Source organism: Panulirus ornatus, chromosome 17 (assembly GCF_036320965.1).
Source record: "Panulirus ornatus isolate Po-2019 chromosome 17, ASM3632096v1, whole genome shotgun sequence".
Classification (NCBI taxonomy): Eukaryota; Metazoa; Arthropoda; class Malacostraca; order Decapoda; family Palinuridae; genus Panulirus; species Panulirus ornatus.
Window position 1 is genome coordinate 48,781,813 of NC_092240.1, and position 72,089 is coordinate 48,853,901.

At 41.4% G+C, this 72,089-nt stretch overlaps 2 protein-coding genes across 2 annotated transcripts in view; one reads left to right on the forward strand and one right to left on the reverse strand.

The window, feature by feature from the left end:
* The window catches only part of LOC139754439 (uncharacterized), a 68,298-nt gene extending 54,337 nt beyond the window's left edge, over positions 1–13,961 (forward strand). The window contains exons 3-5 of the mRNA XM_071671715.1: positions 12,051–12,181; positions 12,605–13,188; positions 13,475–13,961. Coding sequence (XP_071527816.1) covers positions 12,051–12,181; positions 12,605–12,943 — 470 coding nt within the window. The 3' untranslated portion in view covers positions 12,944–13,188; positions 13,475–13,961. The remainder of the gene's footprint in view (positions 1–12,050; positions 12,182–12,604; positions 13,189–13,474) is intronic.
* Positions 13,962–25,171: 11,210 nt separating this feature from the next.
* Positions 25,172–52,300, reverse strand: LOC139754440 (zinc finger protein 711-like). Its single transcript, XM_071671716.1, has 3 exons — positions 51,272–52,300; positions 43,184–43,265; positions 25,172–25,963 (listed from the first exon to the last, which is right to left on the reverse strand). The coding sequence occupies exons 1-3, from the start codon at positions 51,490–51,492 to the stop codon at positions 25,634–25,636; spliced, it is 633 nt and encodes a 210-aa protein (XP_071527817.1). The 5' UTR covers positions 51,493–52,300; the 3' UTR covers positions 25,172–25,633.
* Positions 52,301–72,089: the final 19,789 nt, after the last annotated feature.

Below are 72,089 nucleotides of genomic sequence, written 5' to 3' on the forward strand. Positions count from 1 at the left end.
TTAGAAGCAGTGAAAAGTTTTTATCGAGGATGTAAGGCATGTGTACGAGTAGGAAGAGAGGAAAGTGATTGGTTCCCAATGAATGTTGGTTTGCGGCAGGGGTGCGTGAGGTCTCCATGGTTGTTTGATTTGTTTATGGATGGGGTTTTTAGGGAGGTGAATGCAAGAGGTTTGGAAAGAGGGGCAAGTTTGAAGTCTGTTGGGGATGAGAGAGCTTGGGAAGTAAGTCAGTTGTTGTTCGCTGATGATACAGCGCTGGTGGCTGATTCGGGTGAGAAACTGCAGAAGCTGGTGACTGAGTTTGGTAAAGTGTGTGAAAGAAGAAAGCTGAGAGTAAATGTGAATAAGAGCAAGGTTATTAGGTACAGCTGGGTTGAGGGACAAGTCAATTGGGAGGTAAGTTTGCATGGAGAAAAACTGGAGGAAGTGAAGTGTTTTAGATATCTGGGAGTGGATTTGGCAGCAGATGGAACCATGGAAGCCGAAGTGAGTTACAGGGTGGGGGAGGGGGACGAAAGTTCTGGAAGCGTTGAAGAATGTGTGGAAGGCAAGAACATTATCTCAGAGAGCAAAAATGGGTATGTTTGAAGGAATAGTGGTTCCAACAATGTTGTATGGTTGCGAGGCGAGGGCTACAGATAGGGTTGTGTGGAGGAGGGTGGATGTGTTGGAAATGAGATGTTTGAGGACAATATGCGGTGTGAGGTGGTTTGATCGAGTAAGTAATGAAAGGGTAAGAGAGATGTGTGGTAATAAAAAGAGGTGGTTGAGAGAGCAGAAGAGGGTGTTTTGAAATGGTTTGGTCACATGGAGAGAATAAGTGAGGAAAGATTGACCAAGAGGATATATGTGTCGGAGGTGGAGGGAACGAGGAGAAGTGGGAGACCAAATTGGAGGTGGAAAGATGGAGTGAAAAAGATTTTGAGTGATCGGGGTCTGAACATGCAGGAAGGTGAAAGGCGTGCAAGGAATAGAGTGAATTGGAACGATGTGGTATACCGGGGTCGACGTGCTGTCAGTGCATTGAACAAGGGCATGTGAAGTGTCTGGGGTAAACCATGGAAAGTTCTGTGGGGCCTGGATGTGGAAAGGGAGCTGTGGTTTCGGTGCATTATTACATGACAGCTAGAGACTGAGTGTGAACGAACGTGGCCTTTGTTGTCTTTTCCTAGCGCTACCTCGCGCACATGAGGGGGGAGGGGGTTGTTATTTCATGTGTGGCGAGGTGCTGGCAGGAATGGATGAAGGCAGCATGTACGAATATGCACCTGTGTATATATGTATGTCTGTGTATGTATATATATGTATACGTTGAAATGTAAAGGTATGTATATGTGTGTGTGTGTGGGCGTTTATGTATATACATGTGTATGTGGGTGGGTTGGGCCATTCTTTCGTCTGTTTCCTTGCGCTACCTCGCTAACATGGGAGACAGCGACAAAATATAATATAATATATATATATAATATATATATATATATAATATATATATATATATATATATATATATATACATAATATATATATATATATATATATATATATATATATATATATATACTGAACTTGGTGTCTCTTCAGTTTTTATGGTACTCCGGCAGCGCCCAGGAAGCCAGCCACTTCCACCACGACCCCAGGTCATGGAGTGTTGTGATGTGTATGCGTCTATGTGGCGAGCTTAATGGCCAAATGGGGAGTAAATTGGTCGGTGTGTCTTCACTGTGGCACATATCTCGTGGGGCACGATTAGGTCCTTGAGATGTGGCGAAATCCACATCCAGGGTGTGGTAGATGGAGGGGGGAAACGCGACCCGTGTTTGTCTAGGGAGTGTTGTATCCGATAGACGGAGGCCCATTGAGGTGGTGCTTGTGGCGTATTTTGGAATGGCGGTTGTTTTTCGGGTGCTTGGTCTGGTTGGGTTGATGTGAATGTGTGTCTCTAGGTTCTGCTTCTTTGAGGGGTAGAGAGAGGGCGCTGGGGGGGGGGGGGGATAGTGGGGGATTGGGAGGGGGGGGGGAATATGAGCAGAGAGTGTCTGAATGTGAGGCAAAGGGAGACATTATACATATATTTACGTGAGGTGTGTTTATCATACAATGGAACCCAGTGACCATTCAAAAAACGCATTACATCATTAACTAATTACTTTATTTATCTTAAAATTCAGTGTTAGTCTCTTAATAAATAAAATGTTTTCAAGTTTCCTTTGTCGATATTCTTCACGTAATCTAATACTTCCATATGTGTCATAAAGGACTTTATTTTCATCAACATCGAACGATAAAAGAATTTTGAGCAAATTTAGCAAAAAAAAAAAATAAATAAATAAATAAATGCTTTAATAAAAGATTTTTTTATCTGCATCAAACGACAAACGAATTTTGAGCAAAATTTAGCCAAAATTATACACCGACAATATCAACTGTCCAATTTAACTTTGGCTCCACATACAGGTAGGGGGGGTCGGGGTTCGAATATCGGCGCGGGGGGCCAAACACTGCGGTAGAGCTAACTTTAATCTATTTCTACCAGGGACGTGTGGCCTTTCATTAGGTCAAGCTCAGGTCCAATAGAGTGAGGTTTCCATTTCTCTCCCCCACCCCAAAAAAATAATAAAAAATTTAAGTGTTCATCAGTTCCCATTCCGCCCTACTGTATTATAACATGGCCAGCGGAGGGCTAGCTATATATATGGTGTTCAAAGGGTTGGGCCCTCCTGAGCAGCGATAATATGTAACTTGGAAAGGTAATTGTAGCGCTATGGATTATATCTGGATAATTATTTTTCATAACGAGGTGACGTGGGTACACATTATTAAGTTCTTTTCAATGGAATGATCTATGGAAATCCTGTTCAAATAACTGCTTAAGTAATCAGTTTATGTCGTAATATATACATATATATATATATATAATATATATATATATATATATATATATATATATATTATATATATATATATATAATATATTATATATATATAACTGTATATATATAACAGAAGGCGACTAAAAGGGGAGGAAGCGGGGGGCTGAAAACCCTCCCCTCCCGTTTTTTCTACTTTTCCAAAAGAAGGAACAGAAAAAGGGGCCAAGTGAGGATATTCCCTCTAAGGCTCAGTCCTCTGTTCTCAACGCTACCTGGCTAAAGCGGGAAATGGCGAATATGTAAGAAAAATGGGGTTGGAGCTGGAGGAGGTAGGAAGAAATCAAATGACGCCGGGGAGGAGTGAGGCCAACTGTGTCACAGTCCAGAGAAGACATTGGTCCATTCCTTTGCTCGGCAGTCCATCCTCCAAAGCACACGGTCCACGGATCTCCAAAGCACACGGTCCACGGATCTCCAAAGCACAAGGCCACGGATCTCCAAAGCACACGGTCAGGATCTCCAAAGCACACGGTCCACGGATCTCCAAAGCACACGGTCCACGGATCTCCAAAGCACACGGTCCACGGATCTCCAAAGCACACGGCTCAAGGATCTCCAAAGCACACGGTCCACGGATCTCCAAAGCACACGGTCACGGATCTCCAAAGCACACGGTCCACGGATCTCCAAAGCACACGGTCATGTCTAAAGCACACGGTCACGGATCTCCAAAGCACACGGTCACGGAATCTCCAAAGCACACGGTCCAGGACTCCAAGCAAGTCGGATCCACCACGTCAGGAACGTCTGCAGGGGCGTCGAAATCTCGCTCGTCCAACATAAACCGAATAGTTCGCTGGACACCACCAGGGGGACAGGGTGGCTAAAAAGGGGGGGTGAAGGTGGGGTGTGGAAAAGGTCGGGGGGGGGGGTGGAAAAGGTCACCATCGCTCGTGGGAAAGGGGGGTGTGAGGGGGGGTGGGGGGGTAGGAAGGTGCACCTTACTATTTCATGCAACCTTAGAAGGTCAAGGTAAAACACCAGTCCGTCTTCTCTATTCTCTCTCTCTCTCTCTCTCTCTCTCTCTCTCTCTCTCTCTCTCTCTCCTCTCTCTCTCTCTATCTATCTATCTATCTATCTCCCTCACGATCATGTCTGTTCTATATCACAAAGTCTTTCATTTCCCTTCTTGCATCCACTTGAACACGACGGTATACGCCCCTTGAACACGACGGTATACGACCCTTGACCACGACGGTATACGACCCTTGAACACGACGGTATACGACCCTTGAACCACGACGTTATACGACCCTTGAACACGACGGTATACGCCCTTGAACACGACGGTATACGACCCTTGACCACGACGGTATACGACCCTTGAACACGACGGTATACGACCCTTGACCACGACGGTATACGACCCTTGACACGACGGTATACGACCTTGAACCGACGGTATACGACCCTTGACACGACGGTATACGACCTTGACCACGACGGTATACGCCCTTGACCACGACGGTATACGACCCTTCACACGGATACGATCTTGCCAGACGGTATACGACCCTTGACACGACGGTATACGACCCTTGAACACGACGGTTATACGACCCTTGAAACGACGTATACGCCTTGAACAGACGGTATACGACCCTTGAACACGACGGTATACGACCCTTGACCACGACGGTATACGACCCTTGACCACGACGGTATACGACCCCTTGAACACGACGGTATACGACCTTGGGCCACGACGTATACGCCCTTGAACACGACGGTATACGACCCTTGACACGACGGTATACGACCCTTGACACGACGGTATACGACCCTTGACACGACGGTATACGACCCTTGAACACGACGGTATACGACCCTTGAACACGACGGTATACGACCCTTGACCACGACGGTATACGACCCTTGACCACGACGGTATACGACCCTTGACACGACGGTATACGACCCTTGAACACGACGGTATACGACCCTTGAACACGACGGTATACGACCCTTGACCACGACGGTATACGACCCTTGACCACGACGGTATACGACCCTTGACACGACGTATACGACCCTTGACACGACGGTATACGACCCTTGAACCGACGGTATACGACCTTGACCACGACGGTATACGACCCTTGAACCACGACGGTATACGACCCTTGACCACGACGGTATACGCCCTTGAACACGACGGTATACGACCCTTGAAACACGACGGTATACGACCCTTGAACACGACGGTATACGACCCTTGACACGACGGTATACGACCCTTGAACACGACGGTATACGACACCTTGAACACGACGGTATACGACCCTTGACCACGACGTATACGACCCTTGACACGACGGTATACGACCCTTGACACGACGGTATACGCCCTTGACACGACGGTATACGACCCTTGACACGACGGTAACCTTGAACCGACGGTATACGACCCTTGAACACGACGGTATACGACCCTTGAACGACGGTTACGACCTTGACACGTATAACCCTTGACCACGACGGTATACGACCCTTGAACACGACGGTATACGACCCTTGAACACGACGCGACGGTATACGACCCTTGACCACGACGGTATACGACCCTTGACACGACGGTAATACGAACCCTTGACCACGACGGTATACGACCCTTGACCACGACGGTATACGACCCTTGAACACGACGGTATAACGAACCTTGCACGACGGTATACGACCTGACACGACGGTATACGACCCTTGACACGACGGTATACGAACCCTTGACACGTATAAGAACCTATACGAGAACAACCGATTACGACCCTTGACCACACACTACACGACCCGACAACGGACGGTTAAAACGTACCCTTGATCACGTTCACTGACCACGACGGAAACCGTCGTGTTCAAGGATGACTCATTAACCCTCTTAACCAAAAACCAACTGATGTCACGAACCCGCTCTGACGTCACACACACACGTCACCCAACCAAGCGGTCGTCATGGTTACATCACGTCTCCTTCTGACGTCACGATTCTACTCCCAGCTTCCGAAACACGTACAAAAACTCATTTAACCTCGAATTTAATCATGGACATCATTCCGTCTCAGGAGAGAAGATAGATAGAAAAGTATATATAACCAAAGGTTGAAAAAGGCTCAGAGAGAGAAAGAGTAAAAACAAAAAAGAAAAAAAAGTATATAACCAAAGGTTGAAAAAGGCTTCAGTTTCGTCCGTTCGGGGAAAATAATAGACTCGTTGGAATAACGGAAGCTCATGTTCACATCCGCACACTTAGATACCAGCGTCAGGAAAACTCTTTGGAATTTATATATTTATCGTATTTTAACATAATCATCATCAGATCATCATAACTCGTTTTATATATATATATAATATATATATATATATTATAATATATATATATATATATATAATATCACCAGAGAACTTCCTGCTCAGCGATCTTTTCCACCAATAAACACTGGACGCCTTAAGCCTTCTATGACGTCACCGATGCGCCGGCCTGTGATTGGCCGCCTCCAGCGGCCGCTGTCCACGCTCAGGGTTACGGAACTATACCGTCAACACACACACATAACGTACATCGATGGTGTGTGTGTGGGTGGTTGTGAGGTACAGTAAGGTACCCACCAGCAAGAACGACCCTTAAAGGATTCGAACCGGGACATGGGTCCTTGATAACACATCCCGTTCTCCAGTACCACTCTAACAACCACCCGCTCCCTTCTCTCTAACTACCAGTACAGAGCGAGTCCACAATCCATTCAGTGTCTATGCTACCAACGAGAGGAGGGGCTTCAGGGAGCTGCCGCAACCACTTCTTCCAGCAGTTGTGGGTGGATCGGGGGCATCGAACCAATGTCCCTAAGATTATCATGTCTCTAGTTCTTTCCCCATACCCCTAACAGCTCTTGGGTGGCTAAAACCGCCTCATACAGCCGAGGTGGGCTCGTGAAACGGGTGCCGTATCCTGGATTCGAACACCCGCTCGGTGAAGACGTGGCCCACTGAAGCCAAAGGCAAAGGGTAGAGCACACTTCTCCTCAACACAAGAGTCCAAATACATATCTCTTTTTTTTTTCTATGCCTCGAGTGGATATGTGGTGCCGGAGGGAATAGAGAAAAGGCGCCATGGCTTAACTAGTTCTTCCATTGAGGGGGGAGGGAAAAGAAGGTGTCTTCATTTCTTCACTAGTTCGTATATCTGTCTGGCCGCTATGTTAGGCGTGGCACAGACCTGATTTCCATTTGGGTATGTTCCCTACGAATACACAGTCCATATGAACGCGCACTATACCACATCATGCCCCCTCAACAGCCAGCAAGGATTCGAACCCAGACCTTTTAGCGTGGTGGGGGTTTGGGAACGCTATGAATCAACCTCCCCCACCCTATCTAGGGAAATGACTATTCCATCACAAGTAAACGAAAGCCCTTCGTCTCTCCCATCCACGAGCGACGGTTACCCGAACCCCCCCCCCACACACACACATAACACACACACACACACACACACACACACACACACACACACACTCGTGTGTGAATCGTATTTCAGAAGCGATGCGAACACCCAACTCACATTTTCTATCCAGAGGGATACAAGGCAATGCCTAATAGGTTCATTCCATATTCCAAACCATATTCGATACACAGCTATGGAGTAAACAAAAATGAATAAACACGCTGTAAAATGGGTCAGTTTGTGAACTGAAAGTGAAACTGGAGAAACTTGTAATCTCCATCTGTATTGCTGGATAAGACCATTGGGAGAGAAGGCAAATATCAAAATGGGTTCACGATGGGAACGACGGAACGGTGTACGACGGAACGGTGCACGACGGAACGGTCTACGACGGAACGGTCTACGACGGAACGGTCTACGACGGAACGGTGTACGACGGAACGGTGCACGACGGAACGGTCTACGACGGAACGGTCTACGACGGAACGGTGAACGACGGAACGGTGTACGACGGAACGGTGTACGACGGAACGGTGTACGACGGAACGGTGAACGACGGAACGGTGTACGACGGAACGGTGTACGACGGAACGGTGTACGACGGAAGGGTGTACGACGGAACGGTGTACGACGGAAAACGTGTGTACGACGGAACGGTGACGACGACGGGGAACGGTGTACGACGGAAGGGTGTACGACGGAACGGTGTACGACGGAACGGTGTACGACGGAACGGTGTACGACGGAACGGTGTACGACGGAAGGGTGTACGACGGAACGGTGAACGACGGAACGGTGTACGACGGAACGGTGTACGACGGAACGGTGTACGACGGAACGGTGAACGACGGAACGGAACACAGGCAAATCAGGGATAAACACCATGTGTGGAAATATTAAATAAAGTAATTATAGAAACTAATTATGAAATGTAAACATCATTACTTACAAATGTAGGAAAAAAGGAGACATATATGTATGGACAAGCGGCACACGGAATGGAAAAGAGCGACTGAGGGGAGGCGACGGAAGGAAGGAAGGAAGGAAGGGGGAACAATGGAACGAACCACGTAGCCCCCCACACACACACACACACAGTTGCCAAAGGCAATAGGTATGTAAAGCGCGAGGTTGGCAGCGCTGATAGCCTGCCCTCGGGTGCTGACAACACTGGTTAGCCTCCCTTGGGGCTATATATATATATATATATATATATATATATATATATATATTATATAATATATATATATTATATATATGAAAGGAATAAATTTATTCCTCCACAAACGGCATCCAACAGTGTCCACCTTACGTCCAATTATCCCACATGAAGGTTCAGTAACCCCCCCTCCACCATCCACCCATTTATTCTTTAATTACTGATAAATGAATTATGCGAGACCTTACCTGTGGCCATGACCTTGATCCCCAGCTGGGCGGGCAGGTCTCGCTGTCCTCGGGTCTCGCCCGACAACCTACTGCTGTTGTTATCGTACCTTGAACGAGGAGAGAAAATATATGTATATATATAGGATGTACGATAACTATCCATTTCTGACTGTAGGATGTACGCTAACTGTCCATATCTGTCTATATGATGTACGATATTATCCATATCTGACTATACGATGTACGATAACTATCCATACCTGACTATAGGATGTACGATAACTATCCATATCTGACTATAGGATGTACGATAACTATCCATATCTGACTATACGATGTACGATAACTATCCATTTCTGACTGTAGAATGTACGATAACTATCCATATGTGACTATAGGATGTACGATAACTATCCATATGACTATACGATAACTATACATATCTGACTATACGATAACTATCCATATCTGACTATATGATGTACGATAACTATCCTTATCTGACTATAGGATGTACGATAACAATTCATATCTGACTATACGATGTACGATAACTATCCATATGTGACTATAGGATGTACGATAACTATCCATATCTGACTATAGGATGTACGATAACTATCCATATCTGACGTGTGTCTGGGGGAGGGGGGTGGTTCAACATTGATCTCGGGTCTTTATATGTGTGTGTGTGTGTGTGTGTGTGTGTGTGTGTGTGTGTGTGTGATGCTGTACGAACGAACTTGTTACAGTCAGGGTTTAATGAGTCGTTTATTAATCATTACATGATTACAACCAATTAAAGAGAAAGCAAACTATCGTACACACACACACACACACACACACCTAACCTAACCATTCCAAGGGTAGTTAACTCAGCAGTTAAGGCCAATTACCAGCTGCTACAATCGCCCATATAAGACACTACACATATGGCTTTACCTGGGAGGTAATATGTGTCAAGATTTATATATATACATCGACTGACACAGTTTTTTCAAAGACATTTCAGATGCAAAGTGTTTATATTACGTTATTTTTACTCATAATTAATGTCAGCCAAATTGCACTCAAATCCAAACTGCTTGTTAGGTGTTTCGACCATAAGCAATTACCTCATACTAATAATGAAGTTGGAGGCCATTTTTTTTTTCGTCTGTTTCCTTGCGCTACCTCGCTGACGCGGGAGACGGCGATTAAGTACAAAAAATTAATAAACAAAATACTATATATATAATCTACCTAATATACAACCGTCAAGCGTAGATGTAAGACATAAATTACCTTGAATAGGCGTATATATATATGGCGTATACGCAATAAGAAGGAACAGAGAAGGGGGCCAGGTGAGGATATTCCCTCAAAGGCCCAGTCCTCTGTTCTTAACGCTACCTCGCTATCGCGGGAAATGGCGAATAGTATGAAAAAAAAAAAAATATATATATATATATATATATATATATATATATATATATATATAGCGTATACGCAAAAAAAAAAAAAATTGAAAAATTGGAAAAAATTCAGTTCTGACGAAATCTCAAATGTCCAGACCGGCCCTTGGGTCAGCCACCTGCCCCAGGCGAGGTCCTCCTCCTCCTCCTCCTCAGCAGGAGGAACCCTCCTGACGCAGACGAGAATTTCCTCGCGAGATCCTCGGACATTATGTCTCGTCAGGAGGGAGAGATGATGATAAACATGGCCAAACAATGGCGGACGCTCTCAAGATTCTCATATTTGTCGCCGTTTCTGGCAGAGGCGGACATGGGAAATGTCTAGAGAAGAATCAGATCTAAATATACCAGTTCACAATGCAATATGATCATGGCTGGCAGACACCTACCGCTCAGACACTTGCCAAAACATCGTCATAATCTTCCTAAGTGAACCACTTGAGCGTCGTCCATCATTCCAGATCTACAATTCACATAATAGATAATTATAGTTTCTCTAAGCTAACCAGATTCAGATTATATAAATCGAATAGATTTTTTACTAGTATTGAAAGAATTAAATTATATTTTAAATGTTCTTTTAGGTAAATAGGGATATTTTGATGGGTATTATACTCGTTTGGGTGACCCGGAGTTGGGCCACGCCTCCTCTCTCTCCCCTTCCCTCCATTCTTGCCAAGACTCGCCGATCTTTCATATTTGAATTATCACCTCGCCATTATTCTGTCTCAAGGCTGGCTGGCTGGTGTTCAGGGACGAGGATGGTCGTCCTGAAAGTAAATTTTTATACGCTCATCACATGCCATGAGGACTGTTAATGTCCCTGGACGTAATTTTCCCCGCGCAGTTTTCCCTCGGCTATTTGGGCAATCGAGCCAAATCATATGTATGACGTCAAGATGTCAATTTAATTTTGAAATATCTAGTATTTATCGTCCTTTTACCGAATGATCATCTTCACTGGCAATTATTTTTTATCTTATTTTTATTTTTGAACCACGCGCTCAGGAAATGTTGCTGCCAACACAAGAAAAAAAATTCGTACCTCATGAGACAGGCGTCGACTACAACCTCCACCCTCACTCACAACTTGACACTCACAACCCTCATAACTCCCTCATTATATTCCCCCCTCACTCCCCCCCAGATATGCTCCACCACCTCTGAAGTCAATTATCCACCAAGGTTAAATTAACCTCACTTTATACGTTTGGCAGCAGATGGGTCATAGGCAAGGCCCGACCACAAATAGAACTTTATAGAGCTACTGGGACGAGATGGTGATGGTGGTGGCCGCCGGCCAGCAATAAAACTCTCGGTGTCGAAAGACGACGCCATCATAGAATGTCGCCTCTCGTACATCACCACCACCACCACCACAATAGCCAGGCGTTGCTCTGTGTCTCCCTCCCGCTCTCTTTATATTTTCATTTTTTCATATTAACCGAACTTCTTTTAACTTATTCTTATATTCTGGTACTTTCTTAAGACTCTGAAAAATGATATTCCTATTATTTATATAAAATCTGTGTATTTCACTCACATTCGCTTTACCTAGAATAGAATAGTTCGGTCCAGAAGCGGTACGATATGTTTCACACTCACCATTGTTTACAGTTGATCCAAAAGACATTTTTAGGATAATATCACAACCGCCATGTCATCATAACTACCCTAAATTAGTCTAATGAAAACTATAAACTGTTTAGATAGACTATTTGTTATTGTGGTGGCTTTGTTCAAGGTGTCGATAGGGTTAGATGAAGAAATGCAAGAACATCAAGATGGAGGAATGATGGGTTTGAGTCATTTCTCTCTTCTTTCTTTCTCCTTCTGCAGCGTTGATCGTGCGACTCCTGACGGGGAGGTTCATCGGCGAGTACGACCCCACCATGGAGGCCGTCTACAGCTACCAGTTCCCCCTCCCAGGTCACGACCTGCCCCTCCAGGTCATGGATACAGCAGGGAAGGTTAGTGGAAAAGGAGAGAGATGGGGGAGGTTAGGGGGGGTTTTGTGGAGGTTGTGGGGGGGGTTGTGGGGTTGTGGGGGGGTATGATAGGCTCCCACAGAACACGACACCGACCACCCCCACACCCACACACACCCCCACACACCCCCTGTACACATACACACCCCTCTGAACTACACCCAACACCTTATTTCTCCTACAGCGACGCCTTCAGACACACACACACCCCTGCCTGGTCCTCTCCCGTCTTTGACGTGGATGACGTCCTGAGACCTGCAGAGACGCCCTTAGATAAGGGGGAAGGAGGTGGGGAGGTTCAAGACGCCCTTAGATAAGGGGGAAGGAGGTGGGGAGGTTCGAGACGCCCCTAGATAAGGGGGAAAGGAGGGAGGTAGATAACACATCATGTCTCGTCTCCTGCAGGTGGAGGTGGTGGAGGAAGGGCGCGAGCGGCAGGTGGCGTGGGGCGAGGGTTTCCTCCTCGTCTTCTCCCTGGTCAGCCACGCCTCCTTCCTGGCCCTGGCGCGCCTGCGTCGGGTCATCCTGGAGTTGACCCCGGGCTCGCCGCGCCCCATGGTCCTGGTGGGCAACAAGGCTGACCTGAGCCACGCCCGCGAGGTCAGCGACCGCGAGATCCGCGACCTGGCCGACTGCTGGGGCTGCGACTACTTCGAGGTGGCCGCGCCCGAGGCGTGGGAGGGGGTCGTCCGGCCCTTCAGCGCCCTCTACCACGCCGTCCTCGAGAACCGTGACTCACACTGACCCCCACTCACGACCTGGGAGGGGGGGTCGTACGACACCTCACGACTCGAGTGGTATGGTCGTACGACGCCTCACGACTCGGGAGGTATGGTCGTACGACGCCTCACGACTCGAGTGGTATGGTCGTACGACGCCTCACGACTCGAGTGGTATGGTCGTACGACGCCTCACGACTCGGGAGGTATGGTCGTACGACGCCTCACGACTCGGGTGGTATGGTCGTACGACGCCTCACGACTCGGAGGGTATGGTCGTACGACGCCTCACGACTCGAGTGGTATGGTCGTACGACGCCTCACGACTCGAGTGGTATGGTCGTACGACGCCTCACGACTCGGGAGGTATGGTCGTACGACGCCTCACGACTCGGGTGGTATGGTCGTACGACCCCTCACGACTCGGGTGGTATGGTCGTACGACGCCTCACGACTCGGGAGGTATGGTCGTACGACCCCTCACGACTCGGGTGGTATGGTCGTACGACGCCTCACGACTCGGGAGGTATGGTCGTACGACCCTCACGACTCGGAGGTATGGTCGTACGACGCCTCACGACACACCCTCATACCTCGGGTGGTATGGTCGTACGACCCCCCCTCCCCCCCTTACTATACCAGTCCGTGCCTCACAGTAAACTCACAACACACACACACGTGTCCACAACACGTGTGCCACGCGACACCTCACAGTCCAGTATTACGGGGTCAATGCCAGTGTTGACCTCAAGATGGACAAATAAATAAATAATAAAAAAAACACGACCTCTAACAAGCAATTCGCCAATTACACACACAACTACTGACATAATCCTCAAATTAATCTTATATTACCTTTCTTTTTAATTCAATTACCATAAATATATATATACACAACACGTAAGTGTCGCTGGTGAAGGTGTAAGTGTTGAAAAAAAAAATTAATTGAATATATGTAAAAGAAAATGTAAATGAAGTGATGAAATACGAACCTGGTTTTTAGTAAACAGGATGTAAACAATGTGAGGAAGCAGAGTTGACAAGTCGTATTTTCTTTACCTTATTTTCTGGTATATATATATATATATATATATATATATATATATATATATATATATATATATATATATATATATATAACTCACCTCACAAATGATGTATTCTTGAACAAATACAAACATGGTTTTTAAGTGAAATTTAAAAGAATAAAAATTCATTTAAAACCTAAAAATTTGACACATATAAAATTCAAATAAATTTTGTGTTAAGTAAGTTTATATGTAAATTTGTATGTTTTATTTTCCTATGACAAGTAGGTAGGTCTTCAAATCACAATTATATTATTACTTACATTAATAAAAAAAAGAATTTAATAATCATAAACTGAACTAATGTAACAAAAAATAACACCACAAAATTTCCTTAATTTCTTTTTATTTGATAAGAAAATTGCAATAAACACTATGGCATCAAATGAAAGACTGAAATTAATTCTGAAATAATTTTTTTACTATTCATTCACAAAGACATTACACACACACACACACACACACACACACACACACGAGATCTAAAAAAAAAAATTTTACAAGAGTTTAAACTACAGCTCCCCCACCCCCCACTCCAAAAAACTACAACCCCTCCCACTCCAAAAAAAATCTGACGACTTTTGGCAACAATGCGCCACCTGCATCATCGCTTCTACCATAAAACTCTTCCAAAAATCCGCCAATTTTTTTTTTCTAAAACTACATCAAAATTTATTTCCTTAAGAAATATATTGGATTTAACATAAATTACATAAACAAATTAGACATTCTGGACCTCTTATTACGATAAATGATTCATAAAGCAGTCATTTGCATTATTAAAGTAAGAGAGAGAGAGAGAGAGAGAGAGAGAGAGAGAGAGAGAGAGAGAGAGAGAGAGAGAGAGAGAGAGAGACGTTACGAATTCAAATGATATAATTAGTTATAAAAACATAATGGAATTATTTATCATTTATTCTCATTTACCTAATTTTTAATACTGACATGTTCTCACACGTTTCGAAAGTCGAAACTTGACATACGTTCTATAATACTACATACAAACATTCAAATGAGTTTTAAATATATATATATATATATATATATATATATATATATATATATATATATATATATATATATATATATATTTTTGCTTTGTCGCTGTCTCCCGCGTTGCGAGGTAGCGCAAGGAAACAGACGAAAGAAATGGCCCAACCCACCCCATACACATGTATATACATACGTCCACACACGCAAATATACATACCTACACAGCTTTCCATGGTTTACCCCAGACGCTTCACATGCCCTGATTCAATCCACTGACAGCACGTCAACCCCGGTATACCACATCGATCCAATTCACTCTATTCCTTGCCCTCCTTTCACCCTCCTGCATGTTCAGGCCCCGATCACACAAAATTTTTTTCACTCCATCTTTCCACCTCCAATTTGGTCTCCCACTTCTCCTCGTTCCCTCCACCTCCGACACATATATCCTCTTCGTCAATCTTTCCTCACTCATTCTCTCCATGTGCCCAAACCATTTCAAAACACCCTCTTCTGCTCTCTCAACCACGCTCTTTTTATTTCCGCACATCTCTCTTACCCTTACGTTACTTACTCAATCAAACCACCTCACACCACACATTGTCCTCAAACATCTCATTTCCAGCACATCCATCCTCCTGCGCACAACTCTATCCATAGCCCACACCTTGCAACCATACAACATTGTTGGAACCACTATTCCTTCAAACATACCCATTTTTGCTTTCCGAGATAATGTTCTCGACTTCCACACATTTTTCAAGGCTCCCAGAATTTTCGCCACCTCCCCCACCCTATGATCCACTTCCGCTTCCATGGTTCCATCCGCTGCCAGATCCACTCCCAGATATCTAAAACACTTTACTTCCTCCAGTTTTTCTCCATTCAAACTTACCTCCCAATTGACTTGACCCTCAACCCTACTGTACCTAATAACCTTGCTCTTATTCACATTTACTCTTAACTTTCTTCTTTCACACACTTTACCAAACTCAGTCACCAGCTTCTGCAGTTTCTCACATGAATCAGCCACCAGCGCTGTATCATCAGTGAACAACAACTGACTCACTTCCCAGGCTCTCTCATCCCCAACAGACTTCATACTTGCCCCTCTTTCCAAAACTCTTGCATTTACCTCCCTAACAACCCCATCCATAAACAAATTAAACAACCATGGAGACATCACACACCCCTGCCGCAAACCTACATTCACTGAGAACCAATCACTTTCCTCTCTTCCTACACATACACATGCCTTACATCCTCGATAAAAACTTTTCACTGCTTCTAACACCTTGCCTCCCACACCATATATTCTTAATACCTTCCACAGAGCATCTCTATCAACTCTATCATATGCCTTCTCCAGATCCATAAATGCTACATACAAATCCATTTGCTTTTCTAAGTATTTCTCACATACATTCTTCAAAGCAAACACCTGATCCACACATCCTCTACCACTTCTGAAACCACACTGCTCTTCCCCAATCTGATGCTCTGTACATGCCTTCACCCTCTCAATCAATACCCTCCCATATAATTTACCAGGAATACTCAACATACTTATACCTCTGTAATTTGAGCACTCACTCTTATCCCCTTTGCCTTTGTACAATGGCACTATGCACGCATTCCGCCAATCCTCAGGCACCTCACCATGAGTCATACATACATTAAATAACCTTACCAACCAGTCAACAATACAGTCACCCCCTTTTTTAATAAATTCCACTGCATTACCATCCAAACCTGCTGCCTTGCCGGCTTTCATATATATATATATATATATATATATATATATTCTATTCGCCATTTCCCGCATTAGCGAGGTAGCGTTAAGAACAGAGGACTGGGCCTTTGAGGGAAGATCCTCACTTGGCCCCCTTCTCTGTTCCTTCTTTTGGAAAATGAAAAAAAAAAATGCCTTTGTAAACACTGGAGTGACCCCCTGAGGCATAATGACCTTTGACCCGACCCAATTGGCTGAGGTCAAATGCCACATCATCAGACCCCCAGACTTGTACCATCGTCTCCTCACGAGGCCTCAAACCATCACAGTTACGTATTCACAAATACTCACATGGTGAACACTGGCAATGAGCGGACCATGCGAATGACGTCATTCGCAACCAACAAGGGGCGAATTTCGTTATGTTCTGCCACCGCTCGTGGATCATCTTTTATTGTGAACTACTGCTACTACTATTGTTATAAGTAGTAGAAGTAGTAGTAGTAGTAGTAGTAGTAGAAGTAGTAGTAGTAGTAGTAGTTGTAATAACTGTATTATAATATATCATATCATTATTACTACTATTGCATTATTATCATTACTATAATCATTATCATAGTTATCATTGTCATCATCATCATCACATGATCATCATTATAAAAGTGACTTTAATTATACCTCTCTCTCTCTCTCTCTCTCTCTCTCTCTCCCCCCCCATGAAAGTAAACCCCCCCTTCCCCCATACAAATTTTCCCCTCCCCCCAACCCCAATCCTCTTTCCTTTCCCCCCCTTCCCTCCCCTTCCTTTCATCATACACCCCCCCTACCATACTTCCCCTTCCCCCCTCATCACTGCACCCCATGCACCACCCCCTCCACTTCCCCCTCCTCCTGCCCAAGGGCGCCGCCCCTGGGGGCAGAAGGAGGGTGATGGTGGTCATCATCAGGGTGCTGGGCCCTGACGTGGGTCTTCAAGTGGTTCTTCTGGACGAAGCGGTGATGGCAGAGGTGGCAGGCATAGGGCCTCTCCCCAGTGTGGATCCTGGTGTGCCTGGCCAGATGGGACGGGTACAGGAACACCTTCTGACACACCTGGCACACATAACCCCCATCTGGCGCCCCCCCAGCTCCGCGGGCAACTTGGGCACTCATCTGATGAACAGAAAACATATTAAAATAAATTCAATATAAATGCCATTGTAATTTAAATACCAATAACTCATTTAGTATCTAAGATAATGAGTCTTTTTATCTACTCTCTACATCGTCTTAATTTATGTATTGTAATTATAATAATAACAATAATAATAATAATAATAATAATAATAATAATAATAATAATAATAATAGTAATGATGATAATAATGATAATTTTTTTTTTTTTTTTTTTTTTTTGCTTTGTTGCTGTCTCCCGCGTTTGCGAGGTAGGGCAAGGAAACAGACGAAAGAAATGGCCCAACCCACCCCCATACACATGTATATACATACGTCCACACACGCAAATATACATACCTACACAGCTTTCCATGGTTTACCCCAAACGCTTCACATGCCCTGATTCAATCCACTGACAGCACGTCAACCCCGGTATACCACATCGATCCAATTCACTCTATTCCTTGCCCTCCTTTCACCCTCCTGCATGTTCAGGCCCCGATCACACAAAATCTTTTTCACTCCATCTTTCCACCTCCAATTTGGTCTCCCACTTCTCCTCGTTCCCTCCACCTCCGACACATATATCCTCTTGGTCAATCTTTCCTCACTCATTCTCTCCATGTGCCCAAACCATTTCAAAACACCCTCTTCTGCTCTCTCAACCACGCTCTTTTTATTTCCACACATCTCTCTTACCCTTACGTTACTTACTCGATCAAACCACCTCACACCACACATTGTCCTCAAACATCTCATTTCCAGCACATCCATCCTCCTGCACACAACTCTATCCATAGTCCACGCCTCGCAACCATACAACATTGTTGGAACCACTATTCCTTCAAACATACCCATTTTTGCTTTCCGAGATAATGTTCTCGACTTCCACACATTCTTCAAGGCTCCCAGGATTTTCGCCCCCTCCCCCACCCTATGATCCACTTCCGCTTCCATGGTTCCATCCGCTGCCTGATCCACTCCCAGATATCTAAAACACTTTACTTCCTCCAGTTTTTCTCCATTCAAACTTACCTCCCAACTGACTTGATCCTCAACCCTACTGTACCTAATAACCTTGCACTTATTCATATTTACTCTTAACTTTCTTCTTTCACACACTTTTACCAAACTCAGTCACCAGCTTCTGCAGTTTCTCACATGAATCAGCCACCAGCGCTGTATCATCAGTGAACAACAACTGACTCACTTCCCAAGCTCTCTTATAATAATAATAATAATAATAATAATAATAATAATAATAATGATAATAATGATAATAATAATAATAATAATAATAATTTTCTATATATTATTTCATTGACAAATGAGGATCTTGCTAAATGTTAAATGAGTTATTCTCTGCTCATATATCTGGCAGCTGAATGGCTGTCGAAGCTATGGGAGTGCGTGAGAATGAATCAAGAGCTCTCTAGTTCCATTCCTTTGCCCCACAAGCAGAGAATACCAGCTGTGTATACAGACCTTATGCAACTTATTGATAGTGGTGAAGACGGGGTTCATCGTGGTGGGTGTGTGTGTGTGTGTGTGTGTGTATGTGTGTGTGTGTGTGTGTGTGTGTGTTTATGTGCATGTGTGTGTGTGTTTGTTTATGTGCATTGGTGTGTGTGTGTGTGTGTGTGTGGTGTGTGTCGAAATATGTGACCAACAACACGTTCCAAACTGGTTGGAGTTGTTTACCTCTAAGGTGGACTCTGCACCACTTGCTATGGACCACACTTTTGAACACAATGGTATACAGAGACACACACTTTCCATTGGCGAAAGATAATGAGATAATAAGATAAGAAAGAACAATGAAAAAAGGTGTGGACAATGGGGCCTGACGTTGCAGGGGGAAGACCCAACCCCAGGCGGCGGGAGTTAGGAACTACATTCAAAATGGACAAGTTATCATTGGTGTTCACATCAGCCAGAACAACACAGAAGTCAATTTCTCGGAGCATCACAGCCCCAACTGGTTCCCATCCTATGCCAGCGGGAAAGACAAGATGTTTTACGAGTGTGAACAGCAATATCGATGGGAGAGAAAATGGACTTAGTAATTACTAAATAGCAATGAGATGTTGGCCAAGAGGATTCTTAATTGTGATAGAGGGAGGATCATGGCATCCATGTGTTACAGATGCCATCCCAGATACAATGGCCAGAGCCCAGGGCTGTGTTGGCCTGGGATACCGTCCCAAGCATCCCCTACTGGCTGAGAGAAATGCAGTATTGCCCCAAGCAATGCCCGATGGGACATTGTAAGGCAAGAGGTGCCAGCACGTCCCAGCTCCTGCTCGGAGGGGATCGCTATGCTTCAAAATGATACTATCCATGATGCCAAAAAGAGAAGCTTCAGACAACAGTTCACTGACCCTGCTTCACATCTTCATAACCTCACCATGCATCATGTGAACCTTTGAAGCACTACATCAGAATTCCCACCTCTTTCCTCCATAAGGAACATACGGATGAAAACTCCAGAAAATCCACCTCCCTTTGAGCTCAGATTCCACAGTTTGATACCCAGACTTATCCAGACTCCACAATCAGATGCATGAGGAAGGTCATGGCAAAGCTCACAGAGAACCAAGCATAAGCAGTATGTGTTCAGCAGAGAGATCAACATACATTGTTAGTGAAGGGTCAAAGCTCCTGAGGGTCGGGTTTCAAGAGAAAAACTCAACTGTCTCGGAGAGTTTGGAACCACAGGTGATGCATTTACGGGATTAGAATCCCCATCTTGAACAGAAGAACCTCTGCATTCACTTTTGCCGCAGGAGCTGCAACTGTGTGTGTGTGTATTGTGCCCTCCAGTTCATCTTGTGAGGGAGATGGCACAATGGGATACAAAAATGACCCACTAACAAACCACATCAAACAACGTCTCACAGTCCATAACACCCAAATGACACATGCAACTCAGGTCATGCAAGCCTAGCTTATGACTCTCTCTCTCTCTCTCTCTCTCTCTCTATCTATCTATCTATCTATCTCCATAGATCAAAATATAGTAACGATAATCATCGACTATCAAAGCTTTCAGCCTAATCAATTGCCAGGGTCATTAAGGCTATCAACCACTAGCTAGACCATGCAACACTTGGCAAGCTGTTGTGTCACATGATTACTGTAAGGCCGTCGGCAACTCATGGGTGGGCCGTTTTGATAACTGTTTCTTCTCCTACGCCTCAAAGCTTTGGAACTCTCTACCTTTCCATGTCTTTCACAATAACTATGACTTGGTACACACATTTTAAAGACAGATTTTTCACTTCTCCAAAATTGTAAAAAAAAGTTATATCACAAACGGAATGGTGAAATTTTCTTGAACAAGTAGTTTATAAGCTTTAAGAATATACAGTTACAGGGGAAAAAATGCAAACGAGTGGGAGATGTATAAGAGAAAGAGGCAGGAGATCAAGAGAAAGGTGCAAGAGGTGAAAAAGAGGGCAAATGAGAGTTGGGGTGAGAGAGTATCATTAAATTTTAGGGAGAATAAAAAGATGTTCTGGAAGGAGGTAAATAAAGTGCATAAGACAAGGGAGCAAATGGGAACTTCAGTGAAGGGGGCTAATGGGGAGGTGATAACAAGTAGTGGTGATGTGAGAAGGAGATGGAGTGAGTATTTTGAAGGTTTGTTGAATGTGTTTGATGATAGAGTGGCAGATATAGGGTGTTTTGGTCGAGGTGGTGTGCAAAGTGAGAGGATTAGGGAAAATGATTTGGTACATAGAGAAGAGGTAGTAAAAGCTTTACGGAAGATGAAAGCCGGCAAGGCAGCAGGTTTGGATGGTAATGCAGTGGAATTTATTAAAAAAGGGGGTGACTGTACTGTTGACTGGTTGGTAAGTTATTTAATGTATGTATGATGCATGGTGAGGTGCCTGAGGATTGGCGGAATGCTTGCATAGTGCCAATGTACAAAGGCAAAGGGGATAAGAGTGAGTGCTCAAATTACAGAAGTATAACTTTGTTGAGTGTTCCTGGTAAATTATATGGGAGGGTATTGATTGAGAGGGTGAAGGCATGTACAGAGCATCAGACTGGGGAAGAGCAGTGTGTTTTCACAAGTGGTAGAGGATGTGTGGATCAGGTGTTTGCTTTGAAGAATGTATGTAAGAAATACTTAGAAAAGCAAAAGGATTTGTATGTAGCATTTATGGATCTGGAGAGGGCATATGATAGAGTTGATGGAGATGTTCTGTGGAAGGTATTAAGAATATATGGTGTGGGAGGCAAGTTGTTAGAAGCAGTGAAAAGTTTTTATCGAGGATGTAAGACATGTGTACGTGTAGGAAGAGAGGAAAGTGATTGGTTCTCAGTGAATGTAGGTTTGCGGCAGGGGTGTGTGATGTCTCCATGGTTGTTTAATTTGTTTATGGATGGGGTTGTTAGGGAGGTCAATGCAAGAGTTTTGGAAAGAGGGGCAAGTACGCAGTCTGTTGTAGATGAGAGAGCTTGGGAAGTGAGTCAGTTGTTTGCTGATGATACAGCGCTGCTGGCTGATTCATGTGAGAAACTGCAGAAGCTGGTGACTGAGTTTGGTAAAGTGTGTGAAAGAAGAAAGTTAAGAGTAAATGTGAATAAGAGCAAGGTTATTAGGTACAGTAGGGTTGAGGGTCAAGTCAATTGGGAGGTAGGTTTGAATGGAGAAAAACTGGAGGAAGTAAAGTGTTTTAGATATCTGGGAGTGGATCTGGCAGCGGATGGAACCATGGAAGCGGAAGTGAATCATAGGGTGGGGGAGGGGGCGAAAATCCTGGGAGCCTTGAAGAATGTTTGGAAGTTGAGAACATTATATCGGAAAGCAAAAATGGGTATGTTGGAAGGAATAGTGGCTCCAACAATGTTGTATGGTTGCGAGGCATGGGCTATGGATAGAGCTGTGCGCAGGAGGGTGGATGTGCTGGAAATGAGATGTGTGAGGACAATATGTGGTGTGAGGTGGTTTGATCGAGTAAGTAATGTAAGGGTAAGAGAGATGTGTGGTAATAAAAAGAGTGTGGTTGAGAGAGCAGAAGAGGGTGTTTTGAAATGGTTTGGTCACATGGAGAGAATGAGTGAGGAAAGATTGACCAAGAGGATATATGTGTCAGAGGTGGAGGGAACGAGGAGAAGTGGGAGACCAAATTGGAGGTGGAAAGATGGAGTGAAAAAGATTTTGAGTGATCGGGGCCTGAACATGCAGGAAGGTGAAAGGCGTGCAAGGAATAGAGTGAATTGGAACGATGTGGTATACCGGGGTCGACATGCTGTCAATGGATTGAACCAGGGCATGTGAAGCGTCTGGGGTAAACCATGGAAAGTTCCGTGGGGCCTGGATGTGGAAAGGGAGCTGTGGTTTCATTGCATTATTACATGACAGCTAGAGACTGAGTGTGAACGAATGGGGCCTTTGTTGTCTTTTCCTAGCTCTACCTCGCACACATGAGGGGGGAGGGGGTTGCTATTCCATGTGTGGCGAGATGGCGATGGGAATAAATAAAGGCAGACAGTATGAATTATGTACATGTGTATATATGTATATGTCTGTGTGTGTATATATATGTGTACATTGAGATGTATAGGTATGTATATTTGTGTGTGTGGACGTGTATGTATATACATGTGTATGTGGGTGGGTTGGGCCATTCTTTCGTCTGTTTCCTTGCATTACCTTGCTAACGCGGGAGACAGCGACAAAGCAAAATATATAATATATAAACTATATCTTAAAACACACATACATATATAATACGATTAAAATTCAAAAACAAAAAATTACATTACAAAAAAATCATATGATTAATCCCTCACCTCCATGAACTATTTTACTGTGTTCTTCATCCATCGTTGTCGATGACAGTTCCACAGACGTGCATGAAACTTAATCCATATTCATTCGAACCTGAAGTACAGGTTGCTGAATCGCCTGTACCGACTGATGCAGAGTGTTTGTTTGTCGCAAGTGTAGTTTACCAATATATTTAGGACTTGGTGACAAGGCTGGAGGATGGATTGTGTTCAGGAGTTGCTGGTAGTGTAGCTCCCATCTGAATCTATAAAACTCTTATGGACTGTGATATTCTTGGCTCTGACTGATGCTGTCTCCTGCTCTTGTGAGGGTTCTTCAGTCATAGTTCCCAATTGCATGTTTTGTGATTCATTCGATGGTCCATTTCTTTTTCTATTGATTGAATTTATGGGAAAAAAAGAGCACATTCTACTCATGATATTTTTGCATGCTGTTTCGATGTGTTGCACATCACAGAGCATGTTAGTTTCTTGTTTCAAATGATCCAAAACAGCTGCACTTTCCTCAAGGAAAGTGGTCTGACGGTGTACTGACAGGGTCTTCCTCACTATACTGAGTACAGACAGACTGCTACTCACCTGTTCAGTCAAGTGATTCGAACCAGTTACACTTTCCTCTAGGTGAGCAGTTTCTAGTGACATTGGCTGAGCGTGTTCCATTTTGCTTCCCTTGTAGAAAATGGTCTCCTGTTGTACTGTTTGTGTAGTTATTCTTACATTATCTGACAACCTTTTTGTTGAGTATAGTCAATGAACTTCTCTGTTTTCAAAAGCTGTGTTTGTTTATCAAAGCAATTCACTATAAACTTTTCCATACCCTTCATCAGAGAGCCTAGTTAAGCCTCATTCCACTGAAAGGAAGTTTCAAAAACTTTCAGCTGCTAGAAGAGGTGGGAAGTCAAGTAAACATTGTGAGTTAATGCAAAGCTTCTGGCATGGTTCAAGGCAGTGAAGCAGGGATGAACTGCTGTTTCACAGTCTCTCTCTCTCTCTCTCTCTCTCTCTCTCTCTCTCTCTCTCTCTCTCGCTGAAGCTTTGTTCGAACCCTAAGTGGACATTTCCAGAATCCAGTCCCAAGCGTGATGATCACTTGAACAGTTGTGACATAACTGTTCGCCTTCCAAGTGGCCACCTTCTCCATACAATAACCCATTGGATGCTGCATAGACCAGACCCTGCACCTCTCTCCTGATATGTACACCTGGCTCCCTCATCCCCAAACCTCTAATGCCAGTAACACCTGACTGGCTCTGTAACATCTCTTTCATGTTTGACATATACTTTCACTCTCCTGTCCTGTTCTCAGACCTTCATTGCTAAGGATATTGTCCTTAAGCACACCTCCAGCCTCGTCCAGCTGATCACGGATACGGTTACAAACAGCCTGGTCAGGTCTGGCTGACTGCATCAACAGTCACTCTCACAGACTGTTGAAAGAAGCAGTCTTATGGTCAAAGGAGGAGGTCAAATAAAACTACAATCATTGCATTTTTAATTACATTTTCAATTCTTTACAAATTCTAATAGCTGTCTAAAAACAGTTCATCTTTTTTCCAACTACACTTAACCTTAAGTAGATGCCAGTTCCACTATCATGAAATAAATTGTGAAATTATGTTTCAAAGACCATATTCTGGTTGTCCACTGCCCTACCATGAGGGCATCCTTTCATACCACTTTGGGCTATACCATGAGGTGTTGTTCCTCAACATTCTGTACCCTCCATGAGGTGTTGTTCCTCATCACCCTGTACCCTACCATGAGGTGTCCCTCCTTGCCAGTCTATACCTTACCGTGAAACATCCATTCTCAGTACTCTATACCCTACCATTAGGCAACACACATTATGACAATGTACCGTGCCTCCTCACCACTCTATCTATACCTAACACACAAACTAACACCATTACATACAAGACTACTGACATTATAGACAAAGATCACATTATTGCTGAGAGTTCATTATTTGTTCACTCGGTGTGGCTGCTCCTTCTTCTATGCCTGCAAGTCCAGCCCCCAATCCTCCTCTACCTACTTCTCCTTGGCCTTTCTTCACCTCTCCCCCTCTACCTGATGAACTGTGGTGTGAGAGAAAGTGGCTCTTAAGGTGGACTTTCTGGACGAAACGTTGTGGGCATACTGGACAGGCATAAGGTCTTTCGCCCGTGTGAGTCCGCAAGTGTCTCCTCATGTGAGATGGGAAGGGGAAATTCTTGCCACAGACCCGACACATATACTGTGACTCACAGGCTTGCAGCACCTGTGTCTGATGCACCTGCAGAAGACAAGAAGTGTTAGCAAGGTTCCTGGGATGCTCACTATATGACATGGCAAGGTATACCTCAGCCTTAGGCCTCTGTTTGCAAAGCTGTCAGTATAGTAACTCATGTCTCATAAAGATCATACAGAACTGAAAACAGGACAGGAGGCAGGAGCTCATTTGAGCCTCCTGACCTTTCTTATTATGAAATGAACTTTCGTTGCCTTAGGTATTCATCATCTTATCTTGTTTCCTTTTTCCTGTGATAGCAAGAAAGTACCTGCTGAATAGCCATCCACATAGGTATGAAATTACATCAAGATTTCATTAAGTGCTATCAGATTTATCTATGATTATCATTACGGTTCTAATCATTAGGGCATGTGTAGCAGTAAGTAGCCTATTAGCACCAAAAGAAACAGCATTGCCACCCCCTGCATCAGCAAGGTAGAGCCAGGAAAACAGACAAAAAGGCCACATTCATTCACACTCAGTCTCTGGTTGTAATGTGTAATGCACTGAAACCACAGCTCCCTATCCACATCCAGGCCCCACAGACCTTTCCATGGTTTATCCAAGACACTTCACATGCCCTGGTTCAGTCAATTGAAAGCACGTCAACCCTGTATACCACATTGTTCCAATTCACTCTATTCCTTGCATGCCTCTCATCCTCCTGTATGTTCAGGCCCCAACTCTCAAAATCTTTTTCACTCCATCCTTCCACCTCCAATTAGGTCTCCTGTTTCTCCTTGTTCCCTCCACTTCTGACACATATATCCTCTTTGTCAACCTTTCCTCTCTCATTCTCTCCATATATCCAAACAACTTCAACACACCCTCTTCTGCTCTCTCAACCACACTCTTTTTATCACCATGCATCTCTCTCACTCTTTCATTACTTACTCACACCACATATTATCCTCAAACATTTAATTTCCAACACAACCCTCCTCTGCACAACCCTATATATAGCCCATGCCTCACAACCATATAATATTGTTGGAATTACTATTCCTTCAAACATACCCATTTATGCTCTCTGCAATTATGTTCTCTATTCCACACATTCTTCATCACTCCCAGAGCCTTCACCCCCTTCCCCACCCTATGACTTATCTCTGCTTCCATGATTCCATTTGCAGCCAAGTCCACTCCTAAATATCCAAAACACTTCACTTCTCCAATTCTTCTCTTTTCAAACTTACATCCCAACTAACTTGTCCCTCAACCTGCTGAACCTAATAACCTTGCTTTTTTCAACATTTACTCTTAACTTTCTCCTATCACACACTTTCCAAACTCAGTCACCAACTTCTGCAGTTTCTCACTTGAATCAGCCACCAGTGCTTTATCATCAGCAAACAACAACTGACTCATTTTGCAGGTCCTCTTATCCTCAACAGACTGCATATTCGCCCTACTCTCCAAAACTCTTGCATTTATCGTCCTCACCCATCCATAAACAAATTAAATAATCATGGTGACAGCACACACCAGTGCTGCAGACCAACATTCACAGGGAACTAATCACTCTCCTCTCTTCCTACTCATACATATGCCTTACACCCTTGACAAAAACTTTTCAGTTTCTGCAGTAGTAGCTTACCTCCAACACATTATACTCTAAAGACCTTCCACAAAGCATCTCGATTAATCCTATCATATGCCTTCTCCAGATCCATAAATGCCACATACAAATCCATCTGCTTTTCTAAGTATTTCTCACATATAACAATCAAAGCAAACACCTGATCCACACATCCTCTACCACTCCTAAAACCACCTTGCTCCTCCCTGGTCTGATGCTCTGTACATGCTTTTACCATCTCAATCAATACCCTTCCATATAATTTTCCAGGCATACTCAACAAATTCATGCCTCTGTAGTTTGAACTCTCACCTTTATCCCCTTTGCCTTTATACAATGGCTCCTTCTTGTAACCCCTTATTAGTGCCTCCCTTCATTCAGATCAAGAGCCTATGGAACCAAAACATGCATCTAGAATACTTCAGAAACCTTGTCAATTCCATGCTGATATCTGCAGCTGGCTCTCAAGGCCAAAGTAGAGATGACAAAGCAACATGTAAGTGTGACATGACTTTTGAAAAATGCACTTTTGAAAATGCATGGGAGGAAGTGGACAAGAATCTTTGCAAACACTGTAGTTCACAGCTTCGTATATTATTGTCTTTATTCTATATCACTTTACATTCTCTACTATGTACATGACATGAGTAGATTTACTATGAACACAAATAGATGGACTGGAAGTGCCTAGTGTTTTGGGAAGTGGTAGGAAATACCACACCTCAATTCTGATGCAGAGTACCACCCTACATTGCACTACGATTGTGACAGGGAACATGGAGACGGTTAATGTGTAGGTCATCTGGTTAAGGTGATGTGGGTGGTGTTTAGTGAAGGATCAGTGAGGGAGTAAGCACCATGAGAGAATTCATTGATGACACTAGTTACTATTAATGAAAGAATTACATGTAAATGTAAAAGATACGTACATATAGGCGAGTTATCATAACTTCTATGGCTGTGGATTAGTCCTAAAGTTGATATGTAAATTGTCTGCTGAGGGATAGCAAGGTGGAGGTGAAAGGGTGATGGGAAAAGGTACAGTAAATGGGGTGAACTCATGATGCAAAACACTAAACGTCACTTATTGAGGTGATTGTTTATATATCTATGTATATGCTTATGCATATTTACATGTATTTTCACATATTTACATCAATTCACACAGGCAAATATTTCTACAAAAATGATTTTAGAGAGTGGCATTCTTTGATGAAAGCATCTACAGTAACTGAGGGAATATCGATGTCAAAGAATTTCAAAATATTGGAGGATGATTTAAACAAAACCTACAAAATTGATTGACATGAAGACTCCTAGTGTTGCATACGAGGTCATCATGCAAAGACTCCCGGTGTTTAAGGGATAGCACATCAAGTATTCCCTGTTACAGCATGTAAATCTGCACTAAATCAAGAATCATATTACTAATCTTTGACGGTGCTGTACCCTACTTGCGGTAAATCTCATACTTTGTGCATAGTTTTATCATGATAAACATTTGTGATTATAGTACTTTTGCCTACCTAGCTGGGGAGATTATCTACACTGTTAACTGTTAAACCTGGGAACGTAGTTATGTCACAATTATTGTTCAATACTTTCCTTAAGATACAGTTCTCTCATTTCAAATATTTGCTTAAGAAAACTTATAACTGCATATGATTTACAGTAAAATCAGCAAAATTTCATCTGAGTATATGCTACAGATGAAAGACTTCCATTACATTTAGATATCACATTTAGCCAAGCGAGATGTCCCAAGCTAACAAGTCTCTCCTGTTATACTAGATATGTGTACATGCCCAAGAATATGGTTCGATATATCATCAGTAGAATGCCGTGATGACCATCAATCCAAAGTTCATACCATCACCTTAGCACTTGTACATATGCCTAACACCCATGCATAGGCCTCTAGGTTTATGCATATAGAAGTAAATGGAACACATCACTGGGAGCAAAGGCTCATCAGGAAGACTAGAATATGGAGACTCACTGAGACAAACTCTATAAAGAAAGCCCCCATTTCAATTCCCAATCACATCATGTGATTATCTCCTTTGTGCACAAATACCATACCATGACCCTATGAACACAAGCAATTGGAAGACATAGATTAATTCTGATATCTTTCTTACAGGGAATAAGGGTAAAAGTAAATCAGTCTTTTTTCATATATTTGACTTTTTTATTCACCCTTAAAACACTCCTCACCATAATTGGTGAATTGAGTTCAAAATCATTTCAAAACACAATATATGAATAAGAATTTCCCGAACACAAAAGACAATTCATTTACAAACATCTATGATATTGGCAGTCATTCATTAGCTTTTTCATTAAGATTTATTGGCAAAAAAGATCCCTTTTCATGCACAATTTAACTATAGATTGACAGTAATAATGATAAGAGTAATAAGAGCAATGATATGAATTCCTTTATCCACATACATAGTTCAAGGAAACTTTTCTAGTCATATCAGCTGCTGATGATATCAGATTGACAGTAACAATTATTTTGTTGTGTGGCTTCCTAGTTCCAAGCCCGGCTGAGGCCTTTGTCCTATCATAGCCCATTCTCTAGGGTTGATAATAATAATCATATTCGATAATAATAATTATATTCAAATTTTTATCATCATAATAATAATAATAATAATGACAAGAAATAAATAATAAATAATAATAACAGTAATGATAATGATAATAATAACAGAAGTAATAATAATAATAATGACACCAATAAATTTTCATATACATCAACTGTTCTCATGTTAGTGTGGTACCATCACAAACAGATAAATAATGGCCTCATCTTTCACATTCACTCTCCAGCTATCATGCACAATGCACAGAAACCAGAACATCCTATCCAGAGCCAAGCCTCATTGATCATTCTGCGGCTTCCCCTGACCACTTCATATGCCCTAGTTCAGCCTACTGACAGCACATCACCTCCTGGTAACACATTACTGCAAATATCTCTATCCCGTGAGACTTCTAACCCTCCTTCATTTTCAGTCCCTGACAACTTGAAGCTTCTTTCATTCCATTGCTTTCTTAGTCACTTCTTCCATCTTGCTTCACTTTTGACACATACAGTACTTCCTACTAGTCAGTCTCTCTTTGCTTATCCTCTCCATACATCGAACCCATTTCAGCAGACCCTGTTCAGCTATCTCAGTCTACTACTATCACACCTCTCTTACATTGTCAGTCCTTATCTGATCATCCTTCCTCACACCGCATATTGTCCTGAAGCATTTTTTTCCAACACGTCCACCTTTTTCCAAATCCATTGTATTTATGACCCAAGCTTCACATTCATATACAACTGTTGGGAAATAAAATATCCAATCCCTGAGAGAGGAACTTTACCTTTCACATGTTCTTCAACGTACCCAGAGCCCTTGCCTCATCACCCACTCTTTGGTTCATGTTATCTCCCAACTGCTATGACTCCAAGGTATCCAAAGCACACAACTTCCTTTCATTCTCTCCGTTCAGATCCATATTCGAATCAACCTATCTCACCCCTTTTATTTATATCAACTATCAATTTCCTCCTTTCACTCATTTTCCTAAACTCAAGCACCAGCTTATGCACGCTCTTTTTTGAGTTTTCCACCAGAGCTGTGTCATCTGTTAAAAGCAACTGACTCATCTCTCAGGTCTTCATCCTCACACCTCATTCCCCTTCCACCAGCATAGACTTAACCCTCTCCTTATGACACTTGCATTCACCTCCCTCACCACCCCATCCATAAACAGATTAAACAGCCATGGCAACATTGCATACCTTTGACAAAGACCCACCTTCAACTACAACTTCTCACCCAAGACCCTTCCTGCTTGCACACACGCACACACACCTTACTTCTGCCCAAAAAATCTTCACCACATCCTTTTGGAATCCACAACCTAGTAAGCCACTTTACTAGCGTGTAACTGGTGATCAGCTGTAACCGGTAGATGCCCATCCAACAAGTGTAAAAACTACTTCAAAGGATTAAGATATGAAATGCAGAACCAGAAATGTACATCAAGATAGATAACGCTCAACTACCACAATATGAAACTGATGAAAAAAAAAACATAAAAAGTTTTTTAACACCAAATAAAAATAAATAAGGGGCCAATCAAAAGCAGCATTCATTAATCATAATATTGTAGTACAATTTTTTCAGAATCATTTACACTTCTCACAAGTCTTACCCCCTATTACTTATTTCCATTTCTTGTTCACCCAAAATGCAAATAATCAAATCACACTTGGTCACCTTCTTAAGCTTGCCAGATGCACATCATTTATTTGGTATCATTCCCCTTCCGCATATATAAAAGTCCTGGCTACGTACAGCCTAAGTCCTGGCTACATACAGCCAAAGAAAAAAAGAATTGCTAACCCCTGATCTAGTAATTCTCTAACATCAAGCACTCATAGCACCTCCCACAAGGCATCTCTGTCAGCCCAATCACACTCTTTTCAAGATTCATAAATGCCATATGCAAATCCCTCTCTTTCTCGAAAATATTCCCAACACAAACTTTTCAAAGCAAACATCTGGTCCACATTTCCTCGATCACTCTTGAAACCACATTGCTCCATCCCAGTCTAACGTCATGTGCATGCCACCTTACCTCAATCACCAGTCATTCGCAACAGATTTAGATCTCTGTGATTCAAGTATTCACGACTACTCCTTTTTCTTTATATATGGCACCTAACCATAGTTCATATATACACTAAAAATCCTGACTAACCAATTAGCAACACTGTCATCCTCTTTCTTCAGAAATTCTACTGCAGTATCTCATACTCCAGTCATTTTGCCATACCTCACCTTACACACATGGCTTTCACTGTTTCCCCTCTTTTTACCAAACATTTGCTCTCTCTCTTTTTGTACCTCTCCATCCCAAATGCCTAACATCTGACATCCTAACATTTAACATGTTCAACAGCCCTTCTAAATACCCAATCATCTCCAACTGTTCTCTTTTCTAGCTGCTTCCTTCACTCATGAATCCATATGTTCTCTTGGTTTTCTCTCCATTTAACTTCTTCTAAAACATTTTCTTAGTCCTCCTAAAGTTTGACAATATTCTCTCATACTCTAACTCTCATTTTCCCTCTTTTCCGATGCTTGCATCTTGCTTTTGACCTCTTGCCACTGTCTCTGGTACATTTCCCTATCACCCACACTCCTTTGCTGCAAGTAGCACCCATAAATCTCTCTTTTCACTTTCAACAGCAACTTCCTCATCCCACCACTCTCTACCCTTTCTCAAATGCCCACATCTTGTCTTCCATATACTATAAACCTCCTTCATACATCCATGCACTTCTTCCTAAATACCTTCCTCTTCTAGTCTATGAAAATAATATAAATGATGATGATAATAATAATAATAATAATAATAATAATAATAATAATAATAATAATAATAATAATAACGCTAACGCGGGAAATGGCGAATAGTTTGAAAAAAAAATAATAATAATAATATCAATTTTTTTTTCATACTATTCGCCATTTCCTGCATTAGCAAGATAGTGTTAGGAACAGAGGACTGGGCCTTTGAGGGAATATCCTCACCTGGCCCCCTTCTCTGTTCCTTCTTTTGGAAAATCAAAAAAACGAGAGGGGAGGATTTCTAGCCACCCGCTCCCTCCCCTTTTAGTCGCCTTCTATGACACACAGGGAATACGTGGGAAGTATTCTTTCTCCCCTATCCCCAGGGATACATAATATCAATAATAATAATAATAATATATGGTGTGGGTGGCAAGTTGCTAGAAGCAGTGAAAAGTTTTTATCGAGGATGTAAGGCATGTGTACGTGTAGGAAGAGAGGAAAGTGATTGGTTCTCAGTGAATGTAGGTTTGCGGCAGGGATGTGTGATGTCTCCATGGTTGTTTAATTTGTTTATGGATGGGGTTGTTAGGGAGGTGAATGCAAGAGTTTTGGAAAGAGGGGCAAGAATGAAGTCTGTTGTGGATGAGAGAGCTTGGGAAGTGAGTCAGTTGTTGTTCGCTGATGATACAGCGCTGGTGGCTGATTCATGTGAGAAACTGCAGAAGCTGGTGACTGAGTTTGGTAAAGTGTAAGAAAGAAGAAAGTTAAGAGTAAATGTAAATAAGAGCAAGGTTATTAGGTACAGTAGGGTTGAGGGTCACGTCAATTGGGAGGTAAGTTTGAATGGAGAAAAACTGGAGGAAATAAAGTGTTTTAGATACCTGGGAGTGGATCTGGCAGCGGATGGAACCATGGAAGCGGAAGTGAATCATAGGGTGGGGGAGGGGGCGAAAATCCTGGGAGCCTTGAAGAATGTGTGGAAGTCGAGAACATTATCTCGGAAAGCAAAAATGGGTATGTTTGAAGGAATAGTGGTTCCAACAATGCTGTATGGTTGCAAGGTGTGGGCTATGGATAGAGTTGTGCGCAGGAGGATGGATGTGCTGGAAATGAGATGTTTGACGACAATGTGTGGTGTGAGGTGGTTTGATCGAGTAAGTAATGTAAGGGTAAGAGAGATGTGTGGAAATAAAAAGAGCGTGGTTGAGAGAGCAGAAGAGGGTGTTTTGAAATGGTTTGGGCACATGGAGAGAATGAGTGAGGAAAGATTGACCAAGAGGATATATGTGTCGGAGGTGGAGGGATCGAGGAGAAGTGGGAGACCAAATTGGAGGTGGAAAGATGGAGTGAAAAAGATTTTGTGTGATCGGGGCCTGAACATGCAGGAGGGTGAAAGGCGGGCAAGGAATAGAGTGAGTTGGATCGATGTGGTATACCGGGGTTGACGTGCTGTCAGTGGATTGAATCAGGACTGGTGAAGCGTCTGGGGTAAACCATGGAAAGCTGTGAAGGTATGTATATTTGCGTGTGTGGACGTGTATGTATATACATGTGTATGGGGGTGGGTTGGGCCATTTCTTTCGTCTGTTTCCTTGCGCTACCTCGCAAACGCGGGAGACAGCGACAAAGCAAAATGAAATAAATAAATAAATAATAATAATAATAATAATAATAATAATAATAAGAAGAAGAAGAAGAAGAAGAAGAAGAAGATGAAGAAGAAGAATACAGTAACAATAATGAATATGATGATAATATAGGGAAAATGAATGAAGAAAGATTGACAAATAAGATATATATGTCAAAAATGGAGAGGACAAGGAGAATGGGAATACCAAACTGGAGATGGAAGGATGGAGTGAACAAAATTTTGAATGCTTAGGGCCTGAACACACAGGAGTATAAAAGGCATGGACATAATGGAGTGAATTGGAGCACTGTGGTATATAGGGGTAATGTGCCGTCTTTTGTCGGAACTAGAGCATATGAAGCAGCTGAAGGTCATGGAAAGGTCCCTGCCCTGAAGGCTTGGACCTGAAGCATGAATCTGGCTGCTGCTTCTCACATTTTCTGTAAGGAGACTCGCTACTCGAGGATGGCTGTTATGACACTTCGTTCTTCCTTTGAACTGGTTAGCTGTGGAATACTCTTCTGTCCCTCATCTTTCCCTCATCTTTCCTTTAAAGATCGGTCTACAAACACATGCAGGGTCTTGCCTAATTTTTACTTTCTTTTTCTTTTACCTATCTTTTTCATTCAAGATGACCTTTGCTTGGGGCCTGTTCTGCCCATGCCATGTTGTTCACTATGATCTTTAAAAAAAAAGTATTTTCTGGCCCAGGTAACTTGTAACCTCTTTAACTTTTATTCTCTCAACTCCTAAGCCTCCCCCTCCTCTATTAGTCTCCCCATATCAGACACATATGTCTTCATAGTTAGTCTTTTCTCTCATCCTTTTCTCTCATCCTATTCAGCTCATCCCGTTCACCTTCCGGTCATATTCCACTCACCAAGATATCTCTTTCTCCCACTGTTATTCCTAAAAGGATCAACCCTCCTCAAACCACGCAGTGTTTTCTGATGTTCCATTTTTAGGATATTCACTCTCCTCCATTCTTATGCATTTAGAGCCCAATCCATGTAGCGTTGTTGGGACCATCATATCACCAAACATACCCATCCTTGCTCTCCCAGACAATAAGTTCTTCATCTAGGCATTTCTCAATGGACCTGGGATCTCTGACCCCTCACCCACTCTATGACTCACTTCACTTCCATAGTATAATCCACTACTATGTATCAGGTATATAAAACACTGGCAGAGGGCAACTATTGTGCAGCGTTTCCAGAGACTCCTACCTAATGTTCCTACCAAGTGCTCTGCCTAATGTTCCTATCAACTTCTACTTAATGTTGCTGCCAACTGTTCGCAAATCAAAAGTACGCAGGCATGCTGGGAGGTGGAAAGAACTGTATTGAAGTGAAGAGTGCACATTGTGGTGAACAGGATATAAAGGAAAACTTGGATTATGGGAGAAACGTTTGCCACAACTGATAAAAGAATGAGAGAAACTTAATTTAGACTATAAACATGAAAATGAGCAGACCTCCTTTGTAAAGATTATATTCAATGACCTAACTGAAATATTAGATTGCATTTCTGATAAAACTAACAACAATAATCCATCAAAGATATCATCATTATCATCACTAATGTCGTATGTATTTATCATCATGATAAGAATTATCATATTATAATTAATGTAATTGTTTTTATTACTATTATCATCAGTCTTCCTGCACTGATAATCTATCATTATTATCATCGTAAGCATAAAGTAAAGTTTAAAACTGAATTATCATAATCATTATCATCACCACAAGCCTAAAGTCGTTTTTAATACTGAATCAATATTTCAAACAAGAATGATATATCTAGAATAAGAAATAAGAATAAAATAGCATCCTTATCAATAAGCATTAAAATGTTTAACTCAGATGAATAAAAAAAGAATATCCAAATATTGCATGTTTTAAAGTGTTCAGAATTTTTTTGATCACTCAATTTTTTTTGTCATGTGTGACAATGAATTCTAACTTTGCAAAATCAAAATCATCAAAATTCTTCATAAAAATACAATAGTAAAAATTTCCTATATAAAACGAACATTATCTTACAATTTTTAGGTAACACAATCAACATGAGTGAATATTTTCTGTGGTCTACAATGATCCTGGAGTGGCAACAAAGCCATGATTGCTTCTTATATGCATTATAAGGTTGGACTTCTGGTTGGCTCGGTGGTTGCAATAAGGGCACGGGAAAGGTCTCTCCCCAGTATGAATTCTCATGTGCCTTGCCAGGAGGGAAGGGAAGTTAAACCTCTTCCCACAGACATTGCAGATGTGGTCCCCCTCACTAGAAACCCTGGATGACACCTGGTTCACTGGGTTGAGTGTTCCGCCTGATGATGAAGACAGATGAAGGCCCTGTGGGAATTAACACTGGAGTGAGGGAGAGGGAAGACTCGGAGTATACATATGTTCCATACAGTGGAGAGATACACAGACATCCACACACATACACATAGGTAGTAGGATGCAAGCAACACCGAGAAGGGAGATACCACCATATGAGTATCAGGAGTGTTTGTGACGCAGCACAGTGAACCAGCACTTCAATGGCTGTCAACTTCCCCCTCACTGGTATACGTTGTTATCTTTTCTTCATGCCTCACATATATGTGGGTTGCTGGCATTCAGTCTACAGTGACAAAGGTCTTTCCATCTTACACATAATACTTGACATGCAACTCACAATTTCTTATCCTTAACTCTAAATCCTCCAACAGTTAGCACAATCTTTCAGCCTTGCTTTTTTGCAAAATCTCAGCATAGGTAAAGAAAGTTCAAGAGATGGGGCCTCACGAGTATAGAACTCTCTGTACTGTGCAAATAGGTAATCACACACACACACACACACAGAAGTAAAGACATGATACATTTACACACGGTTAATAAACAGGGCAACATGAGAGTAAAACTCTCTTCCTGTAACATATGTACAGTAATTACCAGGAATCTTACATAGAAATTGGTCCTGGAGTAATTATGAATGAATAAATGTCTCCCGCATTAGCGAGGTAGTGCAAGGAAACAGATGAAAGAATGGCCGAACCCACCCACATACACACGTATATACATACATGTCCACACACACAATATACATACCTATACATCTCAACGTATACATATATATACGCACACAGACATATACATATATACACATGTACATAATTCATACTGTCTGCCTTTATTCATACCCATCGCCATCCCGCCACATATGAAATAACAACCCCATCATGTGTGTGAGGTAGCGCTAGGAAAAGACAACAAAGGCCCCATTCGTTCACACTCAGTCTCTAGCTGTCATGTAATAATGCACTGAAACCACAGTATATACATATATATATATATATATATATATATATATATATATATATATATATATATATATATATTATATATAATAATATATCCTCATGTTCTTAACACTACCTCACTAATATGGGAAATGACAAATATATATGAAATAAAATATATGTGGTTTGATTGACTAAGTAATGAAAGGGTAAAAGATATGTGTGGTAATAAAAAGAGTGGTTGAGAGAGCAGAAGTGTCTTTGTTGAAATGATTTGGACTCGTGAGGATGAGTAAGGAGGATTAACAAAGAGGATGTACGTGTCAAAGATGGAGGGAACGAGGAGAAGTGGGAGACCAAATTGGAGGGGGAAAGATGGAGTGAAAAAGATTTTGAGTGATCGGGGCCTGAACATGCAGGAGGGTGAAAGGCGTGCAAGGAATAGAGTGAATTGGAACGATGTGGTATACTGGGGTCGACATGGTGTCAATGGATTGAACCAGGGCATGTGAAGCATTTGGGGTAAACCATGGAAAGTTCTGTGGGGCCTGGATGTGGAAAGGGAGCTGTGGTTTCGGTGCATTATTACATGACAGCTAGAGACTGAGTGTGAACGAATAGGGCCTTTGTTGTCTTTTCCTAGCACTACCTCACACACATGAGGGGGAAGGATGTTGTTATTCCATGTGTGGTGGGGTGGCGATGGGAATGAATAAAGGCAGACAGTATGAATTATGTACATGGGTATATATGTATATGTCTGTGTGTGTATGTGTGTGTATGCGTTGAGATGTATAGGTGTGTATATGTTGGTGTGTGTGGACGTGTGTGTGTATGCATGTGTATGTGGGTGGGTTGGGCCATTCTTTCGTCTGTTTCCTTGCACTACCTCGCTAGCGAGGGGGACGGCGACGGGGCAAAGTGAATAAATAGATAAATATATATAGGGGAGAAAGAATACTTCCCACGTATTCCCTGCATGTCGTAGAAGGCGACTAAAAGGGAAGGGAGCGGGGGGCTGGAAATCCTCCCCTCTCATTTTTTTTTTAAATTTTCCAAAAGAAGGAACAGAGAAGGGGGCCATATGAGGATATTCCCTCAAAGGCCCAGTCCTCTGTTCTTAACGCTACCTCGCTAATGCGGGAAATGGCGAATAGTATGAAAAAAAAAAAAAAAAAAAAAATATATATATATATATATCATCCCGTTCCAGAAGGGAACAGGTGTCAAAGAGATATAGATAAGATAGATAGGGGATAGGGGAGAAAGAATACTTCCCACGTATTCCCTGCGTGTCGTAGAAGGCGACTAAAAGGGGAGGGAGCGGGGGGGCTGGAAATCCTCCCCTCTTGTTTTGTTTTTTTTAATTTTCCAAAAGAAGTAACAGAGAAGGGGGCCAGGTAAGGATATTCCCTCAGAGGCCCAGTCCTCTGTTCTTAACGCTGCCTTGCTAACGCGGGAAATGGCGAATAGTTTGAAAGAAAAGAAAATATATATATATATATATATATATATATATTATTTATTTATCATACTTTATCGCTGTCTCCCGCGTCAGCGAGGTAGCGCAAGGAAACAGACGAAAGAATGGCCCAACCCACCCACATACACATGTATATACATACACGTCCACACACGCACATATACATACCTATACATTTCAACATATACATATATATACATACCCAGACATATACATGAACATAATTCATACTTGCTGCCTTTATTCATTGCCATCACCACCCCGCCACACATGAAATGCTGGGATATATATATATATATATATATATATATATATATATATATATATATATATATTTTTTCCAAAAGAAGGAACAGAGAAGAGGGCCAGGTGAGGATATTCCCTCAAAGGTCCAGTCCTCTGTTCTTAACGCTACCTCGCTATCGCGGGAAATGGCGAATAGTATGAAAAAAAAAAAAAAAAAATATATATATATATATTATATATATATAATATATATATATATATAATATTCATTTATTCATTCATAATTACTCCAGGACCAATTTCTATGTAAGATTCCTTGTGTTACCCTAAATCTTTTTCCTTAGACTTCTGCAACCCAAAACTGCACTTCTAGCTGTAGGAAAATATAAACTCCTTTGGAGCTAGAAATTCTTTGCCATGACTACTCCCAGCGATACAGCCTAACCACAGGTGAATTTCATTCATGGTGTAACCTCAAAGCAGGTGAATCTCAGTAGCATCTATATAATTACTTCTACTCATAATTACCCAGGAGCAATTTCTATAAAAGAGTTCTGGCATTAACCTTGATATTTCTAAAGGCTCCTGTAACACAAGCCTGCACTACTTCCAGTATTAGTTAAGTGTAGGTTCCTTTGGAGTACGAAGTTCTTTAACAAGACTGTACTGTTAATGATATAGCCTCAGCAACAGTAACTTTTCACTTGAAGTGTAAAATTAAGCAGGCAGTCCAGTAACACCACACATATATTCATGCTTGTCCACCATTTCCCACATTAGTGAGGTAGCACCAGGAACAGATGAAGAAAAGCTGCATTTGCTCACATCCAATACCTAGCTATCATGTGCAATGCACCAAACCCACAGCCCACAATACACAACCAGACCCCAACAGACTTTTCCATGATTTACCCCAGCTGCCTCACATACCCTGGTTCAGTCCATTAACAGCACATCACCCCTTACCTCACACTCTTACCTCATACAGATCTTTCACACTCATGGATGTTCAGGTATTGCTACCCCCTGCATCAGCAAGGTAACACCAGGAAAAGAGACAAAAAAGGCCACATTCATTCACACTCAAGCTTTAGCTGTCATGTACAATGAACCGTAACCACAGCCCCATAACTTTTCCATTGTTTACCCTAGACATTTCACATGCCCTGGTTCACTCCAATGACAGCACATCTACCCTGGTATACCACACTGTTCTGATTTACTCTCTTCCTTGCATAAATCTCACCCTCCTGCATGTTCAGGCCTCAATTGCTCAAAATCTTTTTCACTTCATCCTTCCACCTCCAATTTGATCTCACACTTCTTGTTCTCTCCATCTCTGACATATGTCCAATTTGTCAGCCTTTCATCACTCATTTTCTCCATATGTCCAAACCTTTTCAACACACCCTCTTTTGCTCTCTCAACCACACTCATTTTTATTACCACACATCTCTCTTACCCTTCACTCAATCAAAGCACCTCAAACTACATATTGTCTTCAAACATTTCATTACCAACACATACACTCTCCTCTGTACAACCCAATCTCTAGTCCATGCCTCCCAACTATATATTATCGTTGGAACCACTATTTCTTCAAACATACCCATTTTTGCTCTCCAAGATAATGTTCTCTCTTTCCACACATTGTCCATCACTCCCAGAATCTTCACCCCCTCCCCCCACTCTATGACTTACTTCCGCTTCCATGGTTCCATCCACTGACAGATCCACTCCCAGATATCTAAAACACTTCACTTCCTCCAATTTTTCTCCATTCAAACTAACATCCCAACTAACTTATTCCTCAACCCTGCTGAGTCGAATAACTTTGCTCTTATTCACATTTACTTTCAACTTTCTCCCTCACACAATTTCCCAAACTAAAACAAGACTCCACCTGATTTTCGTTACTCCTGCAAAGTTGTATCATCAGAGTACAGTTTGTTGATAAATTTATCTACCCCCCAAAGGAGTCCATTCGTTCAACTGCTACTGACTGTAGTAGAGTTTTGAAGCTTTCAGAAACCCTGTTGCCTTGGGCTGCAGAAGCCTCTGAAAAGAGATCCTGCGTACCAAGACTTTCTCAGAAAGAGGCCATCGAGTAAATACATATATATATATATATCTTTTCTTCTTCTTTCATACTTGCTTGCTATTTCTCACATATGCAAGATTGTGTCCAGAAAAAATGACTGAGTCTTAGAGGAAAAAAGATCCCCATTTGGCTCTTTCCTTTTGCAAAATGATACTGAAAGGGAGGATTTTCAGCAGCCCCACTCCCACCCCTCTTAGTCACCTTCTATAACATAAGGGGAATATGTGGACAGTATGAAGAAAAAAAGTATTAGACATGGTTAAGTAGTTTTATTAGATTTATTTTTCAATATTTTCCTTAACAAGCAAATCTCTTACTTAGATACTGACATAAAAACATAAATCTGCATATGATTTAGAATAAAGACTGAAAGAAATTCTCGTCCATTTATGTGTTATACAAGAAAGACTCTCCACAGGCACTCTTGTTGTGCAAGATATACATGAGCAAATGTATGATTAAATTTGTCATCAATAGAATGCTGTTACAAACAACAATACAAAGGAATTTAAACAGTAACAGACCACTAGTTCCTTTCAAAGCTGTTTATAGAGGTGGAAAATATCAGAAATTTACAGATTCATCTGGTAAAAGTTAGATAGCATTCAGATAATTCAAAGAGAATAATCTGAAAATTGTCTATGTGACAGAAGCAAATAATGTTAGTCCTTGCCCTGAAGCAAAATATTCATCATGTCTTTTCATACACATATCTATAATAGTGCTTTTACTCGATCTAATCGGCAAGTCATTCCACATGTTGATAATCCTGTTAAAAAAATTTGCCCATGAGTTTGAATCTATTACTACAAGAGAAATAAAGCGAATCAAGTCTTAAGTATCTGGATAGGTTACTATTATCAGAGCCTTTGATAATTTTGAATACTTGTGTTTGATCACCTCTTAACCTTCTTTTACAAGCTAAATAGATTCAGGTCATTTAATTGGCTCTCATGGGATTTGTTTCTCAGCCTGAGTCATCTTAGTAACTTGATGCAGCATTCTCTCCACACAGATACTATTCATGTGTTCACTTTCATGTTTATGCATATAGCCAACACCTATGCAAAGACTTCCAGGTTCACTCACACAAAAGTACTACATGCACTACATGGTAGCGCAGGCTTGTTAAAAAGTACTAAGCTGTGAAAAGCCATTACTCAAAAAAAGCTAAAAACACAGATCTAATCTGATACCTTTTCTCCAAGGGATGAGGGTAATCGTAAATGAGTCTTTGTTCGTAAATCTGACTTTATTTATCCTTACACTCTTCATAATACAATACATGAATATGTCCCCTGAACAGAAATTCTCAGTAAATCATACTGATGGGTACTGGTCATCTTTCATTAGCCTTTTCCTGTAAAATTTCACTGGCAAGAAAATACATGAATTTGTTCATCAATTTATACATATAAACATTAGAAAAAAGAGCAATTTCAACAAGTTCCTCCTTCAGTATATCTATTCTGAAGAGAATTTCCCAACCATATTAGTTGCTGACAGTATACGATTAATAGTAATAATACTTTTGTTGCAAGATTTGTTAGTTCCAACCCTGGCATGGGCCCTTGTCCAACTACAGTCCATTTTCTGGGGTTGATCATAATGCTGTAATTATAATGATTCTTCTTCTGCTACTAGTACTTCTACGACTAATAATAAAATTCTTCCCCTTTCACTTGTTTGTTATTTTCTGTCTTAACTGGTCAGCAATAAGAACAGATGAGATCCCAAGAGAAAACATTCCTCTCATCTTCTCACTCTGTTCCTACTTTTGGAAAGTAACATTACAAGACTTCCAGCCTCCCCACTTTAATCCCTCTCATTCATCTTTTAAGACACACAAGAGATGGATAGGTAACTTCCTTTCACCCTCATACCCAGGAATAACAATATTGATACTAATGATGATAATATCTATAACAATAATAATAATAAAAGTAAAAATAAATAATAATAATAATAATTATAAAAATAATAATAATGATAATAATGATAATAATAATGATAATAATAAATAATAATAATAATAATAATAATAATGATAATAATAATAATAATAATAATAATAATTTTTCTTTATAATAATAATAATTTATCAAATTTATCAAAAAAGGGGGTGACTGTTGTTGACTGGTTGGTAAGGATATTCAATGTATGTATGACTCATGGTGAGGTGCCTGAGGATTGGCGGAATGCTTGCATAGTGCCATTGTACAAAGGTAAAGAGGATAAAGGTGAGTGCTCTAATTGCAGAGGTATAAGTTTGTTGAGTATTCCTGGTAAATTATATGGGAGGGTATTGATTGAGAGGGTGAAGACATGTGCAGAGCATCAGAATGGGGAAGAGCAGTGTGCTTTCACAAGTGGTAGAGGATGTGCGGATCAGGTATTTGCTTTGAAGAATGTATGTGAGAAATACTTTGAAAAGCAAATGTATTTGTATGTACCATTTATGGATCTGGAGAAGGCATATGACAGAGTTGATAGAGATGCTCTGTGGAAGGTATCAAGAATATATGGTGTGGGAAGCAAGTTGCTAGAAGCAGTGAAAAGTTTTTATTGAGGATGTAAGGCATGTGTACTAGTAGGAAGAGAGGAAAGTGATTGGTTCCCAGTGAATATCGGTTTGCGGCAGGGGTGTGTGATGTCTCCATGGCAGTTTAATTTGTTCATGGATGGGGTTGTTAGGGAGGTGAATGCAAGAGCTTTGGAGAGAGGGGCAAGTATGCAGTCTGTTATGGATGAAAAAGCTTGGGAAGTGAGTCAGTTGTTGTTCGCTGATGATACAGCGCTGGTGGCTGATTTGGGTGAGAAACTGCAGAAGCTGTGGACTGAGTTTGGTAAAGTGTGTGAAAGAAGGAAGCCGAGAGTAAATGTGAATAAGAGCAAGGTTATGAGGTACAGTAGGGCTGAGACACAAGTAAACTTATTGGGAGGTACGTTTGAATGGAGAAAAACTGGAGGAAGTGAAGTGTTTTAGATATCTGGGAGTGGATTTGGCAGCATGTGGAACCATGGAAGTGGAAGTGAGTCACAGGGTGGGGGACGGGGCGAAAGTTCTGGGAGCGTTGAAAAATGTGTGGAAGGCAAGAACATTATCTCGGAAAGCAAAAATGGAAGTGGAATAGTGGTTCCAACAATGTTATATGGTTGCAGGGCGTGGGCTGTGGATAGAGTTGTGTGGAGGAGGATGGATGTGTTGGAAATGAAATGTATGAGGACAATATGTGGTGTGAGGTGGTTTGATCAAGTTAGTAATGAAAGGGTAAGAGAGATGTGTGGTAATAAAAAGAGTGTTGTTGAGAGAGCAGAAGAGGGTGTTTTGAAATGGTTTGGTCACATGGAGAGAATGAGTGAGGAAAGGTTGACCAAGAGGATATATGTGTCAGAGGTGGAGGGAACGAGGAGAAGTGGGAGACCAAATTGGAGGTGGAAAGATGGAGTGAAAATGATTTTGAGTGATCGGGGCCTGAACATGCAAGAGGGTGAAAGGCAGGCAAGGAATAGACTGAACTGGAATGATGTGGTATACCGGGGTCGATGTGCTGTCAGTGGATTGAACCAGGGCATGTGAAGCATCTGGGGTAAACCATGGAAAGTTTTGTGGGGCCTGGATGTGGAAAGGAAGCTGTGGTTTCGGTGCATTATACATGACATCTAGAGACTGAGTGTGAGCAAATGTGGCCTTTGTTGTCTTTTCCTACCACTACCTCATGTGCATGCGGGGGGGTGGGTTGTCATTTCATGTGTGGTGGGGTGGCGATAGGAATGAATAAAGACAGACAGTATGAATTATGTACATGTGTATATATGTATATGTCTGTGTATGTATATATATGTATATGTTGAAATGTATAGGTATGTATATGTGCGTGTGTGGACATGCATGTATATACATGTGTATGTGGGTGGGTTGGGCCATTCTTTCATTTGTTTCCTTGTGCTACCTCACTAACACGGGAGACAGCGACAAAGCATAATACTAAAAAATAAATAATAATAATAATCCAAGTAGACTACTGTAGTTTGCTTTTTGAACTTTTTCCAATCAATACAATCTTCATGCAGTTATGCACTCATTCTGGATCATGTTCTTTTGCTCTCTTTGTCTATTATGTAGTCTTCTTCTCTTTAAGGCACAATCAGATATCTATTCAAAATGTCTACATAATGCTATCTTCTTCAAGTGTCTTTGCAATTGATATCTCTCTTTTTCTGGTATTATAGGCATGATTCTTAGCTTTCTCTTTATCTGCATATTTTGGCTCTTATCTCTTCTTGTTAATACCAGAATGAGGTAAAGAACTTTCAGCTCTGCTGCTTGGATCTTGTCAAACTGCATCAGCTTCCATGTATGTATATATATGAATAAATATTATATTATTATTATTATACTTTGTCACTGTCTCCTGCATTAGCGAGGTAGCCCAAGGAAACACGAAAGACTGGCCTAACCCACCCACATACATTGGTATATATATAAACGCCCACACGCACACATATACATACCTATACATTTCAATGTACACATACATATACATACACAGACATATACATATATACACATGTACATATTCATACTTGCTGCCTTCATCCATTCCCATTGCCACCCCGCCACACATGAAATGGCACCCCCTTCCCTCCACGCGTGCATGATGTAGCGCTAGGAAAAGACAACAAAGGCCACATTCGTTCACATGCAGTCTATAGCTGTCATGTATTGCACAGAAACCACAGCTCCCTTTCCATATCCAGGCCCCACAGAACTTTTCATTTTTTACCCCAGATGCTTCACATGCCCTGGTTCAATCCGCTGACAGCATGTTGACCCCTGTATACCACATCATTCCAATTCACTCTATTCCTTGCACGCTTTTTACCCTCCTGTATGTTCAGGCCCTGATTGCTCAAAATCTTTTTCACTCCATCCTTCCACCTCCAATTTGGTCTCCCACTTCTCCTCGTTCCCTCCACCTCTGACACATATACCCTCTTTGTCAATCTTTCCTCACTCATTCTCTCCATGTGACCAAACCATTCCAATACACCCTCTTCTGCTCTCTCAACAACACTCTTTTTATTAACACACATCTCTCTTACCCTTTCACTACTTACTTGATCAAACCACCTCACAGCACATGTCCTCAAACATCTCATTTCCAACACATCCACCCTCCTCTGCAAAACCCTATCTATAGCCCATGCCTTGCAACCATATAACATTGTTGGAACCACTATTCTTTCAAACATACCCATTTTTGCTCTCCAATATAACATTCTCGCCTTCCATACATTCTTCAACACTCCCAGAACCTTCGCCCCATCCCCCACCCTGTGACTCACTTCTGTTTCGATGGTTTCATCCGCTGCCAAACCTACTCCCAGATATCTAAAACACTTCAATTCCTCCAGTTTTTCTCCATTCAAACTTACCTCCCAATCTACTTGTCCCTCAACCCTACTGTACCTAAAAACCTTGCTCTTATTCACATTTACTCTCAGCTTTCTTCTTCCACACACTTTACCAAACTCAGTCACCAGCTTCTGCAGCTTCTCACCCATATCAGCCACCAGTGCTGTAACATCAGCAAACAACAACTGACTCACTTCCCAAGCTTTTTCATCCATGACAGACTGCATACTTGCCCCTCTCTCCAAAACACCTGCATTTACCTCCCTTACAACCCCATCCATAAACAAATTAAACACCATGGAGACATAACACACCCCAGCCACAAACCAACATTCATTGGGAACCAATCACTTTCCTCTCTTCCTACTCGTACACATGCCTTACATCCTCAATAAAAACTTTTCATTGCTTCTAGCAACTTATCTTCCACACCATATACTCTTGATACCTTCCACAGAGAATCTCTATCAACTCTATCATATGCCTTCTCCAGATCATAAATGCTACATACAAATCCATTAGTTTTTCTTAGTATTTCTCACAAACACTGAAACCACAGCTCCCATTCCACATCTAGGCCCCACTAAACATTCCATGGCTTACACCAGGCACTTCACATACCCTGGTTCAATCCACTGACAGCATGTCAACCCCAGTTTACCACATCGTTCCAATTCTCTCTATTATTTGCACGCCTTTCACCCTCCTGTATGTTCAGGCCCCAATCACTTGGAATCGTTTTTACTCCATCCTTCCTCCTCCAATTTGGTCTCCCACTTCTCCTTGTTCCCTCCTCCTCTGACACATATATCCTCTTTGTCAATCTTTCCTCACTCATTCTTTCCATGTGTGTGTGTGTGTGTGTGTGTGTGTGTGTGTGTGTGTGTGTGTGTCTGTGTGTGTGGGTGTATGTTAGTGGATGGGCCTTTCTTCATCAGTCCCCTAGCGCTACCTCACTGACACAAGAAATGGCAATCAGGTACAATAATAATAGTAATAATAATAATAATAATAATAGTAATCTTTCTTTCTTTCATACTATTCGCCATCTCCCATGTTAGCGAGGTAGCGTTAAGAACAGAGGACTGGACCTTTGAGGGAATATCCTCACCTGGCCCCCTTCTCTGTCCCTTCTTTTGGAAAATTAAAAAAAAAAAAAAAAAAAAAAAAAAAGAGAGGGTAGGATTTCCAGCCCCCCGCTCCCTTCCCTTTTAGTTGCCTTCTACGACACGCAGGGAATACGTGGGAAGTATTCTTTCTCCCCAATCCCCAGGGATAAATAATAATAATAATAATAATAATAATAATAATAATAATAATAATAATATTAATAAAATATTCTGAAAATGGTAATGATGATGATAATCATACCAACAACTAACAAAACCAACTAATAATAACAATAATAAATAATAATAACAATAATAATGATAATAATAAAAACAAAAATAATAATGTATAAATATGTGTATAATAAAAAGTCTATCTGCACCACGATAGATGATAATACAATAAGTCACGTGCCAAGATGTGAAAAATGTCCTTGTTTTCGCTCTTTATGCTATCTCACACAGGCAGAAAAGGCAAGTGAGTATACCTAAAAAAAAAAATCTGCCAATGAATAAGATATAGCAGGACAGCCAAAGAACTAACGTAATTCATTCATATATCAGGCATATTTGTTTCTTCCTTTTCTCTATTCTCATCGATAAGGAAGAATGGAGAGACTGGGAAGGTAAAAGGATAATGTAAAAAGTATATTAAAAAACTTATGAATCAGAACAATGCAGGGGTGCTAGGACATGATAGGTATTAAAGTGAAGTGAAAACAATGAAGAGACCAGGATAAAAAGGAAAAGATGTATTTGAAAAGTATCTGTAGAACAGCAGATAAAAGGAACTCAATATGGATTATCTTCATGAACAGAATGTGCAGCGTAGAGCATGGAACACCTCTGGCAGTTGATTAAAAGTGTGCTATATACAGTCTGGGGCAGGAAAATAATGTAGTGAGTCACAAAACAAATGACAACTCAGAGAATGTATCCACATCCTTTGCCAATATTTTTTCACCTCAACTGTTCATTAATCATCAAAATGTCATGAAGGACAGTACATCTTTTTTGTGCTGGCCAGGCAATAAAGAATATGTATATACATTTCATATAAGTATTGCAAATAAATCTATATAATTAAAGGAACATGTATCATTGAAACCATTTCAGCACATACTCTTCAGCTCTCTCAATATTTTTTTTTATTACCACACATCTCTCTTACCCTTTTATTACTTAATCAAAACACCTCACACCACACATTGTCCTCAAACATTTCATTTTCAACACATCCACCCTCCTCCACATAGCCTTATCTGTAGCCCATGCCTCGCATCCATATAATACTGTTGAGAGTACATTACCTTTGAACATACCCATTCTTGCCCTCCAAAATAATAATCTCTCTTTCCACACATTCTTCAGCACTTACAGAAACTTCACCCCCTCACCCACCCTATGACTCATTTCTGCTTTGATTTTTCCATTCACTGATATGACCACTCTCAGGTATTTAAAGCAATTCACTTCCTTCAAGTTTTCTCCATTCAAATTCACACCCTAAGAAGTGAAGGGAACAAGAAGCATGGTAAGACCAAACTGGAGATGGAAGGATTGAGAAAAAGATTTTTCAGCTATCAGGCCTGGACATGCAAGAAGGTGAAAGGCATGCATGGGATAAAGTGAACTGGAACAATGTGGTATACTGGGGTCGACATGCTGTCAATGGAATGGAGTGAGTGAGGAATGGTATGCATTTATGTAAGCAATGACAGCATATACAAGAGATGTAAACGGCATGAGAAAGGTGGGGCGTGGGCAGATAATAAAGGTTAGTGAGTGGTGGGAAGAAGTAAAGCTGTTAGTGAAAAAAAAGAGAGGCATTTGGACAGTACTTAAAAAGAAAGGAGTGCAAATGACTGGGAGATGAATAAGAGAAAGCAGTAGGAGGTCAAAAGGAAGGTGCAAGGATTGAAAAAGAGGGCAAATGAGAGTTGGGGTGAGAGAGTCTCATTAAACTTTAAGGAGAATAAAAAGATGTTTTAGAAGGAGGCAAACAATATGCAAAAGACAAGAGAACAAATGGGAACATCAGTGAAGGGAGCAAGGGAGGACGTGATAACAGGTGATGGTGAAGTGAGTATTTTGAAGGACTGTTGAATGTGTTTGATGATAGAGTGGCAGATGTAGGGTGTTTGGGTTGGGGTGGTGTGTGATATGAGAGTCAAGGAGAGTTGTCTGGTGAAGAGAGAAGTGTGAAAATATATATTACACATGACAGCTAGAGACGGAGTGTAAACGAATGTGGCCTTTGTTGTCTTTTCCTAGCGCTACTTCGCACGAGTTCATGGGGGAAGGGGGGGTGCCATTTCATGTGTGGCAGGGTGGTGATGGGAATAGATGAAGGCAGCAAGTATGAGAATGTACATGTGTATATATGTATGTGTCTGTGTATGTATATGTATGTATATGTTGAAATGTATAGGTGTGAATATGTGTGTGTGTGTGTGTGTGTGGGCATGTATGTATGTACATGTGTATGTGGGTGGGTTGGGCCATTCTTTCGTCTGTTTCCTTGCGCTACCTCGCTAATGCAGGAGACAGCGACAAAGTATAATAAAAATAAATAACTATATAATATACATATACATTATCCCTAGGGATAGGGGAGAAAGAATACTTCCCATGTATTCCCTACGTGTCGTAGAAGGCGACTAAAAGGGGAGGAAGCGAAGGGCTGGAAATCCTCCCCTCTTGTTTCTAAATTTCCAAAAGAAGGATCAGAGAAAGGGGCCAAGAGATGATTTCCCTCAAAGGCTCAGTCCTCTGTTCTTAACGCTACCTCACTAATGCAGGAAATGGCGAATAGTATGAAAATAATATACATATATATATATATATATATATATATATATATATATATATATATATATATATTGAAAATTTAAAGTAGTTTCTAGCACATCTTGAATTATTACCCAATTTTTTTTTTCTCAAAAGTAAGACTGAATTCTAACTTTGAAAAAAAAATCCTCTGTTCTTCAACCAAACCAGACAGTCAAAATTTCCTGTATAAAATGTGTCATCTTTTAATTCACTTGTAACACGATGAACTCATATGATCATTTTCTGTTGTGGTCTACAGAGATGCTTGAGAAACAACAAAGCCATGATTGCTTCTGATATGCATGACAAGGTTGAACTTCTGGTTGGCTCGGTGGTTGCAATAAGGGCATGGGAAGGGTCTCTCCCCGGTATGAATTCTCATGTGCCTTGTCAGGAGGGAAGGGCGATTAAACCTCTTCCCACAGACACTGCAGATGTGGCCCCCCTCACTAGAACCCATGGATGACACCTGGCTCATTGGGTTGAGTGTTCCACTTGACAGTGAAGACAGGCGAAGAAGGCCCTGTGGGAGTTAATACTAAAGTGAGGGAGAGGGAAGTCTCAGAGTACACATGTATTCCACATACGGTAAAGGTACTATACACACATACACACACACAAACACACCTGGGTACCTGGCATTCATTAGGGTGTGTGTGTGTGTGTGTGTGTGTGTGTGTGTGTGTGTGTGTGTGTGTGCATACATAGGAATAAAGACATGATACATATATACAAGGTTAAGAGATCGGGTAACACGAGTGTGAAACTCTATCCATGTAACACACAACTACCAATCACAAATAGTAATTACACACATTAACTGATGTGGGATACACATATACAAGGTAAGGAGATGGGGCAACACAAGTGTAAAACTTCCTTCCCATAACACAAGGAGACAGTATTCACAAATATTCTTTATGCACATGAACTTACGAGGGGACATAGGCAGGCTCCAAAGTTGATGAAAGCTGACAAGAGTAACAGGGATGAATCAAAGTGAAAAGAGGCCTTGATATGAATATCATCATGCACAAAGAAAGCAGCATCGTAACTCGGTGTGTGAGAGATCCTTAAGAGTCAATATTGTCCTTACTTTGCTGCCAGACTCCCACCTGAACAGATGGTTTATGGAGACCAGTAGATAGAATTATATTCAAAATCATGCCTAAGGAAATATTCAGGAAGCTCTTCATATCCTACATAAGGGTAACACTAGAATATGCTTCTCAGGTTTGATCTCCTTACCTAATGAAGAATAAAAAACTAATAGATGGTAATAAAGAGAAACACTAAAAAAAAACAGGGAACAAACATACATATTTTTTTCTTTTTGTTTTTTCAGCATACTAGATCACCATTTCTAGTATCAGCAAAGTAGCATCAGGAAAACAGACAAAGAATGGCCCATCCACTCTTATACACACACTCACACACACACACACACACACACATATATATATATATATATATTATATATATATATATATATATATTATATATATATATATATATATATATATATATATAGTTTTGTGGGGCCTGGATGTGGAAAGGGAGCTGTGGTTTCAGTGCATTATACATGACAGCTAGACTGAAGGTGAATGAATGAGTGAGGAAAAATTGACAAAGAGGATATATGTGTCAGAGGTAGAGGGAACGAGAAGTGGGAGACCAAATTAGAGGTGGAAGAATGGAGCGGAAAAGATTTTGAGCAATTGGGGCCAGAACACAGAGGAGGTTGAAAGGCGTGCAAGGAACAGAATGAATTGGAACGATGTGGTATGCCAGGGTTGACGTGCTGTCAATGAATTGAACCAGGAAATGTGAAGCATCTGGGGTAAACCATGGAAAATTTTATGGTGCCTGGATGTGGAAAGGGAGCCGTGGTTTTGGTGCATTATACATGACAACTAGAGACTGACAACTAGAGACTGAGTGTGAATGAATGTGGCCTTTGTTGTCTTTTCCTAGCGCTACCTCGTGCAAGCACGTGAGGGGGTGATGTTTTTCATTTGTGGCGGGGTGGCGATGGGAAGGGATAAAGGCCGCAAGTATGAATAAGCACATGTGTATATATATATGTAAATGTCTATGTATATATATGTATATGTTGAAATGTATAGGTATGTATATGTGTGAGTGTGGATGTGTATGTATATACATGTGCATGTGGGTCTGTTGGACCATTCATTTGTTTGTTTCCTTGTGGTACCTCACTAACACGGGAGACAGCAACAAAGTATAATAAAATGAACAAATAAATATGCGTGTGAGGGTGTTTATGTATATACATGTGTATTTGGGTGGGTTTGGCCATTCTTTCATCTATTTCCTTGCGGTACCTCGTTAACGTGGGAGACAGCAACTAAGTATAACATAAAAATGAGTCAGTTGTTGTTCGCTGATGATACAGCGCTGGTGGCTGATTCGGGTGAGAAACTGCAGAAGCTGGTGACTGAGTTTGGTAAAGTGTGTGAAAGAAGAAAGCTGAGAGTAAATGTGAATAAGAGCAAGGTTATTAGGTTCAGTGGGGTTGAGGGACAAGTTGGGAGGTGAGTTTGAATGGAGAAAAACTGGAGGAAGTGAAGTGTTTTAGTTATATGGGAGTGGATTTGGCAGTGAATGGAACCATGGAAGCTGAAGTGAGTCACAGGGTGGGGGAGGGGGTGAAGGTTCTGAGAGCGCTGAAGAATGTGTGGAAGGTGAGACCAATATCTTGGAGAACAAAAATGGGTATGTTTGAAGTGGTTTCAACAATGTTATATGGTTGTGAGGCATGGGCTATAGATAGGGTTGTGGGGAGGAGGGTGGATGTGTTGGAAATGAGATGTCTGAGGACAATATGTGGTGTGAGGTGGTTTGATTAAGTAATGAAAGGGTGAGAGAGATGTGTGGTAATAAAAAGAGTGTAGTTGGGAGAGCAGAAGAGGGTGTAGTGAAATGGTTTGGTCACATGGAGAGAATGAGTAAGGAAAGATTGACAAAGAAGATATATGTGTCAGAGGTGGAGGGAACAAGGAGGAGTAGGAGACCAAATTGGAGGTGGAAGGACGGAATGAAAAAGATTTTGAGCGATCAGGGCCTGAACATGCATAAGGGTGAAAGGTACGTAAGGAATACAGTGAATTGGAACTTTGTGGTATACCGAGGTCGATGTGCTGTCAATGGATTGAACCAGGGAATGTGAAACGTCTGGGGTAAACCATGAAAAGTTTTGTGGGGCTTGGATGTGGAAAGGGAGCTGTGGTTTCAGTGCATTACACATAACAGCTAGAGACCAAGTGTGAACGAATGTGGCCTTTTGTCCTTTCCAAGCACTACCTCGTGGGGGGAGGGAGGATGTTATTTCATGTGTGGCGGGGTGGCGACAGGAATGAATAAAGGCAGTAAGTATGAATTATGTACATGTGTAGATATGTATATGTCTGTGTATGTATATCTATGTATATGTTAAAATGTATAGGTATGTATATGTGCATGTGTGGATGTGTATGTGGGTGGGTTGGGCCACTTTTTCCTCTATTTCCTTGCACTACCTCGCTAACGTGGGAGACAGCGATAAAGTATGATATATGTATATATATATATATATATATATATATATATATATATATATATATTATATATATATATATATATATATATATATATATATTATTTCTTTCTTTTTCAAACTATTTGCCATTTCCCGCATTAGCAAGGTAGCGTTAAGAACAGAGGACTGGGCCTCTGAGGGAATATCCTCACCTGGCCCCTTCTTGTTCCTTCTTTTGGAAAATTATAAAAAAAACAAGAGGGGAGGATTTCCAGCCCCCCGCTCCCTCCCCTTTTAGTCGCCTTCTACGACACGCGGGGAATACGGGGGAAGTATTCTTTTTCCCCTATCCCCAGGGATAATATACATATATATATATATATATAATATATATAATATAATATATATATATATATATATATATTATATATATATATATTTTTTTTTTTTTTTTTTTTATACTTTGTCGCTGTCTCCCGCGTTTGCGAGGTAGCGCAAGGAAACAGACGAAAGAAATGGCCCCCCCCCCCCCATACACATGTATACACACGTCCACACACGCAAATATACATACCTACACAGCTTTCCATGGTTTACCCCAGACGCTTCACAATGCCTTGCTTCAATCCACTGACAGCACGTCAACCCCTGTTTTACCACATGACTCCAATTCACTCTATTTCTTGCCCTCCTTTCACCCTCCTGCATGTTCAGGCCCCGATCACACAAAATCTTTTTCACTCCATCTTTCCCCCTTTCCAATTTGGTCTCCCTCTTCTCCTCGTTCCCTCCACTCCGACACATATATCCTCTTGGTCAATCTCTCCTCACTCATTCTCTCCATGTGCCCAAACCATTTAAAAAACACCCTCTTCTGCTCTCTCAACCACGCTCTTTTTTTTTCCCACACATCTCTCTTACCCTTACGTTACTTACTCGCTCAAACCACCTCACACCACACATTGTCCTCAAACATCTCATTTCCAGCACACCCCACCCTCCTGCGCACATCTCTATCCATAGCCCACGCCTCGCAACCATACAGCATTGTTGGTACCACTATTCCCTCAAACATACCCATTTTTGCTTTCCGAGATAATGTTCTCGACTTCCACACATTTTTCAAGGCTCCCAAAATTTTCGCCCCCTCCCCCACCCTATGATCCACTTCCGCTTCCATGGTTCCATCCGCTGACAGATCCACTCCCAGATATCTAAAACACTTCACTTCCTCCAGTTTTTCTCCATTCAAACTCACCTCCCAATTGACTTGACCCTCACCCCTACTGTACCTAATAACCTTGCTCTTATTCACATTTACTCTCAACTTTCTTCTTCCACACACTTTACCAACTCAGTCACCAGCTTCTGCAGTTTCTCACATGAATCAGCCACCAGCGCTGTATCATCAGCGAACAACAATTGACTCACTTCCCAAGCTCTCTCATCCCCAACAGACTTCATACTTGCCCCTCTTTCCAGGACTCTTGCATTTACCTCCTTTACAACCCCATCCATAAACAAATTAAAAACAACCATGGAGACATCACACACCCCTGCCGCAAACCTACATTCACTGAGAACCAATCACTTTCCTCTCTTCCTACACGTACACATGCCTTACATCCTCGATAAAAACTTTTCACTGCTTCTAACAACTTGCCTCCCACACCATATATTCTTAATACCTTCCACAGAGCATCTCTATCAACTCTATCATATGCCTTCTCCAGATCCATAAATGCTACATACAAATCCTTTGCTTTTCTAAGTATTTCTCACATACATTCTTCAAAGCAAACACCTGATCCACACATCCTCTACCACTTCTAATTATATATATATATATATATATATATACAGATGACTTCTGACTTACAATGGTTTGATTTATGATTTTGATCTTTTTCTGGGTCTAGTGATATGTGTTACGATACTCTCATGATGTTGTTTAGTGTTCATCCATATTTGTGGCTGTACAGACATTCAAATTTGGTGCATCACACAAGCTCGGTTCATCACGTCTGTTGACCTTTGCTGGCTCATGCATTTTCATCTCTGCCACCATCAGTGGATAACTTACAAAGAACTTTTCCCTAGGGATAACCCTTCAACATCTACTAAATCATTACCATCATAATTAGTGTCCCCAAAGACTATTATTGATTAAACAATAATTGGTTTGACACATGCCAGGGCTGTACTTTCCCCATCATGTACTATCAGTAATTCAGTCGCTACATTACTTCTCCAGTGCTAACGAGAATTGCTTGTGCATAAGCCTTCTCTACATGCTAAATTATAAAGTGTACCTTTCAATCTAAATGATGGCAAGATAGGGCAACTAATACAATTTTGGCTAATGTTTCCCCAGGGGAAGACAATGTGTTATATGATTAACTATCACTCTAGAACAAAATAAATCTTTGCCCTCACATACAATGACCTCTCTTTCTACACACTCTTCAGTGCACCTAGGGCCTTAGCCTCCTTACCTAACCTATGGTTTACTTCTTCCTCTCTTTTAACTCATTGCTAACATGCCTCACTCTCTTGACAGAAACTCCTCAATGCTTCTAGCAGCTCACCATCCATTCTATACATTCGTATTGCCTTCCACAAGCATCTCTATCAGCAGTCTCTTATACTGTCTCCAAATCCATCAATAGCACATACAAATCCTTGCTTCTCTCCAAATATTTCTCATACAAATTCTTCAAAGCAAACACTTGATCCACACATCCTCTAACATACCTGAAGCAACACTGTTTTTATGATGCCTGTTCTCAACAGAAACTCACTCAATGGAGTGGCCACAGCAATAGTCTCTCCATATCTAGTTGAACTCTAGTGCCACTTCTTATTCTTTTGTGCCTCACCCTTAACAGGCCACTGGCAGAGTGCAAATCTAATGCAGTGTTTGCACAGGCTTTGCAGAGGCTCCTACCTAATGTTCCTACTGATTACCTCTACCCAATGCTCCTGCCTGCTGTTCCTACCTACTACTTCTACCCATGTTTCTTGCTAATGCTCCTACCTAAATGTTCCTAGCAACTACTTCTATCTATTGCTCCAATCACTCTGCCAAAGGTGGGGTTAGCACAGTACTCACCACAGGAAAATCTAGTTACAAAAATGAAGTGTCTCATGTCATGCATGACAAGGAGAGACCATATATTTGTAGACAGAATGCCAGTAGTCACTTGTGGGTAAAGCAGAAAGAAAAGTCAGCTACCTGGGTCAGAGAAGTGCAACTTGACAACCACTGAAGTGCTGGCTCATAAAGCAGTAACCACCAACACTCCCGATACTCAGGCTGGTAGTACAGGTAATATACCTCCCTGGTCAATGGCTGCCTACCAACAACCACCAAGTATAATCTGTGCACATCATCAACCTCTCAATCAACACTGTCCTATACAATCTACCAGGTACATTCAATAAACTTATACCCCTATACTTCGAACATTTGCATTTGCAATGCATGCCTTTACAGAATGACACCATATGAGCATTCCAGGATTGGCTGTGGGTCAACTGCCATGCCCAGGATTCAGGTGAACCTAGGCACGAATTATGATCAGCAATAATGTGCTCTCGTGGTATGTGAGAAGTATATGAATAAACATAGACCTTACGGTTTCCATACAGGCAACAACAAGTTCTTGGTTCTCTTAAGATCTTCTAAAGAATTCAAAAGACTAAAAGCAGAAATTTCCTAAATCATCTTTAAAGAATGCTTAAAGAGAATGTTTTAGGGCTCAAGTTACAGGATACAGAAACTTATCAAACTGCATGTCATTCAAGAAAATGCTTTGAAGAACTTATGGATTGACAAGGAGGAAAAAGGTGCTAACAAGGCAGCATAAATAAAATAAATGATGAGAGAACAATAAAGACACCACATATGAATAAAATGAACTTTTTGATTTTTTGTGCTTGCTACTGCTAACAATTATGCATAAAGCAAAACTGAAGAATCATTTGATTAAGAAAAGGATACATATATATATATATATATATATATATATTTCTTCTTTCATACTATTTGCCATTTCCCGCGTTAGCGAGGTAGCGTTAAGAACAGAGGACTGGCCTTTGAGGGAATATCCTCATCTGGCCCCTTCTCTGTTCCTTCTTTGGGGAAAAAAAAAGAGTGGAGGATATCCAGCCCCCCGCTCCCTTCCTTTTATATATACAGCGCTGGTGGCTGATTCATGTGAGAAACTGCAGAAGCTGGTGACTGAGTTTGGTAAAGTGCGTGAAAGAAGAAAGTTAAGATTAAATGGAATAAGAGCAAGGTTATTAGGTACAGTAGGGTTGAGGGTCAAGTCAATTGGGAGGTAAGTTTGAATGGAGAAAAACTGGAGGAAGTAAAGTGTTTTAGATATCTGGGAGTGGATCTGGCAGCCGATGGAACCATGGAAGCGGAAGTGAATCATAGGGTGGGGGAGGGGGCGAAAATCCTGGGAAGCCTTGAAGAATGTGTGGAAGTCGAGAACATTATCTCGGAAAGCAAAAATGGGTATGTTTGAAGGAATAGTGGTTCCAGCAATGTTGTATGGTTGCAAGGCATGGGCTATGGATAGAGTTGTGCGCAGGAGGGTGGATGTGCTGGAAATGAGATGTTTGAGGACAATGTGTGGAGTAAGGTGGTTTGATCGAGTAAGTAATGTAAGGGTAAGAGAGATGTGTGGAAATAAAAAGAGCGTGGTTGAGAGAGCAGAAGAGGGTGTTTTGAAATGGTTTGGGCACATGGAGAGAATGAGTGAGGAAAGATTGACCAAGAGGATATATGTGTCAGAGGTGGAGGGAACGAGGGGAAGTGGGAGACCAAATTGGAGGTGAAAGATGGAGTGAAAAAGATTTTGTGTGATCGGGGCCTGAAACATGCAGGAGGGTGAAAGGAACCAAGGAATAGAGTGAATTGGATCGATGTGGTATACCAGGGTTGACGTGCTGTCAGTGGATTGAATCAGGGCATGTGAAGCATCTGGGGTAAACCATGGAAAGTTGTGTGGGGCCTGGATGTGGAAAGGGAGCTGTGGTTTTGGGCATTATTGCATGACAGCTAGAGACTGAGTGTGAACGAATGGGCCTTTGTTGTCTTTTCCTAGTGCTACCTCGCACACATGAGGGGGGAGGGGGATGGTATTCCATGTGTGGCGAGGTGGCAATGGGAGTGAATGGGGGCAGACAGTGTGAACTGTGTGCATGGGTATATATGTATGTGTCTGTGTATGTATATAAGTGTACATTGAGATGTATAGGTATGTATATTTGCATATGTGGACGTGTGTGTGTATACATTGTGTATGGGGGTGGGTTGGGCCATTCTTTCGTCTGTTTCCTTGCGCTACCTCGCAAACGCGGAGACAGCGACAAAGCAAAATAATAAAATATATATAATATATCGTAGAAGGCGACTAAAAGGGGAGGAAGCGAAGGGCTGGAAATCCTCCCCTCTTGTTTCTAAATTTCCAAAAGAAGGATCAGAGAAAGGGGCCAAGAGATGATTTCCCTCAAAGGCTCAGTCCTCTGTTCTTAACGCTACCTCACTAATGCAGGAAATGGCGAATAGTATGAAAATAATATACATATATATATATATATATATATATATATATATATATATATATATATATATATATATTGAAAATTTAAAGTAGTTTCTAGCACATCTTGAATTATTACCCAATTTTTTTTTTCTCAAAAGTAAGACTGAATTCTAACTTTGAAAAAAAAATCCTCTGTTCTTCAACCAAACCAGACAGTCAAAATTTCCTGTATAAAATGTGTCATCTTTTAATTCACTTGTAACACGATGAACTCATATGATCATTTTCTGTTGTGGTCTACAGAGATGCTTGAGAAACAACAAAGCCATGATTGCTTCTGATATGCATGACAAGGTTGAACTTCTGGTTGGCTCGGTGGTTGCAATAAGGGCATGGGAAGGGTCTCTCCCCGGTATGAATTCTCATGTGCCTTGTCAGGAGGGAAGGGCGATTAAACCTCTTCCCACAGACACTGCAGATGTGGCCCCCCTCACTAGAACCCATGGATGACACCTGGCTCATTGGGTTGAGTGTTCCACTTGACAGTGAAGACAGGCGAAGAAGGCCCTGTGGGAGTTAATACTAAAGTGAGGGAGAGGGAAGTCTCAGAGTACACATGTATTCCACATACGGTAAAGGTACTATACACACATACACACACACAAACACACCTGGGTACCTGGCATTCATTAGGGTGTGTGTGTGTGTGTGTGTGTGTGTGTGTGTGTGTGTGTGTGTGTGTGTGCATACATAGGAATAAAGACATGATACATATATACAAGGTTAAGAGATCGGGTAACACGAGTGTGAAACTCTATCCATGTAACACACAACTACCAATCACAAATAGTAATTACACACATTAACTGATGTGGGATACACATATACAAGGTAAGGAGATGGGGCAACACAAGTGTAAAACTTCCTTCCCATAACACAAGGAGACAGTATTCACAAATATTCTTTATGCACATGAACTTACGAGGGGACATAGGCAGGCTCCAAAGTTGATGAAAGCTGACAAGAGTAACAGGGATGAATCAAAGTGAAAAGAGGCCTTGATATGAATATCATCATGCACAAAGAAAGCAGCATCGTAACTCGGTGTGTGAGAGATCCTTAAGAGTCAATATTGTCCTTACTTTGCTGCCAGACTCCCACCTGAACAGATGGTTTATGGAGACCAGTAGATAGAATTATATTCAAAATCATGCCTAAGGAAATATTCAGGAAGCTCTTCATATCCTACATAAGGGTAACACTAGAATATGCTTCTCAGGTTTGATCTCCTTACCTAATGAAGAATAAAAAACTAATAGATGGTAATAAAGAGAAACACTAAAAAAAAACAGGGAACAAACATACATATTTTTTTCTTTTTGTTTTTTCAGCATACTAGATCACCATTTCTAGTATCAGCAAAGTAGCATCAGGAAAACAGACAAAGAATGGCCCATCCACTCTTATACACACACTCACACACACACACACACACACACATATATATATATATATATATATATATATATATATATATATATATATATATATATATATATATATATATATATATATAGTTTTGTGGGGCCTGGATGTGGAAAGGGAGCTGTGGTTTCAGTGCATTATACATGACAGCTAGACTGAAGGTGAATGAATGAGTGAGGAAAAATTGACAAAGAGGATATATGTGTCAGAGGTAGAGGGAACGAGAAGTGGGAGACCAAATTAGAGGTGGAAGAATGGAGCGGAAAAGATTTTGAGCAATTGGGGCCAGAACACAGAGGAGGTTGAAAGGCGTGCAAGGAACAGAATGAATTGGAACGATGTGGTATGCCAGGGTTGACGTGCTGTCAATGAATTGAACCAGGAAATGTGAAGCATCTGGGGTAAACCATGGAAAATTTTATGGTGCCTGGATGTGGAAAGGGAGCCGTGGTTTTGGTGCATTATACATGACAACTAGAGACTGACAACTAGAGACTGAGTGTGAATGAATGTGGCCTTTGTTGTCTTTTCCTAGCGCTACCTCGTGCAAGCACGTGAGGGGGTGATGTTTTTCATTTGTGGCGGGGTGGCGATGGGAAGGGATAAAGGCCGCAAGTATGAATAAGCACATGTGTATATATATGTAAATGTCTATGTATATATATGTATATGTTGAAATGTATAGGTATGTATATGTGTGAGTGTGGATGTGTATGTATATACATGTGCATGTGGGTCTGTTGGACCATTCATTTGTTTGTTTCCTTGTGGTACCTCACTAACACGGGAGACAGCAACAAAGTATAATAAAATGAACAAATAAATATGCGTGTGAGGGTGTTTATGTATATACATGTGTATTTGGGTGGGTTTGGCCATTCTTTCATCTATTTCCTTGCGGTACCTCGTTAACGTGGGAGACAGCAACTAAGTATAACATAAAAATGAGTCAGTTGTTGTTCGCTGATGATACAGCGCTGGTGGCTGATTCGGGTGAGAAACTGCAGAAGCTGGTGACTGAGTTTGGTAAAGTGTGTGAAAGAAGAAAGCTGAGAGTAAATGTGAATAAGAGCAAGGTTATTAGGTTCAGTGGGGTTGAGGGACAAGTTGGGAGGTGAGTTTGAATGGAGAAAAACTGGAGGAAGTGAAGTGTTTTAGTTATATGGGAGTGGATTTGGCAGTGAATGGAACCATGGAAGCTGAAGTGAGTCACAGGGTGGGGGAGGGGGTGAAGGTTCTGAGAGCGCTGAAGAATGTGTGGAAGGTGAGACCAATATCTTGGAGAACAAAAATGGGTATGTTTGAAGTGGTTTCAACAATGTTATATGGTTGTGAGGCATGGGCTATAGATAGGGTTGTGGGGAGGAGGGTGGATGTGTTGGAAATGAGATGTCTGAGGACAATATGTGGTGTGAGGTGGTTTGATTAAGTAATGAAAGGGTGAGAGAGATGTGTGGTAATAAAAAGAGTGTAGTTGGGAGAGCAGAAGAGGGTGTAGTGAAATGGTTTGGTCACATGGAGAGAATGAGTAAGGAAAGATTGACAAAGAAGATATATGTGTCAGAGGTGGAGGGAACAAGGAGGAGTAGGAGACCAAATTGGAGGTGGAAGGACGGAATGAAAAAGATTTTGAGCGATCAGGGCCTGAACATGCATAAGGGTGAAAGGTACGTAAGGAATACAGTGAATTGGAACTTTGTGGTATACCGAGGTCGATGTGCTGTCAATGGATTGAACCAGGGAATGTGAAACGTCTGGGGTAAACCATGAAAAGTTTTGTGGGGCTTGGATGTGGAAAGGGAGCTGTGGTTTCAGTGCATTACACATAACAGCTAGAGACCAAGTGTGAACGAATGTGGCCTTTTGTCCTTTCCAAGCACTACCTCGTGGGGGGAGGGAGGATGTTATTTCATGTGTGGCGGGGTGGCGACAGGAATGAATAAAGGCAGTAAGTATGAATTATGTACATGTGTAGATATGTATATGTCTGTGTATGTATATCTATGTATATGTTAAAATGTATAGGTATGTATATGTGCATGTGTGGATGTGTATGTGGGTGGGTTGGGCCACTTTTTCCTCTATTTCCTTGCACTACCTCGCTAACGTGGGAGACAGCGATAAAGTATGATATATGTATATATATATATATATATATATATATATATATATATATATATATATATATATATATATATATATATATATATATATTTCTTTCTTTTTCAAACTATTTGCCATTTCCCGCATTAGCAAGGTAGCGTTAAGAACAGAGGACTGGGCCTCTGAGGGAATATCCTCACCTGGCCCCTTCTCTGTTCCTTCTTTTGGAAAATTATAAAAAAAACAAGAGGGGAGGATTTCCAGCCCCCCGCTCCCTCCCCTTTTAGTCGCCTTCTACGACACGCGGGGAATACGTGGGAAGTATTCTTTTTCCCCTATCCCCAGGGATAATATACATATATATATATATATATATATATATATATATATATATATATATATATATATATATATATATATATATATATATATTTTTTTTTTTTTTTTTTTATACTTTGTCGCTGTCTCCCGCGTTTGCGAGGTAGCGCAAGGAAACAGACGAAAGAAATGGCCCCCCCCCCCCATACACATGGACATACACACGTCCACACACGCAAATATACATACCTACACAGCTTTCCATGGTTTACCCCAGACGCTTCACATGCCTTGCTTCAATCCACTGACAGCACGTCAACCCCTGTATACCACATGACTCCAATTCACTCTATTTCTTGCCCTCCTTTCACCCTCCTGCATGTTCAGGCCCCGATCACACAAAATCTTTTTCACTCCATCTTTCCACCTCCAATTTGGTCTCCCTCTTCTCCTCGTTCCCTCCACCTCCGACACATATATCCTCTTGGTCAATCTCTCCTCACTCATTCTCTCCATGTGCCCAAACCATTTCAAAAACACCCTCTTCTGCTCTCTCAACCACGCTCTTTTTATTTCCACACATCTCTCTTACCCTTACGTTACTTACTCGCTCAAACCACCTCACACCACACATTGTCCTCAAACATCTCATTTCCAGCACATCCATCCTCCTGCGCACATCTCTATCCATAGCCCACGCCTCGCAACCATACAGCATTGTTGGTACCACTATTCCCTCAAACATACCCATTTTTGCTTTCCGAGATAATGTTCTCGACTTCCACACATTTTTCAAGGCTCCCAAAATTTTCGCCCCCTCCCCCACCCTATGATCCACTTCCGCTTCCATGGTTCCATCCGCTGACAGATCCACTCCCAGATATCTAAAACACTTCACTTCCTCCAGTTTTTCTCCATTCAAACTCACCTCCCAATTGACTTGACCCTCACCCCTACTGTACCTAATAACCTTGCTCTTATTCACATTTACTCTCAACTTTCTTCTTCCACACACTTTACCAAACTCAGTCACCAGCTTCTGCAGTTTCTCACATGAATCAGCCACCAGCGCTGTATCATCAGCGAACAACAATTGACTCACTTCCCAAGCTCTCTCATCCCCAACAGACTTCATACTTGCCCCTCTTTCCAGGACTCTTGCATTTACCTCCTTTACAACCCCATCCATAAACAAATTAAACAACCATGGAGACATCACACACCCCTGCCGCAAACCTACATTCACTGAGAACCAATCACTTTCCTCTCTTCCTACACGTACACATGCCTTACATCCTCGATAAAAACTTTTCACTGCTTCTAACAACTTGCCTCCCACACCATATATTCTTAATACCTTCCACAGAGCATCTCTATCAACTCTATCATATGCCTTCTCCAGATCCATAAATGCTACATACAAATCCCTTTGCTTTTCTAAGTATTTCTCACATACATTCTTCAAAGCAAACACCTGATCCACACATCCTCTACCACTTCTATATATATATATATATATATATATATATACAGATGACTTCTGACTTACAATGGTTTGATTTATGATTTTGATCTTTTTCTGGTCTAGTGATATGTGTTACGATACTCTCATGATGTTGTTTAGTGTTCATCCATATTTGTGGCTGTACAGACATTCAAATTTGGTGCATCACACAAGCTCGGTTCATCACGTCTGTTGACCTTTGCTGGCTCATGCATTTTCATCTCTGCCACCATCAGTGGATAACTTACAAAGAACTTTTCCCTAGGGATAACCCTTCAACATCTACTAAATCATTACCATCATAATTAGTGTCCCCAAAGACTATTATTGATTAAACAATAATTGGTTTGAGCACATGCCAGGGCTGTACTTTCCCCCATCATGTACTATCAGTAATTCAGTCGCTACATTACTTCTCCAGTGCTAACGAGAATTGCTTGTGACATAAGCCTTCTCTACATGCTAAATTATAAAGTGTACCTTTCAATCTAAATGATGGCAAGATAGGGCAACTAATACAATTTTGGCTAATGTTTCCCCAGGGTAAGACAATGTGTTATATGATTAACTATCACTCTAGAACAAAATAAATCTTTGCCCTCACATACAATGACCTCTCTTTCTACACACTCTTCAGTGCACCTAGGGCCTTAGCCTCCTTACCTAACCTATGGTTTACTTCTTCCTCTCTTTTAACTCATTGCTAACATGCCTCACTCTCTTGACAGAAACTCCTCAATGCTTCTAGCAGCTCACCATCCATTCTATACATTCGTATTGCCTTCCACAGAGCATCTCTATCAGCAGTCTCTTATACTGTCTCCAAATCCATCAATAGCACATACAAATCCTTGCTTCTCTCCAAATATTTCTCATACAAATTCTTCAAAGCAAACACTTGATCCACACATCCTCTAACATACCTGAAGCAACACTGTTATATGATGCCTGTTCTCAACAGAAACTCACTCAATGGAGTGGCCACAGCAATAGTCTCTCCATATCTAGTGAACTCTAGTGCCACTTCTTATTCTTTTGTGCCTCACCCTTAACAGGCCACTGGCAGAGTGCAAATCTAATGCAGTGTTTGCACAGGCTTTGCAGAGGCTCCTACCTAATGTTCCTACTGATTACCTCTACCCAATGCTCCTGCCTGCTGTTCCTACCTACTACTTCTACCCATGTTTCTTGCTAATGCTCCTACCTAAATGTTCCTAGCAACTACTTCTATCTATTGCTCCAATCACTCTGCCAAAGGTGGGGTTAGCACAGTACTCACCACAGGAAAATCTAGTTACAAAAATGAAGTGTTCTCATGTCATGCATGACAAGGAGAGACCATATATTTGTAGACAGAATGCCAGTAGTCCACTTGTGGGTAAAGCAGAAAGAAAAGTCAGCTACCTGGGTCAGAGAAGTGCAACTTGACAACCACTGAAGTGCTGGCTCATAAAGCAGTAACCACCAACACTCCCGATACTCAGGCTGGTAGTACAGGTAATATACCTCCCTGGTCAATGGCTGCCTACCAACAACCACCAAGTATAATCTGTGCACATCATCAACCTCTCAATCAACACTGTCCTATACAATCTACCAGGTACATTCAATAAACTTATACCCCTATACTTCGAACATTTGCATTTGCAATGCATGCCTTTACAGAATGACACCATATGAGCATTCCAGGATTGGCTGTGGGTCAACTGCCATGCCCAGGATTCAGGTGAACCTAGGCACGAATTATGATCAGCAATAATGTGCTCTCGTGGTATGTGAGAAGTATATGAATAAACATAGACCTTACGGTTTCCATACAGGCAACAACAAGTTCTTGGTTCTCTTAAGATCTTCTAAAGAATTCAAAAGACTAAAAGCAGAAATTTCCTAAATCATCTTTAAAGAATGCTTAAAGAGAATGTTTTAAGGGCTCAAGTTACAGGATACAGAAACTTATCAAACTGCATGTCATTCAAGAAAAATGCTTTGAAGAACTTATGGATTGACAAGGAGGAAAAAGGTGCTAACAAGGCAGCATAAATAAAATAAATGATGAGAGAACAATAAAGACACCACATATGAATAAAATGAACTTTTTGATTTTTGTGCTTGCTACTGCTAACAATTATGCATAAAGCAAAACTGAAGAATCATTTGATTAAGAAAAGGATACATATTATATATATATATATATATATTTCTTCTTTCATACTATTTGCCATTTCCCGCGTTAGCGAGGTAGCGTTAAGAACAGAGGACTGGCCTTTGAGGGAATATCCTCATCTGGCCCCCTTCTCTGTTCCTTCTTTGGGGAAAAAAAAAGAGTGGAGGATATCCAGCCCCCCGCTCCCTTCCCTTTTATATATACAGCGCTGGTGGCTGATTCATGTGAGAAACTGCAGAAGCTGGTGACTGAGTTTGGTAAAGTGCGTGAAAGAAGAAAGTTAAGATTAAATGTGAATAAGAGCAAGGTTATTAGGTACAGTAGGGTTGAGGGTCAAGTCAATTGGGAGGTAAGTTTGAATGGAGAAAAACTGGAGGAAGTAAAGTGTTTTAGATATCTGGGAGTGGATCTGGCAGCCGATGGAACCATGGAAGCGGAAGTGAATCATAGGGTGGGGGAGGGGGCGAAAATCCTGGGAGCCTTGAAGAATGTGTGGAAGTCGAGAACATTATCTCGGAAAGCAAAAATGGGTATGTTTGAAGGAATAGTGGTTCCAGCAATGTTGTATGGTTGCAAGGCATGGGCTATGGATAGAGTTGTGCGCAGGAGGGTGGATGTGCTGGAAATGAGATGTTTGAGGACAATGTGTGGAGTAAGGTGGTTTGATCGAGTAAGTAATGTAAGGGTAAGAGAGATGTGTGGAAATAAAAAGAGCGTGGTTGAGAGAGCAGAAGAGGGTGTTTTGAAATGGTTTGGGCACATGGAGAGAATGAGTGAGGAAAGATTGACCAAGAGGATATATGTGTCAGAGGTGGAGGGAACGAGGGGAAGTGGGAGACCAAATTGGAGGTGAAAAGATGGAGTGAAAAAGATTTTGTGTGATCGGGGCCTGAACATGCAGGAGGGTGAAAGGAACCAAGGAATAGAGTGAATTGGATCGATGTGGTATACCAGGGTTGACGTGCTGTCAGTGGATTGAATCAGGGCATGTGAAGCATCTGGGGTAAACCATGGAAAGTTGTGTGGGGCCTGGATGTGGAAAGGGAGCTGTGGTTTTGGGCATTATTGCATGACAGCTAGAGACTGAGTGTGAACGAATGGGGCCTTTGTTGTCTTTTCCTAGTGCTACCTCGCACACATGAGGGGGGAGGGGGATGGTATTCCATGTGTGGCGAGGTGGCAATGGGAGTGAATGGGGGCAGACAGTGTGAACTGTGTGCATGGGTATATATGTATGTGTCTGTGTATGTATATATAAGTGTACATTGAGATGTATAGGTATGTATATTTGCATATGTGGACGTGTGTGTGTATACATTGTGTATGGGGGTGGGTTGGGCCATTTCTTTCGTCTGTTTCCTTGCGCTACCTCGCAAACGCGGGAGACAGCGACAAAGCAAAATAATAAAATATATATAATATATATTGTATGTGTGTGTGCGTGTGAAGATAAGATGTAAATAAAGTATTTGGAGGAGATTTCAAAGGTGACATGCCATGGCAGGCAAGCATATAACCAAACACAAAATGATTTTCAAAACTGATATAATGTTGTCTAAAATATTATCAAGCATAACAATAATTCAGTGTTTGTAAATAGCACTTTTTTACAATCCATTTTCTAACATCTTTATACATCATATTCATGTACATCTGAAAAATATAACATTACTTGTCTATCGGAAAACATTTTGCGTCACATGTGAGTTATGCACTGCTTTACAGTCTCATAAAGATCTAACAGACAGACAAAAGCTTCCATCCCTAACCCCACACATGTACCAGGTTCAAAATAGATGACCCTAAATGACCCAGGCTTCCACCAGCGATTCCACAGATCCTACGCCTCCACTGCTGACCCTAAATATTTAGTTTCAGGCTATCACCAATGACCCTATATACCAAACTTCTAGTACTGATCCTGCATGCTGTAGGCCTCCACCAGTTGTCACTTGTCACAGGTTTCCTGCATATCCATTGTCTCCAACATCGACCCCTGTTTGTCCTATGGTTATGCTACTGATCCCATTTGTATTAGATTCATACAAATGGCCTCACATCCCAAGCTTCCACTAACAACCTAAAAGGTTGTATGCTTCTACTGCAGATACCATAATTACTAGGCTCACTTCAATGATGGAAGTTATCTCACGCTTCCTTCAATGGTACAGGTCGTCTCAGGCTTACATCAATAAACCCATTTGCTTTCATCAATGACCCTAGTTATCCAAGATTTACATCAGTAAAGCCATATATCCAAGTTTTCACCCATTATTGTGTATTCTAAGCTTACACTACCAAGAGAACACGCTCAAGTCTTCTGCTATAAGACTTAAGTGCCCAATGCTTTACCCAATAGCCATTCTTCAGCCAAGCTTCTATCATCAATCTCATATGTCCCAGGCTTCCACAAATGACCCGGAATCTCTGACCTTTAGTAACTATATCACATCTCAAGCCTCCACAACTAGTTACAAAATCCCAAGGCTTCTACCAGGGTCCTAAAACATAAGAACTTATATGAGTGACCACATATCCCCAGGTTTCCAACACCATTCTCAAATGGCCTACTCATCCATCACTGACCTCTCATGCCCTGCCCTCAGCATGGCCCAGTTTCTTGGTAAACATGGGACGGGTGATAGGACCCTATGTGACGGTTGAGGTACTCCCGGCGAGTGGTGCGGTAGGTGCAATGAGGACAGGGGAAGGGCTTCTCTCCTGTGTGAGTCCGGTAGTGGCGCGCCAGCAGGTATGGCCACTTAAACACATGGCCACATACTTCACATGGGTAGATTTTGTTACTGCTGCTGTTGGGTGACCCAGCCACTGCACTCACCTGCAGGAAGGAGCCCATGTATTACCCAAGATAACGAAAGATTTCCCCAGAATGCTACAGGGATCCTGTATGGTACCCACTACCATACTACTCAGGATATGCATATGAAGATGGTCAAACTTCACATTTCTTAGAAATTCTCATTCTTTCTGGCTTGTTAAATACTGTGTTTTTATGTCATCTCTGCTGTGCTAAGAGGATCAATACAAGTACAATATTTTCCAGATTTTAAAATTTTCACATCTCTCAGAGATTCTTCATTAAACTCTGAAATGCCTACAAAAACCCAAAGTTTGCATACATGGCCACATTGAAAGAACTGGGACCTCCATTACACTTCCAAAATAAGTAAAGCAAAGTATACTTTCCTGATGTAAATTATTCACCACATTGCCAAATGCATCCACCATAATTTTCACTTACTGAAAATAAAGCAGATTACTCTATGTTCAGTACTTTCATGTTTTTTCATAGCTTAATTCCACATTACTTTTTTGCCTATACATGTTACCCCAATATTTATTGCAATAATGGGATGTTACAAGATAACTGCAGAGGGCGACAAGCCCTGAGCCTCCAACCTCATGAAGGGCCACTTAGGGCGTGTGTACTTATCTCCAAGTACCTATGATATGATTTTGCTATGAGACGGCTAGCATATACTGCTCACTGCAGTTAATTCTTTCTTAAAAATATTTCTTTCCTGCCATCATTTTCATTGCTTACTATAAGTGTCATTCTTCAGTTCATTTTCGGACTGTTTTTGATCACTTATCTGGCCTTCTTTTGAATATCTCTATGTTTATCTTACATAGGGTTTTAAAATATCAAAGAAGTACAAAGAGCCATTCAAAGAATCCTAGGTTTTAAACATAGCACCATAGAGGCATTTAAGCCTTGGTGTCCCGTAAAGACCTTTTTACCTTCGCATGTCACCACCACTGAACCTTAGAGGGTGGTTGACCTTACATGAACACCCCATCACACTAGAAGCATGACACTGAGGCAAAATATAAGGCAATTAATATTTGAAGTTGCATCCCATATAGTGTATCAAAATTCTATAGGCCTAAAGTTTTCTACATCATGGTAAGTATGCATAGAGATGTCAAGGACAATGATACTAGATCTGTACCCTTGTCTTATGAAATAATTTTTGCACATATGTTGCTTTTATATGATGAGAGATATTGCTAATGGAAACCATTATCAATTATGTTTGTGGCAAAAACACTTACAAAAATGCCACAAATCTCACTCAGTAAGCCTGAAAATACCCCTAGAGTACCTCCCATGCTTGCTAGCAGTACAGTAAAAGTTAACAGGCATGAAGTGTTAGTAAATGTCTTACCAGGTTGAATTGTATACCATTTCATTCAGTAAATTATGCTTTATTTAATAACAAACACAAGATTATATGATCTTTTCAGGATTGAAATTTTGCCAATACTGTGGTAAAATATTTGTGATTGCCTCACTAAGGGGTTAATCTGAGAATGTTCCCAGTGACTCAGCACATGATCCTCTCTAACTTCGCTCCCTGGTCTTCAAGACCGAGTCTTCTAT

What these genes read in the sequence shown, in the direction of transcription:
- LOC139754440 (XM_071671716.1), bottom strand. Translation starts at nt 51,492, where the DNA reads ATGAGCCAGGTGTCATCCATGGGTTCTAGTGAGGGGGGCCACATCTGC. An exon ending in GTTGTTTCTCAAGCATCTCT is followed by an intron (nt 43,266 to 51,271) that starts GTAGACCACAAC and finishes TTATAATTACAG; the next exon opens with CATTATGATCAACCCCAGAA. An exon ending in TAACAAATCTTGCAACAAAA is followed by an intron (nt 25,964 to 43,183) that starts GTATTATTACTA and finishes TGTCTTCTGCAG; the next exon opens with GTGCATCAGACACAGGTGCT.